We start from the raw sequence: 72089 nt of genomic DNA on the forward strand, positions 1-72089 counted from the left end.
GGAGAGTACGATGGAGCTTCTGGACTCGCCAGAGTATGAAAAGGTGAAGTGCACCTCCTTCTGCTTGACAGGAGATGCACGCATGTGGTGGGAGAGAATCAGAGCGAAGCGCCCAGTAAATCAGATGACATGGGCCGATTTCGAGAAGGAATTCTTTGAGGAGTTCTTTCACATGCGGGTCACAAACCGCCACTACGACGAGTTCACTGAGTTTCATCAGGGCAACCATTCAGTGGAGGAAGCCGTGAAGAAATTCAACAAATTGGCTCGTCTATGCCCTGAACTAGTCAGCACAGAGAAAGAACGAGTCCGGTTGATGCTCAAGATGTTGAGGCCGGAAATAGCGATGAATGTGGCTGGTGGCGTTCATAGGCCACAAACCACCGAAGAGCTAGTGAGCAGTGCTCTAATCACTGAGCATTACCAGAATAGCATCAAGCAGCAGAAGCAAGTCCTCTCAGAAGCTAAGGGCCAAGGAGGCTCATGCACTCAGAAACAGCAGGGCCACAGCTCCCATGGCTCTAACTGGAAAGGGAACTCCAGCAACAAGCACAAACCAGGGAGTTACCCAAAAGGAGGGCCAACCAGCAAGCAGCCCAGTTATCCAAAGTGTGCTACTTGTGGGAAATTCCATCCTGGAGTTTGTCGTAAGGGCACACGAGGATGCTTTGAATGCGGACAGGAAGGGCATATGGCCAAGCAGTGTCCAAACAAGATCAGTCTTCCTCAGCCACAGCCGATTCAGTATGGAGGCCAGCCAGCTCAGTTACATCAGATGTAGGCCGCTTTAGATGGTCCACATATCAGCCAGGGCAGATTAGAAGCCCCTCCAGCTACGACCAATGCGAGGATCTACTCACTCACCAGAGAGGACGCAGCGAATGCCTCGACAGTTGTTACAGGTCAGGTTAGTATTTTACAGCAAAGTACAACTGTCTTATTCGATACTGGGGCAACCCATTCATACATATCCAGGGCATTTGCTGAGAAGTTAGCAGTACCTCCAGAGGTACTCAGTAGCCAGTTCCTTACGACGTTACCCTCAGGAGAAATCATGGCGTCTACGCACTGGCTCAGAGCAGTGCCGGTCACTATAGTAGACAGAGAGCTCTTTTACGATCTGATTGTGATTAATATGACCGACTACGACGTTATCTTCGGGATGGACTTCTTAATCAAATACGGTGCCTCTATCGAGTGCCGTAAACAGAAAGTCATATTCCAACCTGAAGCGGAAGCACAGTTCAAATTCGTCGGAGGACCCAGGAGAAAGGCCAAGAAGTTTCTCTCAGCTATGAAGGCACGGAGGTTGATGGATTCAGGATGTACGGGGTTCTTAGCACACGTAGTCAGTACCAGTCAGGACAAGGACCAACAACTAGCACAGGTCCGAGTCGTATGTGACTACCCAGCAGTCTTCCCTGAAGAGTTACCAGACCTAGCACCAGACAGGGAGATCGAATTTGAGATAGAGCTCATCCCCGGTACAAATCCTATCTCCAAAGCACCTTACCGCATGGGTCCAGCAGAACTAAAAGAACTTCATGAGCAACTACAAGAGCTGCTTGACAAAGACTTCATACGCCCTAGTCACTCACCATGGGGAGCACCTGTATTGTTCGTGAAGAAGAAGGATGGGAGCATGCGCCTGTGTATAGATTACCGGGCACTGAACCAAGTCACAATCAAGAACAGGTATCCTCTTCCCAGAATTGATGACATGTTCGACCAGCTAAAGGGAGCAGCAGTGTTCTCTAAGATAGACCTCAGATCAGGTTATCATCAGGTGAAGGTTAAAGAAGGGGATATACCCAAGACAGCATTCAGAACCAGATACGGACATTACGAGTTCGTAGTCATGCCCTTTGGCGTGACAAATGCTCCAGCTACTTTCATGGACCTCATGAACAGGGTATTCAGGGAATATTTAGATAAGTTCGTTATCATGTTCATCGATGACATTCTTATCTATTCCAGAACTCAAGAAGAACATGCAGAGCACCTGAGAACAGTATTGCAGACCGTTCAGCAGAACCAGCTGTACGCCAAGTTCACAAAATGTGAATTTTGGTTAGATCAGGTGTCCTTCCTGGGTCATATCATCTCAAAGGATGGTATCATGGTAGACCCCAGTAAGATAGAAGCTGTGAGCAACTGGAAAAGACCCAAGAACGCCAGTGAGATCAGAAGTTTTCTGGGATTAGCAAGCTACTACAGAAAATTCGTAGAGGACTTCTCCAGGATAGCCTCCCCACTGACAGCTCTTACCAGAAAGAACAGAAAATTTCAGTGGACAGAGGACTGTGAGAACAGTTTCAGCGAGCTGAAAAGAAGATTGGCCAATGCACCTATACTGACTCTACCAAAAACGTAGATAGCTTCGATATATATAGTGATGCCTCGAAGTTGGGACTAGGAGCAGTGCTGATGCAAGATGGCAAGGTAATCGGCTACGCCTCCAGACAACTTAAGGATTATGAGAGGAATTACCCCACTCATGACCTTGAGTTTGCAGCAGTAGTGTTCGCTCTCAAAATTTGGAGACATTACTTGTATGGAGCTCAGTGTAGAGTGTATACAGATCATCAGAGTCTGAAGTATTTCTTCACTTAGAAGGATCAGAATATGCGACAGCACAGATGGCTAGAGCTGGTCAAAGACTACGACATAGACATCCTCTACCACCCAGGAAAAGCAAATAGGGTGGCAGATGCACTTAGCAGAAAGTCCAGTGCTGTCCTATTATCTCTAGCAGCCATATCACCGCCCCTATAGAAGGACATCTCAGATTTCGGTCTCGAGCTCATAGTCGGACATCTCTCTACTATGACATTAGAGTCTACCTTGCTCGGTGACATCCAAACAGCTCAGGAGCAGGATCCTGAAATTCAGAGAATCAAGCAAGGTTTAGCAGAATCAGAAGGTGGAGAGTTCATAATATCAGATAGCGGGGTATTATATTTTGGTGACAGATTATGCGTTCCAGATCAGGAGGAACTACAGAGGAAAATCCTAGACGAGGCTCACAAGACTCCTTATGCGATGCATCCGGGCTCCACTAAAATGTATCAGGACTTGAAGAAACGTTTTTGGTGGCCTGGGATGAAGAGAGGCATCGCTCGATATGTCAACACCTGTCTAACCTGTCAGAGGGTTAAGGCAGAACATCAGAGACCAGGGGGAGTTTTGCAGCCCATACAGATACCAGAATGGAAGTGGGAAGACATTTCTATGGATTTCATCGTGGGATTACCCAGAACCACGAATGGTTTTGATACCATCTGGGTAATAGTCGACAGATTGACTAAATCAGCCCACTTCTTAGCTATCAGGATATCCTACTCCATGGAACAGCTAGCTCAATTGTATCTCAAGGAGATCGTTAGATTACATGGAGTCCCACGAACCATCATCTCAAACAGAGACAGTAGATTCACATCACACTTCTGGGAGTGTGTACAGTCAGCTTTGGGCACGAAGTTAAAGTTCAGCACAGCTTTCCACCCTCAGACAGATGGACAGACAGAGCGAGTAAATCAGGTACTCGAAGATATGCTCCGAGCATGTGCCCTAGATTTCAAAGGAAGTTGGTGCAAATATCTGAGTCTAGCAGAATTTGCATACAACAACAGCTATCAGGCCACCATCGGTATGGCACCTTATGAGGCTCTCTATGGGCGGAGGTGTAGATCTCCAATCTGCTGGTATGAGAGTGGTGAACAGAAAGAGCTAGAACTTCAGACAGATCTAGTAGCAGATACCACAGCAGCTATACAGCGGATCCGCCAGAGGATAGAGACAGCTCAGAGCCGCCAGAAAAGCTATGCTAATATACGGCGCAGACCTTTAGAGTTTTCAGTTGGGGATTCAGTGTTCCTTAGAGTATCTCCCATGAATGGAGTAATGCGTTTTGGGAAGAAGGGCAAGCTAAGTCCCAGATATGTGAGACCATACCTTATCAGCAGAAGAGTGGGCAAGGTAGCATATGAGCTAGAGCTGCCCCAGGAAATGTCAGCTGTCCATAATGTATTTCATGTCTCTATGCTGAAAAAGCATATCCCAGATGTCACCCAGGTGATTGAGCCCCAGTCGGTACAGATCCGAGAAGACCTCAGCTATGACAGTCGGCCTATTCAGATAATAGACCGAGCAGTTAAGAAATTACGAAACAAGGAAGTACCATTAGTCAAGGTTATTTGGCACAGTCACACAGCAGGAGAGGCAACTTGGGAGACAGAAGCTAGCATGAGAAAGAAGTACCCAGAATTATTCTAAGTTCGAGGACGAACTTTTTATAAGGTATGAGAGATTGTAACGCCCGAAAATTCTCAAAACTATATTAGAAATATTGTATGATTTTTCTGGAATTTTTAGATATTTTTCCGGAATTTTTAGAGTAGCGAAAGTAACAAAAATAAATATAAGCGTAAAACGGCCTTCGCGGGAATTGAACCCATGACCTCTAGCCGAGCCGAGACTTAAGTGAATCCGGCTAGCCAGGAGCCCCAGCAGGGGTGTGCTGAAAGAAGAGGGAATCAATAATATTTATATTAGAGTTGGGCCGAAATACCCACTTAATATAAATAGAAAACTTGAGTGGGTTGGTTTATTCTTTGGTTCGGGAACTCTCCACCGAGACCTCACCTTACACGCCGCCCCCTCTCCTTCTCCTTCTTCCTCTCGGCGCCAACCCTAAGGTTCTCTCCCTAGGGCCCTAAGAGCACCTTCCGGCAGTAATTCCAGCACAAGAACGTTTCCCTCCGCGAGAAGAACGCGTTGGAGCGAGGAGATTGTCGAAAGGATCGTCTCCACCGGAATTCTAGCGAATAGAGTTGTAAGGAAATTAGCGTACAAGGTAAGAAACCCCTCACCTGCAGTATAAGTAGCTTCCGTGTGGATTTTATATTTTAGTTTAGCAGTACATAGACTTTTGACACAAGGGATGTGAATTAGCGCACACCAAGTGTTCGATTAAATTGTTTATCGCAGTAAAATGCAACTTAGGCATTTTAGTAGCTTGGATAAATGCAATAGAAGCATTTTTACAGATTATTTAGCAGTCTTGCTTCAGCTTTTACCGGACTAGATGTCCAATGAGTGGGCTCCCACAGTCGCCTCTAGGTTTAGATAACCTAGTTCTGGGTTTAGACAACCTAGTAAGAGCAAGATCAATATTTATTAGCTAGTGTTCAGTATTTTACCTTTCAGTGGCACTGTACAGGATTAGATATCCATTGGGCTGAGCTCCCATAGTCGGTCCCTAGGTTTTGATAACCTAGTAAACCTTACTAAATTCGGGACTTGCAACCCCGGGTCTAGTTAAGGATGCGCGCATAGCATGTACAGTTGCCGAGCCCATTAGCAGTATGATTATGTATTTTGATCTAGTACGTTATTAGCTTTTCAAAACTCACAAAGGTTAGTTAAGTTAGTTGAGTTTGAATTCAGCTCCAGTTTAAATCAGTTCATATTCAGTTCAGCTTTTCCCTTTATTGATGCATATGATTGTTTATGATTAGCTTTGTATGTCATGCTTTAGCGTTCATATTCAGTGATTTCAGTATACCATGTTTAGCAAGTTCAGCATCTGTTTAATAGCATGTTTTTAAAAGCATAAATGCATCGTGTGCATGTTTTAGTGAGGTAGATGGTTTCTTACTAAGCGAAAGCTTATAGATACTTCTTTTCCTTATACTGCAGATAAAGGTAAAGGAAAGATGGACTAGCGGAGGCTGGAAGTCAATGTCATGATGAAGATGTGTGTGGAAGGAACCTGGGGTAGAGATCTTGGAGAAACTAGCAAACTAACACTTTAGATTTATATCATGTTGAATTCCGCATTTTTAGTTGTTTTAATGCATGAATTATGAAAGACCTGTCTAGATTGTTAGTAACCATGCTTAGAATGTCATTTAAATGTTGTTAGAACGTTTGGTATGAGGTTTAGAATTGTTGTAGGTGATTTTGGCACGAACAAGTGCTGAAATCAGACCTTTTGTTGAAATCAGAAACTCGGATCGATCAGCTGATCGATTCGAGGGTCTCCAATCGATCAACTGATCGACTGGGCAATTCGGCTCGCGAACAGTAGGCATCTTGATCGATCAGCCGATCGATCCAGCCATTTCTGTCACGAACAGAAGGCCCTGGGATCGATCACTGGATCGATTGACCATCCTGGATCGATCAGTCGATCGATCCAGATTATTGCCCGAGCACAGTAGCGTGCTGGATCGATCACTGGATCGATCCAACCTATGTCCCGCATACAGTAGCCGGCTGGATCGATCACTGGATCGATCCGACTATTCCAATCGATCCGTGGATCGATTGGGAGGTCTGGTATCAGCGGGGAAGTGTCTAAGTTCAGTTCCTTGGCCCTGGGGAAGGTAAAACATGTTATGAGTAGTCAGTTTACCTCCCTTAGCTTGTATAGAACCAAGAAATGTCAGTAGTTAGTAAAATTTTAACTAGTACAGCTTCCGCATTTAGATTTAGTAATGGTCAGGGAATAGTTTAGCACAGCATAATGTGACGATCGGTCTTACAGCCTAGTTAGTAGAAGGCGGGTCGTTACAGGTTAAGTAATCAATCTTAGTCAAATACTAACTGGATATATATACTTAACTTGACTAACCAAGTGAACACTGTTATCTTCTGATAGTCAGTTAGTAACTAACAGTTAGACATTTAAGGATAATTTCTAGATGAATACTTTCCTTAAATAATATTATGTTCAAGAGGAGAATATTGTGAAAAATACTTTCAAAATTTTTGTCTTTATCTTAAAATTTTTCCTCTTCTTGATTTTTTTAAAAATATATTCTATTTTCAAAATGAATTTACTTAAATGGTTTGAATTTTTTTTAAAAATTGTTTTGAAAAATTCACTTTCAAAAGTTGCACTAAAAATGAAATCTTGAAAACTGCTTTGCAACAGTTAAGAATTACCTTGAATGTTTGTGCCAATTTTATCTTCAAACATTTAACCATTTGGAAAATGTTTGGTAATTACTTTGAAAACAACTTCTTTGGTGGTTTATTTGAAAATATCTTGTAAAAATATTTTGAAAAATACTTTGAAAATTATTTTATCACTTTGCAAATTATTTTGAATAATTTCTTCTTATTCTTGGAATTTTTTACTTAATAATCTCTTTAAAGATTTTTTTTAGAAATTATTTTAAAAAGTCCTTTATAACCTACTATTTTGAAATTTTCAAATTTACCTTTACTGAAAAAAAATTATTAGAAAAAATATTTTGACTTAATCTTTTGACTTAGTGCTTGTTATTCAAAATCCTCCTTAAGTCTAAAATATACTAGATTCCTTGTCAATTTTTTTCATGCCTACCTCCCATGCTTACTCTACCTTTTTATTTTAATTCTTTTGCATATATTTTTTTTATGAATATCAAATGAGGAGGGTAAGAGTTAACAAAAGATAAACTAATCTTGAAAAATATTAACCCTAAAATAACCAAGAGAAAATAGAATTTACAATTACTCAACACTTTTATTCTCTTGAGTCTTATTATTACTATTTCATTTCTGCATATCTTTTCCTAACTTTAACTCAGGTTGTCATTGCATCAAAAAGAGGAAGATTATTGGTGTGATTTATACTAACAGTCTAACTCAGGTTTTGATAAATGACAAGTGAGTTAAGTTAGGTGCCTTTGTGATCTAAGTGCTTTACGAATCGTGCAGGAATTGACAAGTCTAGAGGACCAAACACCGGACTAAAATCCAGCTAGGTCCACAAGATCAGATAGCTGGTGCGAAGTCTAGATAGGTCAACGGACCGACCTGATATCTGGCAAAAAGTCTGATAGACAACCAGCAGAAGTCCAGTTGAGTTTGCAGACCTGACAACTAGCATGAAGACCTGGTGGGTCGTGAGGCTAGTCAACCGACTATAAATTGATAAGTGAAGGTAAGTCACCGGAGGAGAGTGACTCGGTGAGGATGCGTCCTGATTACGAGACAGTAGGTGTCGGTCCAGTTTATGTCCATTTCGGATCCCTAAACTGAAATCTTAACTAGATTCTGATCTCAGGAGAGACAGGATTTAATTACTACTTAGTATTATTATGCTAACATTTATCTTACAAGTTATTATTTAGTTTATGAGACTAACATGTTTTGCAGGGTAATAAGAGCACAAAAAGCCTCTGGTGAACAGTACCTGAGCCGTCTTCCAGGGGATGGAAGACGCCTTGGCATTGTTCATAGAAGGCACTTTCATTGTATGGAAGGAACCTTCCGTGGGATAAAAATCAAACCTCGTCGCGGATAAGGATCAGTTTGTTCGAGATCAAATTTGTCAGGTTGGAGGCGCCTTTAAGACCTTTGAATGTGCCTTCCACAACCTTTATAAGGGCTTCTCAACCTAAGCTTCTACAACAACTTCCATACAAGCTTCCATGCGCCCAAATACCGAGCTCAAGCCGACCATATTGGAAAGTGTTTGGTAATCTTTTCATTTGTGTACTTAATTACTACAAAAAGACAAATGCAATGTGTTGCACTTGTTCTGAATTCTTTTATACTCGATTCCCTCTTCCGGAGGTACCAAAAGAGGTATTTTAGTGACTTACCCATCGATAAGTCCACGGGACCTAGGTCTTGGAGTAGGAGTCGCCGAAAGCTCCGAACCAAGTAAAACAGAACGCTTGCTCTTTTAGTCATTTTTTATTTCGCTTTCTTACTTAGTTTTTCGCTGCACACTTTATTTTTGAAAACAAAAAAGACTTGTTTTAAAAAATCACGTGATTCACCCCCCCCCTTCTAACGTGCGACTCGATCAAATAGTATCAAGCCAACCGAAATTAATCGGTCGTGGTTACTTTGACTGAGTCATCCCATCCCTTGATCTTGGACTAGATCAAATAGTGTTTGAAGTTTATGATTTAGGGTTTAAGGTTTTAGTGAAATAATTAATTTTTCCCATTATAGCAGTTATCGAGTATCTTCTACACGTTGTAGCAGCTACCGAGTAGCTTCTACACATTTTGGCTAAATCTTAAATTTTAAAATCTTGAATTCGAAATTCAAAACTGTGAACACTAAAATAGTTGATTTTTCATGTTGTAGCAATTATCAAGTAGCTTTTAAACATTGTACAATTTATTGAATAACTTTTATAAATTTGACTCAAATCTAAAATCTTATGTCATAAACTATGAACACTATTATATCAAAATACCTTTATCAACTTGATCAAAATTATTTAAATTTTATTAAAATTATTTTAAAATAATTGTAGAAACTACAAAGTAGTTTTTACCCATTGTATTAGCTACAACTAGATGTTACAATAACATTGGAAGTAAAAAATAACATTAGAGAAGCTATCAATAGTTACCATAACAATCTTGAATAAGGGATATTTTGAGAATAAAATATGTGATAAGTACCCTTTTATTTTTATTTTTTTAAAGGAATGCTTTCTCGTTGATTTATATAATTTGGAGAGTCCTTTTGATTTTTGCTCTTATGTTATAATATCATTGAAAGGTGAAATGTAAGATTTTGGAAATTATATAGGTATTGTAGCAATTTTGAAAATTTCAGGGTTTTTGAAAAAAAAATATCTAGGGCAAAACGACAATTTTGCCGTAGGTTCAATCTTCAATTCTACGCCATTTAGGGTTTAAGACAACCAACCACCTTCAAGGCCACAAATCCTAGCCCCCTTCTACATTTTTGTTCTTCTTTTTTTTATTTTTTCACACCTCAATGATCGCCTTCTGCGACCCAATTCATCTTCCGACGTGCCATGCGGCGGCTCCGCCAACTCCCAATCGTTCTTCCTAATCCCGCCGCCGCTGCTCCTCCTTTGCGCCGCTCTATCCGTTGGGCTAACGCCGCCGTTATCGAAGACACCGTCTTTCAAGAAGTTGGAGATAAGCAGAACTTGGATACCGCGGTGCCCCGACTTCCTGCTTGCCGCTTGTCCGTTCCTTTTGTCGTCTGCGTCCTGCGCAAGTTCCGCAGGAAACCTTGCGCCGCTCTCGCTTCCTTCAAGGTGTTTGAGAACCTCGGCTTCCGACACACTCTTTGCACTTTTGCTGAACTCGTTCGCATTTTGGGAGAAGCTGATCGTCGGAATCGGTTGGTAGAAGTTTTCTCCGATAGGTTTGTTGTCAGCCAAGGAAGTTTGGATTTTGGGGTCTCTGCCCTCTTTGATGTCCTTCGTTGCAATTCTACTAGCACTGATACGCTCGTTGTGGTCTTCGGTGCGCTTGTTAAGGCATATACGCTCTGCGGCATGTATAAACAGGCCACCGAGGCGTTCTGTCAGCTCCCAGAACTTGGTTTCGTTCCTTCAATGAAGCTTTGTAGTTACCTAATGAATTGCCTCGCAGAAAATGGCAACTTACATATGTTACTGCAGGTGTTTGATACATTGGAGATGCTTGGAATGCATCCGGATGTTTACATGTTCACCATATTGATCAAGGCAATGTGTCAAGAGGGAAAGTTGGATGAGGCGTTGAGTGTCTTGAATGTGATGAAGGAAGTTGGTGTTCAGCTCGATCAAATTACTTGCCAAACGGTTCTAGAAGGAATGTGTGCCAATGAAAGACCTGATTTGGCTTATTTGTTTCTTGAAGAAATTGCGAGTGAGGGTGTAATTTTGCCTCTTGTTTCTTATAACAAAGTGATTAGCAGATTGTGTAAGAAGAATAGAGTTGAAGAAGCAGAAAATATTTTGGAATATATGAAGAAAAATGGAGTGCACGCTGATGGGTTCAGCTATTGCTGTCTCATTCAAGGCCACTGTGGCGGAGGTAATGTAGTGAGAGCATTAGATCTTCGGGAGGAGATGATCTCAAAGGGTATTAGGAAGGATCATGTTGCAGTTAGCATCTTAATTCAATGTTTCTGTAAGAGGGGCATGGCTTCTGCAGCTTTACATTACTTAAACAAAGTTAGAGCATCAGAAATTTACCATGATAAAATTCTTTACAGTATTGGACTAGACATTTATTGTAAGTTGGGAAAGATGAGTGAAGCAGTAAACTTGCTTGATGAGATGGAGAGTCAGGGAATAGCTCCAGATAGAATTCACTTAACAAATTTGATAAAAGGGTTTTGCAAGAATTGTGATATCATCAATGCTGAAAAAGTGTTCGCTGGTATGATGAAGATCAATGTGCATCCTGATCCCGTGACATTCAATATACTTGCCAAAGGTTTTTGTAAAAATGGTTTTGTGGACAAGGCATCTGATCTTGTACTTTATATGATCAACCATGGCGTACAACCTACTGAAAGGACCTATCATTTGATAATTGATAGGCTCTGCAGAGAAAACAAATTAGAGGAAGCAGAAAAGTTATTTATGTCATTAGAAGAAAAGGGGATTGGTCAAAAATCCCTTCTTCCAAGTGCGATGGTCTCAGCTCAGATAGAACTTAATAATACAAAGGAGGCCTGTGCACTTTTTATCTGGCTATCTAAGCAAGGGCATCTTGTAAATGAGATTGCCTGCTCAAAGCTTGTAAGTGAGCTGTGTAATAAGGGAGATTTAAGGACAGCTTCAATGGTGATTAAGACTATGTTAGATAGGCATATTACCCCAGACAAGATAACCTATTGTAAACTTATTGGAGCTTATTCTCGAGTAGGAGACATGACTAATGCTAAGATTTGGTTTGAGGATATGAGGAAACGAGGGGTGTCACCAGATGTTGTAGTATATACTACACTAATGAATGGATACTGCAAGGTCAATTTCTTGCATGAAGCTTGCCAGTTATTTCGTGAGATGATTGAAAGAGGAATTCCTGTTGATGTACATGCTTTCACAGTCATACTGGATGGCCATCTAAAGGCAAATCATCATCTAGGTTGGCTGTATCGTGACAAGAAAGAATGCATAAGTGAAATGAAATCCAAGTTCTTAATTCTTTTGAATAGCATGAAGGAAATGGAGATCAAACCAGATATAGTCTGCTATACTGTTTTGATTGATGGTTATTTCAAGATGGAATGTGTTCAGGCTGCTAACAGACTTCTTTCTGAGATGATTGCAAGAGGAATATTACCAGATGCCTGCACATATACTGCTCTTTTATGTGGTTATTGTCACCTCGGTCAAATTGGTAAGGCTGAAATGTTGTTGGAAGAAATGATACTGAAAGGAGTTAAACCTGATTTAGTTGTTTTATCAGTGATGGCAAGGTGGAACTTGTCACCTAAATTGTTTCAGTCTGTAGATCTTCCTTCCGACACTTGATCAGTCACTGTGTTTGCTTCACTGTAAAGAATTACTTTTCAGCAGGTACATGCAATTTATATATAGTGATTCAATGTTCTAATATGTACTTTCATTTGTTTAGATGGCGATAGCTATTGCAGGTTACAATTATCTCGGAGGCCATGGATGTTGCTGCTTTAAAAGAGCACAGGTCATACACATGTATGATTACATTTTAATTTCATTTATCGGATTTGGTTTCAAACTTTTATCAGACATAAGTATAATTTTGTAATGACTTCTCTGGAGCATTTATTGCTATGTTAGGCTTGTTATAAAGTAATGCATTTTAAAATTCTAAACCATATTTTAACTAGCATGATTCATTTAATTGACTCATTGAGTTTAAATCAATTAAGCTGGTTGAAAACTGACATTGAATTAGAAACTCATGAAGGGGAATCTAACATGGTAGCACTCTGGGTGCCAATTTTGCTTAAACTAATGAACTGTTCAGAGTTCTGGGATGATAATCTCCTGAACCTCTCCTGCATATTTTGAATCACGCAGACAATCTTTTACCATTTTGCATCTAAATTCCATTTTTTAAGCTTTTAATTTGGATCTTCTTTTTTTTCTGAGTAGACCCTATGTTTTATTTGTTGTTTAATTTGATCTTGTATCTTGTGGAAGTTTGTATTTTTGAAAGGAGTAATAGATTCTCATTCATCAGGTGAATATGTTATAGGTTTTCAGCTTAAAAAGTTGGAAATTGAAAGGGGACCAATCGTCTCTCTACATATATATCCAATTTAAAGGTCAGTTCCATCTATCATAAAATCAAATGTTTGTCTGAATCTGTAACTATTTTTCTCAGTTTTCATCTCCTTTTCAGAACCCGGTCTACTGAATGAATGATTAATGATCTTCCTCCTCCATTCTATTGTAGGACACATATAGAGCGATATGGCCTTTGCATGGAGCTCAATGAAGTGATAAGATGATGCAGCGAGCCTCAAATAGTTGGGAACACAGCTTGATGATGAATAGTTATCTGATGAATTTGCAAATACAAGTCTGTGACAACTCCAGCATGATTTGAGAATATGCAGATTTATCTGCTATCTATGGGATTAGGCCGTCATACATGATGTAAAAGAACGCAGATTCTTCATCTGCCATACTCATTTCTCTGACGCGAGGACAGGTATTTCTCCACAACCCCAACTTGTTTTTGTACTTCCAACCCAAATATTCATGCAATGACTACAATCATTTTCTGAGATAGAGGTTTTGAGTTGTTCTAGTTGTTGATCATCCCTCAGATCTCTAAATTGTAAATTTCATCCCAATAACCATGCTCTGTGATCTCTCGAGCCCTGGAGCTAGGATCGGTATGCGCTAGTAAACAAATTTATGTAGCAAAGCAAAGATGCATGCATATATAAATTTACTTACATAAGCCCAGCTGCATCAGAACCACGTGTTGCACTGGGATTGGTGGAATAGATGTTTACCAGACTTAGTTTATCTCCCACCATAAATAGATTTTGTTAGCATGTAAGAGCCATCAAATGAAGCTTTCTTGTAAAGTAAAATAACACTGCTAATCCTTAACCCAAATTTAACGTTCTTATTTATATTCTGGTAGGTAGCTGAGTGGACACCCGAACGCTTCCTGCGTTGAGTTCAATAAACTGATGCTATGCAGGTGCGTGTGAAGCAGCTAAGCATGAATTAGAGAGACAAGTGCCAATTCGTGGTCATTAATCTGTCGTAAATAAATTGTGTTTTTCGTGTCCAAGTATACAGAACATTTTAAACTTTTTTTTTTAAATGATGGATTGATGGGTCGTTTATTAAATTTCCAACAAATTATATAAAATATAAAATTAATTTAATTCAATAAATGGGTTGATTGGTCCATTTATTTACATATTTAGGTTGCGCCACCACTTTGAATTAATCAACCTTAACCTAGTTTCCGTTCGCCTAAATGTAGCCCATGAACTTGTCTCCAATATGTTCGAACAACACTCAGTAATTTTTATTAATTGCTTTGCTGAATCAATTAAAGGTATTAATGAGGTTGGACGACTTAATTGGAATGATAACATAAGATTTGTCAGACATGTCGAACAATGCCCTTATTCGGTTGCATCAGGATTTATAAAAGTTAGATGCATTCGTGTGACAAAAGGCGAAATCGCTCGCCCCCAGCGCCCCCGCTGCACCCGACTCAAGGTCATCACGAGGAAGGTAAATCACAACATCCTCAGCGAACATGTGACAGACCTCATGTGACAAGCATCCCACCACATACCAACTCGGATGAACTGTGGGGTCAAAGTTAGATGCATTCGTGAATATACACTGAGTTGCATGAACAAAAGATTTGTTTGTATATTCACGATTGCATAGTAGAAATCCACATCAAACTTCAGGCTTTTCATAGGCAATAGCTGTGAATCAAATAGGCGTCATATTTATGCGATAGCTGATTTTTAGATATTAGCAGAAACCATGTACACGGCACAACGCAAAAGCAGCACGGCCACACAATCAGTCTATAGTATGAACATATAAACATGAGCAGCTGTTTCAGAATTCATGATGTTAACAAGCTACACATCCTAATCCCGCTTTGCAATCATCGACTCTGCTGCATTTGATGGGATGGCAATAGCATGAAGCAACAATAATCATCTAATCACCAACACAGCAGCAGTGCAAAGAGAGTTCAATGCCTTCTCGAGTATGCGCTAGAGAAATCTACTTCTGAATACAACACACAGATGAGTACCAGAAAATAACCTAAAATACGATTTTAGCTGGACATAATAAGTTCACTTCGCAAGTGAATCCCTCTTGGGCATCACATACAAGGTCGGCGATATGAATCCTGCATGTATAAACACAGAAGAATAAGTTAGACACGGTATAACAATCCTAAAAAACTATTACAAAAAAGGGCCTCCCTTTGACTATTACAAAAAACAGTGAACTTATTATGTCCAGCTATATTGATTTATTATCAAAAGGATGTTCCATCCCTTGTACATTTTCCTTCTACCCTCCAGTACAATATTTACTTCTGACATACACTCTCGTCTATATTCCGCCTCAATCTATATTCAGAGTCGCGTTGTAGCAGCTAAAAGCTGCTATAACTGTGTGATAGCTCAATAGTTGTAGTAGCTACGGGTCTGCAACTACTATAAATATGCAGCTGCTTAGTTGAAGCAGTTATAATATCGTAACAGCTACAAAATGTCAATTTAGATAAAAAAAAATAGGAGAAAGATAATAGTGAAAATAAATTGCAACTTTAGTGGAAAACAGGTGTATCATTTTACAAGAGAGGTAGGGTGTGCTTTTGACAATTCAATAAACAAGGGGCGCCCTTTTGAATTTTACCCACAAAAAAGTTGGGCAAAAATAAAAAAGGCATCCCAAATTTTACAAATATCATAAGGGAACTTTTTTCAAAAAAACATAAATCCAAGACTCCCCTTCAATGTTTTTATCCCGAAAATATCCCTTGACCCAACGCTATTGTAGAAGCTACCGAGTAGTTATTACAATGTGTAGAAGTGACGGGGTAGCTACTACAATATGTAGAAGTTACCCAGTAGCTACTACATGTTTAGGATGAGTTTAGAGTTTGAGATTTACACCGTGGAGAAGCTATCCAATAACTACTACAACGTATAGAAGCTACCAGTAACTGCTACAATGCGTTTAGGATTTAAGATCTCTAAACACTATTATATCAAAATACTATTTCTCAATTTGGTCAAAATTATTTAACTTCATGAAAATTACTTTTAAACTGTTGTATTAGTTAAAACATCCACATCAAATTCCTTATCCAAAATTTAAAATTCAAGATAAAAGAACTACTTTATTAAATTTAAATATCCACTTTTCACTACATAATACATCAACTTCCTTATAATTTATCATATCTTTATTTTTTTTTATTATTTTTTCTTTCCTCTTATTATCTGTGAAATGGCAAACGTGGAAGTGGAAAATGAGAATTAGAGGAAATAATATTTAATGTTTAGGTAACGAATTCCATTCCCCAAATTTAAAGTACTAATTTATAAAATCTAAATTTAGGGAATGGGTAGGTTAGCTAATGCAAAAAAAAAAAAATGTAAAATATAAAATTTTAGGCAAAATCTTTGTTTAGGGAATTTGATGTGCATGCTCTTTCCATGTAGTTACTACAACCCTAAAATTCTAAACTCAGCTTAAATACGTTGTAACAGCAACTCGGTAGTTTCTGCACGATATAAATCATAAACTCACTCTAAACACGTAGTAGCTACTTGATATTTTCTACACATTATATCAAATACTTTGTAGCTTCTACACGTTGTAGCAGTTACTGATAGCTGCTACAACAACATTGAATCAAAAGGGTATTTTCAGAAAAAAAGAATCATTAAAGAGACACCCATTTTATGTTTCATTTAATTTGGGATACCCTTTTGATTTTTTTTCTCAAAAAAAACATCAAAGACAACAACGATATTAGTATTGGAAGAGGCCCACCCCGCATGCAAACCTGTAGAATGTTCAAGTTACTAATACTTTAAGCTTCCTTGAAGAGGTGATCGTAGGAGTGAACATAGATTTGATAAACGGTCATTTCAAACTGCCTGATCAGGTCGGAATTTGTTCTTGGCCATTGATTCTTTATTAAATAGCCATCAATGGCTGAAATCAAAATCCTGCCAGATCGAGAGGCTGAAAAGGAAGCATCAATAGAAATTTCTATGGAGGACCCCTCCATAGGATTTGCATTCCAAAGAAGTCAGTAACATTTGCATTCGAGGCAGAGGAAAGGATTCAGGTCAACTTTTGGTAACATAATTAGCGACCACAAGGACATAAAGGATACAATATTGTATTCAATTCGGGGCACAGAAAGACTAATTATTTAATATAATTTGGATAACAAAGTATGGTTTTTAAACTGGAATACATATTTAATATGCTTGCTTCATTCAAGGGGTGTCATTTGAAGCAACCCAGACTGAACTAGATCATATTGAGTACTTTATATTAAATTTTTTATAAGCAAACAACACTAAGTCTAAGTAGCATATCAATGAAATTTTTAATTTGGTTATTCTTGAACCAAATTAACATTCAAGAATTAAGATTTTGTAAAATTTTAATATCAAATAGCAACTATTTTTAGACAAATATAAAGGAAAAGAGTATTAAATTAAAATATATTTTGATAAAATATTACAATGCCTAACCACTAATAATAAAAACCAATCACAAAAATATCCAGGTTTGATTTAGTTTACTTTATGATTAATTAAAATGGCATTGAATTATTATGCTACCATCAATGTGAATTGATCAATTACAACTACTGCTCTCATCACTGAGAATGGTATTGTATCTCCTAGATGAGGTATCTTAACTATGATTACCGTTGAGAGATTAATCCAAGGGGAGAAAAATTCATGGTGACCTCTTCCCCTTCCCTTCAACATTTTCATGTCACCCCTCCCTTGCTAAATCAAAAGCTTATGATTCCATTACTTCAGGTCTTTCTTAAATTTTAGCAATTTTGGTTAATTATGCCAACAATCTACCGCCAAAATTGTTAAATCTTAACCCAGCCACCTAGAAATGAATCTACCAATTTCACAGTTAGAGTGATCTTGGTAGTCTATAGAATATCCCTGACAAGAATATATATGAAATAAACAGAGATAACTAAGCAGACAATACCAGATAAACCGATAACGGGTAAAACTTGACAAAAAAAACAATATATAAAATTATAATAATATAGAAGAAGCATGACATGAGTACAGTCATGAAGTGAATTTGACAGACAGGAATATTAACGAAATAAAAATGCCGTAGGTAGTTTTAACCACAAATATATCATATAACACAAACAGGTTTTTATTCTCTTGCATCATTTGATATTGGTGACAGGTGGACAGGTTGCATTAGTAGAGACTATGTTAATTAGATATAAATTAAGAAATATTAAAAATGTGAGAGTTCGTACTTGCCAGGTATGCAAGTAGCCATGTAGTTTATTCACTATGAAATTGTCAAAACTGCACATCACCGACAGTATATAGCTTGATCAATCTGTGGGGGAATCTGTTTTATCTCAGTTCCAAGCTCTTGTTCAATCCGATACCTGTAGTGAAGCAATTATTTTTTTGTCAGGGAATAGGGTAGTGATGAAAAATAAAATGAAATTGATGCAATAGTAGCTTGAGGATTGGCAAGCCATCATACAAGTTAAAACGATCTTCATAGGTAATAAGATTGACAGCTAAACCAAGATGACCATATCTTCCTGAACGACCAACCTGAAACAACCCAACTGTCAGCCTACAGGAACAAATTACAATAAATTTGGCATAATGCAGTTAAATAGCCAAATGTATTTGATGATTCAATGACATGGACGCGCAGACATAATCAAGGTGATGCCAGTCAACCTATACCTCATTTCTTTCTCAAGAAAATCGAATCAAAATGTCATTTTCTTAAAAAATAAAGTTATATCAACAAACCTCATAAGAGTCGCTTTTAAATTAGATGGTAGTTCTTTTTTTAAAAATTCTGCTTCTATTTGAATTAATAAAGAAATGCTATTGACAAGTTCATGTTTCGACAAACTCTCAGTTAATATAAACAATCAAGTATTAAGATCATACCCTGTGAAGATATGTTTCAGAGTTCTTTGGAAAATCAAAATTGATGACAACATTAACAGCTTGAATGTCAATTCCTCTGGTAAAGAGATCTGCAAAAGTAGCCAAATATGTTATAAGAAACAAGCATTCTATGAGCAAGATATCAAACATATCATTTGTGCGCCATTAATTCATGTCGTAGGCAAAAATCGAATATCTAAAAAACAAGAAAGAATGGCCAATGAAATCGAAATAATGAATCATAAATGTAGAAATATAGTTCAGATTTAAATTCTATATACAACAGAAACCAATATGGATGGTCTTTTTTATAATGATAAACTAAAGAGAGTTACTCACAATTTTATGTACTTAATATTTCTTTTTGAAAAAAAAAATGCGGGATTGACTGAACTAGAAAATTTACTCTTTACTCATTAAGGATGACATATACCGCAGTTGTCTGACATCCAATTTCAAGGTAATTGGACCAGAAGTTCCTCATCAAGAGTAGCAAGATGAAGACAAAAGAGGAGACAATGCACCTGGTAGAATCAGACAGTATATTCCAAGGTAATTAGAGAAGAGTTTCTCTTAGTTCCTCTCCTATTGTTAGTTTGTCTATAGAACTGCATGGTATATATGTATTTATTTGTCCAGTAGTATCTTTTCCTGTGATGAACATCTATGTTGGATAATTATTATTGCCAGTCAAATTTCAAAAAAATTAAAATAATCACTGAATCTTATATAAAAGGGTGCAATGGGATAAACAACCATTCTAGGCAGCTTAACTAACTGTATATATGATTACCTCTCTTCCAAAACATAATGACTCCAAGCGTTGCAGACAATAACATAAACAACAGTCAAGGTACGACTATCCCAACATTAGTGAAACAAGTTACTACAAGATCATAGAAATAAACAGGTGCCATTGAGGATTATAGGCATCTCACATCCCCTCTATAGCACCAAAATGCTATTGTTGACTGAGACACTAGGCTTTTGCGCAGGCAAAGAAATGCAAGTAATTTCAAAAAATAAACATCATAACAATGTATGATAAATTTAAACACACACACACACACACAAAATCAAAATCATTTTTCAAACCTAACAAACAAATACATCAACACTAATAAAGGAATTGAAGAGCACACATTCTCAAATCTAAAAAAAACATCTAAAACAACTGAAGTTAGAACCAATTAGTCATCTAGATTTTGATCTTCTCATACCACTCAAGGACAACAATCAGGAACAAGAAAGATTGTGGGATACTAAAAAAAAAATCATATACCCCAATTATCCTTGTAATATAACTTCACAAGATCCATGTAGCTAGCCTCAAATAGCTAGGACTTATACATCGTGACCTTGGCAATACACAATCTCTTGAGATTAGAGAATGAGAGAAGAAAAAGGATAAGAGAGGAAGGAAAAAATGAGGGAGTAGAGAGAGAGAAAATAACTCTAAATACTTAAATCACAACTAGATATCACCTACGAGTTATGCCAATACATAGGATTTGCACAAAATAAAGAAATAAAAATATAAGAAATAAAAAAAAAAATAGTGAGAACCATGAAATCTCACCTCATAAAGTGACTCAATCCAATCGCCTGGTACACTAAATTAAAAAAAAAAAAAAAAGGTACTAGATCTTGAGAACATCCAGATCTTGAAATCATGTTCGCAACAATATTTCCATGAGTCATTATTCAACTAATACATATGCAAAGAGTAATAAGACAAGCCTAGCTTATTGTCTAGAAGACCGACAGTTACAGGCACACTAAGAATACGAATGATTGATTCCGAGTAAAAACTAATAAAGATTTAAAACCAATAGCATACCTGTGCAAACAAGGTTCCTGCATGCACCATTGCGGAAGTCATGGAAGACACGATTCCTGTGATCTTGCAACATTTTAGCATGAATGTAGAAGCAAGAATAACCCAACTCTGTGATTTTCTTTGCTAATAGTTCCACCCGATTAACAGAGTTACAGAATATAATGGATTGATTAATTTGAAGCTGTCAAAACAAGTAAACTTGTCATTTTCAGACTGATAGAGCATTTCAAACTAGAAAATAGTCCAAATTGAGGATAACCTTTGAGAAAAGGGCATTCAGGCAGTGGACCTTCTGCCTCTCTTCTACAAAAGCATAATATTGGGTTATTCCCTTCAGTGTGAGTTCATCCATTAGATTGATAATATATGGTTTTGGTAGGTATCTGTCTTTAAAATCCTTAACAGTAACAGGAAATGTTGCTGAAAACATTAAAATTTGTCTATTAGCAGGAAGAAACTGAATGAGCTGCTCTATTGATGGTTGAAACTCAGGAGAGAGAAGCTTGTCAGCCTGTTAAAAAGCAAAACTGCAATTTCATCAGAAAAGAGACCAAATAGGACCAGTTTCACAAGTGGCTATCATTAGAATCACATTTTAGAGATATGATTAAAAGAAGAAAAAACACAAGAGTACAAGTTATAGATATAGGGTTCAAAGGACAATATTATTTGCTCAAAACTGAAGCAAACATTGACCTAGTACAGTAAGATCAAGCTTCAAAATATTACCTCATCCATGATAAGCATGGAACAGAAATCCAAATCACAAATGCCTTTATTTGCAAGATCAAGTATTCGACCAGGAGTCCCAACCAGTAAATGAACAGGTTGATATAACCGCATAATATCATCCTTCAAGCTAGTTCCTCCAGTAGTTACCATAACCTGAATCTTCAGATGTTTTCCAAGTTCCTTACAAACTTGTGACGTTTGAAGAGCTAATTCTCTCGTGGGAACCAATATCATACCTGAATAAAAAAAATTTAGCAATTAATGGGTAACAAAAAAAATAAAATCTCAGAATACAAAGCTATATCGTGTGTGAAGGGCATTTTCATACAGACAAATTATGCAGCTCAAGTAACTAGCATGGGTCTTTGATGTATGCTACCATTTTGAGTTGCAGAAACATTGCAATCAGGTATAGTACATTATTCCTAAAGGATCTTTAAACAGTAGGAGAAATATTATTATCATATTTAGTATCTTACAGAAAGAAAGATAATTTCACACATTATCACCTTAGCAAATCAGCATGCAAAGAATGCATACACACTTCAGAGTTGTCGTGCTCAAGAACACAGAAAACCCGAAGACAAGCAAAGGCAAAAATAAACCAACAAAATTTCTAACGTTCATATTTGATTGAATAAAAATAAACATCAAAGCACAGTTACAACATTTCTGTGGAACAAGAAAAAATAGTGAGGGAAAACCTTGAATGACATTGTGATCTTGCTCAATTTTTTCAAGTGCAGGAATACAAAATGCAGCTGTCTTTCCAGTCCCATTTTTAGCTCTCGCAAGAATGTCACAACCAGTGAGTGCAATAGGGATGCTTTCTTCCTGAATAGGCGAAGGCCTTTCAAAACCTTTCTCATATATGCCCATAAGAAGTTCTCGCTTCAGAAAATAATCTTCAAACTCATTTCCTTTTGTTGCAGTCACATCCTAGCAAGTGAATGGTCACAACTATAACAAGAATAGACATAGTCGTACAGAAATATGACTTGCCAGCCAAAAAATAACCACCATATAATCTAAAATTCATGGTCTAATTCACTGACAAAAGAAGAATTTCACATTGATCTAACAATCTTGATGGAAGGTGCTTCTTTGACTGAATAGGACGTTCTCATGAAAGTATAGGCTAAATTTTGGATTTGTAGCACTGGCATAAAGAATATATGTATTAAATACATTTTGGAAACAATGTAGAGTCAAATATATAAAATACTAGATATGAATATATATGCATCTGGAAGTTTAGAATTTTATTATGCAGAGCTCTGAGTATACGCCTGTTTAACCTCATTTAATCATACTAGTAATTGGTTGGATTTTATTAACATACATATTTCTTGATTCGAATGATGAACAAGGTAAACATGTATAATACATTTTCTAAATCATACAGAGTTAAGGAAAAACTAATTTTACCTCTGTTTTGTAGCGGGTGTCACGAGGGGGAATCTTTAATTGCGCCTTCCAATCTTGGGAACTGATATTATCAACATAAAAATTAACAAGAATGATGCAACGGTGCATATATTTTTACTATTGTTATAACAGAAAATGACTTCCCTTTTAGCAAAATAAATAAGTGGCAATATCAATACATCTAAATAATGTGCACCAGCTACATGACACTTTTGTGGCAGAGATATGATTGTTACTATGGATATGTGGGTAAATAGAAAAAGATAAACTCAAATACACTTTTTACTAAGAACAACTACGTTTACCTCCAATAAATGATGAAATTAGAGGAATATGTAAGGATGGTATGGATATGCTAGAAAATGACCAATAAATTATATCGTTAGAAAAGTTGAATTGGTTAAACTTGAAATTAAAAATGGTATAGGGAGAGCAAAAACAGAAAAACTCCAGTTAACGAGTGTAAAAGTTTATCTAAGCATTAAGATGACGATGATGCACTCCTGTAGCATTAAATAGAGTAGTTAGGAACATGATGCCTAGAATTGTTAAGGAGATAATTACATTCAGTAAGATTGAATTGTAACATGATGCCTCATTGTCCCAATCAGTTAAAACTGTATTCTTAGTTATCAAACAACTGAATTCTAGCATTGCTACCTGCCATCCTTTAATAAGTTTCTAAATAAGCGACAGTGGATTCTCTTGTTCAACTATAATAAAAAAGCTTCCCACACTTGACTTCCCAGAAGTCAGTTTTTTCTCAAAATCACATCTAGATCAAGCGACCTTATTTGTATAAAAGCAAACTTTTGATAACTTAATCTGAATAAGTACCCAAGATTTATCATAAGTCTATGGAAGTTGCAGAAAAGGCTGTGAATTGTAGGTGGTTCTGTTAGCAACAGTTAGTTGATTATTCTATTATATATGAGTAGGTAAAAAAAATCAATGGGGTGCCTACAAAGAAATATACCAATTAATTTAAACCATTTAATACACAAGTCTAAAGCACAAGGTTGCATGGATTTTGAAATCAAAGACAACAACCCTACATGTTGATTTCACTTCCAAAATAAAAGAAAATGGACTTCAGCTTCTACCACTCTACACCAAAAGCACAGGAGCGTCACATCCATCAAACAGAAGCCATAATCAGGCATGGATATAGAGGTGTAAATTATTCAATGAAACTACAACACTATACCAACAAAAAGTTAATTCAGTTAGTATTTCTTAATCCTTTAAATTTAGTGGGGTTGGAGAACTGTATGTTTAACTTTGGTTGAGTTTGGTTGATTGCAAATAAGACAAAAAAAGTAAATTACCAGGTAGTTAATGAAGTTAACCACAATATGTAAGAAGAGTTGACTGCTCAGTGCTCAAACTTTGACAGGTAAAGAATCATCGCTGATGTTAAATTACTTATCATCACAAAGAAATTATAAAAAAAATATATACAAGTTATGAGTAGTGCGTGGCTGAGTTAACAGGATCTTTTTAGATTTTAATTAGATTCTATTATATTTTAGTAGGTTAAATAAATATATACACGATACTTGGAAGGAAATATACCTATTTTCTTAGACCATTTAATACATAAGCATAAGCCAGAATATTTCTTGGAATATGACATCAAAGCCAACACAGATTTCAAGTTCATTTCACTTCCAGAACAAAAGAAAATAGCTTCAGTTTCCTCAACTTTGCACCAAAAGAGCTGATTGTTACTTTCATCCAACAGAAGCCATGCTCATACATGGTCATAGAAGTAATTAATCAACTAAAGCTGCAAAAACTAAAACTAAACCAATCCCAACCCAAAATAATGTTAATTCATGCGTGTTTTCCATTATCCTTCCAATTCAATTGGGTTGAAAAACTCTATTTGCAAACCAAAGAGAAAAGAAAACCCAAAGTTGTGCAAGATGAGTTGACGGCTCAGTGACTCATCTTTTAGCATGCTCGAGGGACAGATAAACAAGTCAGTAGATGCTAACTAATTTATTGTCACGAGAAATCACTGAAAGCTGCAGCTAATCATGCTCATTGTTAATAGGAAACAACTCATTAGTATCTGATTCTCCACATAATTGCAAATATCAGCACTGACGAGGATTGTATTTACCTGGAATCAGCCGTCTCATTTTGAACGGGCTTTGCTAATTCATAAGCACCAGAATCGACCTCCACAGGGTTCCTCCTCGACCAATGCTGATGCTGCTGATATTGATGCTGAAACTGCGGGGTCGGTTGCCTAGTCACTTGGCTCCGCTGCACATACTGCGGTTGTTGCTGAGGATTCCTCGGGTAAAACCCAGGGTTTGAGCCCCCGCTACCTCCTCGCCCGTTACCCATGCCAGGCGGAGGAAACCTACCACGAGGATTCATCTCACCTTCCTAAGCGACTCAACCACGCGAAGACCGACGAAGAACAGTTTCCCAAGATCTCTCCGGAAAAAAAAATAAAAGTACAAGAGATTCACGTAAAAATTGAAAAGCTGCTGCTACTAAATCTAGGGTTTAGCGATCGGGGGAAGATCGAAATGAGCGAAATAAGAGAGAGAATTTCGTCGATTCGAGATTTTCAACAGGATTTGAGCGAGAAATGGATTCAGCGACGAGGATTTACTGGCGAATAAAAAACCGTAAGTCCGCTCTAACCTCCCTCACGCAGCACGAAGCTCGAGCAGGAAGAGAATGGGGAGGAAGATGGCTTGAGGGGTTTCGCGTTGTTTACTTGTTAGGGCATTGATACCAGTAGAATTACGGATATGGCCTTTACTTTTTTCAAGTTGAGATCATATATCTCCCTTATGCTGATTAATCTTAGATGACTAATCTGGTCCTACAAAATTTTCAGTCCAATGTTCTTAACCGTCCATTAAAAAGTTACTTATTATTACATGCGAAGATTAGTAGATTACCCTTTGTATATTAACATTAACTAACCTGCCTCAAAGCGGAGAGCTAGAAATAGAATTTCCTATTTTAAAACTAGTAACAATATATTATTATCTTTATATTTAAAAATATTAATGTTCTTTTGATATTTACAAACATAAATACCATGTCTTATAATAGCTAGGGTCGTAACTATTTTAAATCATTTAAATCAAATTATTATAAATAATAATTATTATAGTATTGCTACTATAAATTATAGTAGTTATGATTACAATTGGTACTATAAATTACAATAATTATAATCACGACATTATAATATTATTGAAGTAAGTTTAATTATTGTTCCCTTGACAAATTAAATTTTACAAAGTCTTAAATGTAATAAATGAAAGGAAATAGAAAATTATTTTAGGCAATTCTACTCAATAAACAAGCATAGTAATCTAAGCTGACCACATTGACAAGAGCAGTTGAATTAGTAAGATGAAGAATCCTATGCAAATAAATTGACAAGAAATATTTGAATGGATGAAGCTGAAGAATCCTATGCAAATAAATTGAAGCTCATAAGATTGCACAAACATAATTCAGAGTCATAAAACAAATAACCAAACATTCCAAAACAAGAGTAATAGCAAGAAATTTTCAATAAGCAACTCCAATCGAACTTTGAGCAAGAGAAGAACAATCCATCTCATGATAATGAAGGCAATTCAATTATTCCACTACTATCAATGGATTCCTTGCCACTCCACAAGTTGCAAGCACATATAATTCCCTCCTCTCACATGTCACGACAATGAAAAAGGGAGAAAACATAATTCTACAACCAAAAAAAACAATCTCACTGGCTTCCACTACAACGACCAATAGCACCAACAACAATCTCAATAATCCTCTCTCTGTCCGATTTCATTATTTCCGAGTCGCCATCAAAAACAGTAGCACTTTATCTAACAATACCAGCGGTTGTATTCACAAAAAATTAAATTAAATCCGAAAGGGGCGCCACCGGCGCACCGCTTGATGCCGGTTGGCGATGTCCTTTAAATCGCTCACGGGCCCGCTGCCAGCTGTTACGCCTCCAACTCATTGGGCCTGAACCTGTGGTGCGCCCGTTGGAGGAATGAATTCGAACCCCACCGATCACTCTGGTGGACCCCGCGTTTCGCTGATCAGATCGCAACGGTCAGCGTCGCCGGTCGCGTTGGATGATGGTTGGAAGAGGAGCGGCGAGAGATTAGACGTCGGCGAAGAGGTCGTGGTGGCCGTCGCGGAGAAGGAGGTCGTAGGGCGCCCAAAGTGCGTCGAGCGGGCAGGAATGACCGGCGTCGAGGCGGAGCCAGGGTTTCCCCTTGCCGCTCCAATGGAGGAGGCTTACTGGTCCCGGGTGAAGATCGCGGCACAAACCCTCGACGTTATCGCCGCCAAGGCCGTGCTGGTTCCACCGATGCTCCACGCCCTTAACCTCGCCGGCGAAGACGAGTAGGAAAGGGGGCATCGAGCCGAGCTCGTAGATCCGCGCCTCGCGCTTCTGGACCTCCATCCAGGATTCCAGCATCCGGGTGTATCCGCCGGCGCGCCAGCGGTCGAGCTCCATGACCATGACCCCGGTGTTGAAGTAGCATGGCGGGCGGCTGCGGCCGGAGAAGGAGCGGGGAAAGTTCGCATCGGACCAGAATCGGTCGGTGAAGTAGGAGGTGAAGTTGGCATGGCAGTACTCAGGGGCGGCGAGGACGTGGTCCGGGGCGAGGTCGGTGGCCCAGAGGCGGGCGACGTCGTCGACGACGACTAGGTCGGAGTCAAAGTAGATGACGCGGCGGACGGAGCGGGGGAGGATGTCAGCGAGGTAGATGCGCGCGTAGTTGAGGGGCTGGTCGAGGGCGCGGCGGACGGAGGAGGAGATGCGGCCGCGGACGAGGTCGGGATCGAAGCGGTAGACGTCGAAGGCGAGGGAGGGGAAAGAGGCAGCGACGGCGGGACGGAAGCGGCGCGGCCGGGTGGCGAGGAAGTGGAAGAAGAGGGACTCGGGGCAAGAAGCGTGGCGGAGGACCGAGAGCACGCCGGCGAGGGAGCCGCGGAGGTAGGCGGCGTCGAGGGTCATGGCGATGTGGACGGTGGGTGCGGAGGCGCAGCCGGGGCCGTTGCGGAAGGCAGGGGCCTCGCGGAAGCGAGGGAGTTCCGAGGAGGTCGCCAATGCCATCCCGTAGGCAGCGAGGAGAAGGAGCAACGCCGCGAGGAGGGCGGAGAGAGGCATTGGAGGCGGCGGCGGCGGCGAGGGGAAGGAGGAAGAGGGCGGAGCGGAGGAGATGAGATGGGGGAAACAATCATGATAATATTAATAAGGGGGAAGCAACTTACTGTTTCGATGCATCGACGGGCAGGTCCAGGCTGGCTCGACGCGGTTTCCTCCGCTGCTTTTTTTACGTCAAAAGATAAAAACCAAAACAGTAAGTTGTTGAGCGACACCCAAAAATACTTATTTTCTCAATTAGATTTCCATTTTTAGCCTTTCACAGTTAGTGCGGGGCCCATCTGCCATTATTAAATGCCAGGTAGGCTGCTTAACAAGGAGGAGATCGGAGGACGAAACGTATTTTTAAAAAATCAGTGTCGGTGCTTGTGATCGATCATTTCCTTATTTTTTATTTATTTTTTATGTTTTGGTGGCGATGTAAAGCTACCAGGTCTCCTGGTGGCTGGTAGGTCTTTGCTGACTAGGTAAGTAAAACTGTAAAAGGTCTCTGGCAATAGTCCTTTTACTACCAACAGTTTGGAAAATTAGGCCCCTGGTCTGCCAAGACAAACACTAACATAAACTTACTAAAAAAAAATTATTTATTTACAACTGTGTAACATATCCACAAGTGGCTTGCAGTGTTCTCTGGGAATCTTGCCTTGATCCCCACATCAATAATTCTTTATATTTCTTACTGGTGAAGTAAAGGTAACCGGAGTTCACAGTTCAGATCACTGTAAATTAATCTGTCTTTAGAATATAATTAATCTCTCTTTGCGTGTGAATTAGTGCTGCAGCTCGTGTGGAAAGTGTTTTTTGTTTGGTGAGATGTTGTTTTATGCCTTATGTTAAATATGTTAGATTCCGTCTAAAATCAACGAACACGGTAAGTTGGGGATGTGGTTATATGGTTGATGTGATAAAAATTTTACATAGCTATGTAAGATAAAAATATCAGTACTAGACCGAGAAGAGATTTTCAGTATTGACCTTTCAATATTCAAATTAGTGTTCGATGATCTTAAAAATGGAGAATTGTAGGAAGTTTACATAGCTCTGTAAGTTATGCATATCTTTTCTTAAAACTAGGAACTCTTTTTTATAGTGTCAATATGATATTCGTGCACGTATCTTAAAACGTAGACATATCCTCCTAAGTGTCCTAGGAAAAGACAGGTTAAAAAAATATCTCTAACGATCATTTATAAACAGTTATACAATCCTATGATGGGATAGTCTAAAAACTTCTAAAATATAATTGTCCGTTGTACATATCCTGCTATCAAACGATACAAACTCTAAAAAAAAATATGAAAAAATACTTCATGAAATCATGCGCAACCGACTAAAGTTCACTTGATTGGGTTTCTGTCACTCGACGATGTCCTTAGGTCTGCTGAGTCAATTTTTTTTAATATGGGACTTTCAATCCGTAAAAAATTTGTATAGCAGAAAATTCAGTTGAAGAGTTTTCTAGTTAGTTTACTTTTCTGAGGCATGCAAGAAATCTCAGTGATGATGTTTGATATTTGAACAGGTAAAAGATGTTTTTTTTTCTATATTTATTCTCTGAAGCTCTCCACGTCTAACTACCCAATTGTGGAATTAGCTGAATTCTGAAAAAAGAATAATTATATATATATTTTAGAATTAATTAAATAGTGAAGGGGTGCTGTCATTCAATTTCTGGTGTGCCTTCTTTTTCAATTTTTTCCCACAATAATTAATTGTCATTCGCTGATGTTGTTTAGCTGTCGTTTTTGTCCAGCACTAAAATGATAATATTTCAAGGCATTGGGTGTAAATTGAGTGAAGGATATGTTTTGAAAAGACTTGGAGAAAGTTTTAAGCCATTGCTGATTTATAAATTTTCATCCAGATGCATCTTTTTCATTAATTCTTTTTCTTCATTTTCAATTTCTCACTTTCATGCTTGCATTTGAATAGGTTCAAGGACATTTATTTGTTATTCTTAATAATCACTGTTTTAAAAAAAATGATTTCTGAGTGGGTTGTTACTAAATTTTTTAACTCAATCAAATAAAAACCAAACAAAATTTGATTTTTTTTCCTTTATTTTATTATTCTATGTCTATTTCAAAGCTGCACGAAGATAGGATTAAGTTGATTATTACGAGACAAAGATAGAATTTACTGATGGTCCCTTAGTGACGGGTTAGAGAGAAGGTAAATAGCCTTATAATTAACATGAATCTACTTTTTACTTTCTTTCAACATTAACTACGATAATAAAAAGTAAATACAATAATTGAAAGAAATACGAGACAAAAAAATTACTTGATTTATAATCGAGGGGGTTGCTAATCTAAGGCAAATGAATCTCTTTAAATTGATTCCTTCGGCATAAGTCGAAGATGGAGAAATCTTGTACAAGACGTTGACAACTCACGAACAGGACAATTCAAGTGTTGTTATAATGAAGAGGATCAATACTCTATTTATAGCACTTGGGTTGAAAATAGTCGTTTACTGATATGGCGACTCTGGGTGCCTGGACCCACTCCAAGCGCCCCCAGCTGTGCTCCTTATATGCTTGCAATGGATATGCAGCGGTGAGATGATAAAAGTTTATCACCGTCCGGGCGCCTGTACCAAGTCTGAGTGCTCAGAGTGCTATCGACATGGCCTCGTGTTGGTGCAGGTTGTACTAACAGTCTGGTTTTGATGTATGACAAATAGGTTAAAGTTAGATGAGTTGTTTGTCTAACACTTCTACCAAGTGTGCAGGAGTTGACTGGTCTGAAGGAGCTGACATCAAGTTGAAATCTAGCTAGATTCGTGGGGCCCAATAGTTGGTGGAAAATTTAGCTAGGTATGCGGGGCCCGATAGCTGGTACGAAGTCCAGATAGGTCTGCGGGGCCCAATATCTGACAGGAAGTCTGGTTGGGTCTGCGGACTTGACAACTGGCCGAAATCCAATTAGGTCTGTGGACCTGACAATTGGCAGGAACACTTGGTGGATCAGAGACAAGTCAAGTGATTGCAATTGGTAAGTGAAGATAAGCAACTAGAGAAGAGATCCAGTGAGTACGCATTTCCCGTTGAGGGAATTGTAAGCGCCGATTCAACTTAAATCCATTTGGGAAATCTAAGTTGAGATCTTGATTAAATCCTGGTCTCGGAGAGACAGGATCTAATTACTACTCATATTTTATTATGTTGTGCTAACTCTGTTTTGCAAGGAAAAATCTATTTTTGGTTACTCAGGACTAACCTTTTATGCAGGAAAAAACTGCTCAAGAAAAGGGGTCCAGGTGCCCGGAGCTGGTTCGGGCGCCCCGAAGCTGGTGCGGGCGCCTGGAGCTGGTTCGAGCGCCCGGAGCTGGTACAGGCGCCTGAACCAAGCTCGTCTGGGTGGGCCACAGGTGTTTAGGTGCCCAGGTGGTTTGAGTGCCCAGAGTCGATCCGACCGTTCAGAGTCGGTCCAAGCGCCCATACCCGAAACTTCATCCACAAACTGACATAGAGCGTGTCGATTGGTAGAACCATGTGGTCCAGGTGCTCAGTGTTGGTGCAACCTTAGGTCAAGGTTGACCTGGTTGACCAGACTCGAGTTGACTTGACTCGAGTTGTGTTTTGATGTTTGACGAGTTATGTTTGACAATGTTTGACGTGAACAGAAAAGTTGTATCTTGATGTTTTACAAGGATACAAGCTTGGGAGATTGTGGGTGCAACCCGTGGTCAAGGTTGACCTGGTTGACCCGAGGTGAGTTGACTTGACTCAGAAAAGTCCAAGCAGGGAGCTTGGCACAGGAAAAGTCCAAGCAGGGAGCTTGACATGGGAAAAGTCCAAGCAAGGAGTTTGGTATGGTGAAAAGTCCAAGCAGGGAGTTTGGCATGGTGAAAAGTCCAAGCAGGGAGCTTGGCACGGGAAAAGTCCAAGTATGGAGACTTGGCACAGAGAAGTCCAAGTATGGAAGCTTGGCACATGGGAAGTCGGAGAGGGCTCGGTAGCTCGTTCTCCGGACTGTGGTCAGAGAGGGCTCGGGAGCTCGTTCTCTGGACCGGATGGAAGTCGGAGAGGGCTCGGTAGCTCGTTCCCCGAACTGTGCTCAGAGAGGGCTCGGTAGCTCATTCTCTGGACCGGATGTGGAAAGTCCTGGTGAGTGAAGCCAGGCAGACAGATAAGTCCTGGTGAGTGAAGCCAGGCAGTGGGAAAGTCCTGGTGAGTGAAGCCAGGCAGTTCGGAAAGTCCTAGTGAGTGAAGCCAGGCAGTCAGGAAATCCTGGTCAGTGAAGCCAGGTGAAAATCGTAGTGAGTGAAGCTAGGTGAAAGTGAAAGTCCTGGTGAGTGAAGCCAGGCAGTGGGAAAGTCCTGGTGAGTGAAGCCGGGCAGATTGGAAATCCTGGTGAGTGAAGCCAGGTGAAAATCCTAGTGAGTGAAGCTAGGTGAAAGTCCTGGTGAGTGAAGCCGGGCAAGGAAAAATCCAGATGGATCAAGGGTGATCGGACATCTGGTGTTGAGAATGTCAAGTAGGTCAAGGGAGTGACCGGATACTTGACACGAAAAGAAAAGTCCAAGTGGGTCAAAGGGATTGACCGGACACTTGGTGGGGAGTCTTAGCAGGTCAAGGGAGTGACCGGATGCTAAGCATGATGTACCAAGAGGTCAAGGTTGACCGGATATTGGTTTGGACTTGGTTTGGGCAAAAACCAAGACCTGGATCGGTCTGGTGACCGATCCACTGATACTGTGATTTCCTGATCAGTCTGGAGACCGATCAGAAAGCGATCAGTGTGCCTCTGTGAGTTTACTGATCGGTCTGGGGACCGATCAGGGTACGCACAGAGAGTTGGGCAACTCTCTGTGAAAGCATTCTGATCGGTCTGGGGACCGATCAGCATAGAGCCTGATCGGTCTCCATGACCGATCAGAAGAACCCTGGACCGATCAGGGTGGAGCCTGATCGGTCCAGGACTAGCCGTTGTGACTCAATGGCTAGGTTATTTCGGGCTTCTGTGTTCTGGCCTTTTTGCTTACAGGTTCGCAGGTTGGCTCAGGATATCAGAGGTTATAAAAGGAGATCGAGGGATGCTACAGTTATCTTCTACTACTTCTCCGAAGCTTCTGCTTCTTCTTGCTCCTGCCTCTTCTTCTTGCTGCTGCAAGTTCTTCTGCGAGCTTTGCTCAGCTCTTCGTTCCTGAAGCTTTTTGTGAGCTTCCACTCGGATGGGACCAACTGATCAGTTGCTGTTGCTGTTGTGGTTGGATCCGAGAAGCTGCTGCTTCATCCAGTCGAAGAGAAGGCAAGTAAGCGAAGGTGTTTCATACATTTGTATTGTATTTTGCTTCTTGCTGCTTTCTACTCCTGTATTGCTTTTGCAAAACATTGTGGCGAGATTTCTCCACCCAGAAGGAGTGATTATTAGCCGGGTTTCCGGGGTCTCATCCACCGACGGATTGATAGGCTTCGTCCACCTTACGGACACGCCGAGGAGTAGGAGTATATCTCCGAACCTCGTTACATCGACGCATGTTGAGGTTTGATTTCTCCGCTTTCGTTTCTATTATTTTTATTTCCGCTGCGCTAACCCTAATCGTAGGAAGAAACGAGCAATTTGGGGTCGGCTATTCACACCCTCCCTCTCTAGCCGAGTACGACGATCCTAACACTCGGAATGGACGTATTTAAAGGTCTTCGACCCGGAGCTTCAACACAACAATCACTACAAGTTTTCTTCTTGCTCGGTACTTCGAAAAGGCTCCCGCAACGTTGCTATTCTCCACCAACAACCAGCGACCAAGACTTTTCCATTTTATTGTTGTTATTGGTAACTTTTATTTCCAGTTCTTGTACTTAACTCCAATAATCTTTTCTAAACTGTTAGTAGATTATCCAACGAAAGCACTTGATGAGTGCGGACCTTGGAGTAGGAGTCATCGAATGCTCCAAACTAAGCAAAACTCGATTTGTTAGCATTAGTTCATTTTTTCTTCCGCTGCGTACTTCAATTAATTCACTATCGATTTTCGTGATCATTATTCACCCCCCTAGCGTTCTTTCTGATCCTACAAGTCGTATTAGAGCAGGTACCGCTCTGAATTGATGCAACCATCAATTAAGTAAAAGGGGGTGATATTTTTTCCTTCTTTTTTCTTTCTATTTTTTTAAGCTTTTTCGATATAGTCCAAATTGGTACAAACTTATCAAACTTCACGAGGGAACCAAGGATGTAAAGGTAACAAAAAGGGATCTTTATTTAACATAAAAATGTAGGAAGGAGAATCTGCAAGTCAACTACATAGGATAAAGGACATCCTCAACGGGTTTCATACAATCGATCATCAGACGGAAAACCGAGACTTGATAAGGTATGCTCTAAACGCGTTTCCTCAAAATGTACAGTGGGCATCTATCGTGGATGCTTATAAAATTTCAAGGAACTTATCTAAATTTAAACTCGATGAATTGGTTTGTGAACTTGAACTCCATGAACAGACTAACTCAAAACAGGTCGAGAAAGGTATTACTCTTTTTGCAGGTCCCTCAAAAGAAGCTAAACAGAAGAACAAACCAGAGTTAAAATTTGAATCTGACTCAGAAGACAAAGAAGAACAACTTGTGAATATGGTCAGAAAAATGTTCACAAGAAGAAAGAACAACTTCTCGAAGAAGGACCTACAAAAGGTAATCAAGTCAAATGACACGAAGGTGAAGATCGCATGCTACAGGTGTAACAAGAAAGGACATTACAAGCACGACTGCCCAAAGGTGAAAGATGACAAATCCAAAGCAACTAGAAAGAAAAAGGCACTCAAGGTGGCGTAGGACGAATCATCTTCAGAAGAATCGGATGTCGAAGATTAGAAGCACCACAACTAGCTCGTACTGATCGCAACAGGACCGGAATCAAAAAGCGAGTCGGAACAAGATGACGAATCCGAAGATGAATCAAGCCACGAGTTCGCATTCGTTTTCGAAGGTTCGAACAAGGTATCTTCTATCATAACCTCAAAGTTCTTTTGAATTATCGCATGTTTAAATAAAAAATTAATTAAACATGAAAAATAATCCAAATCAATTCTTGAGGGAAATCAACGCCTCAAGGAACAAGTTGAAAAAAGGAATCTAAAGCAAGATATAAAACTTGAGGAGGAAAATAAAATTTTTAAAAATAAAATTAATAATCTTAAAGGATTATTAGAATCCTTTATAACTAGATAAAAAAATTTAGACTTAATTCTTAAAATCCAAAATGTTGTATATAATAAATCCAGGCTCGGATACAAGTCCTACTCAACAAACAAAACTTTTATATCACTGATAAGTTAAAACAAAAATCTGAGCAAAGCTTGAGTTCCAAAACCGTGTCTTACCACGCAAATAGGACTCAATAAATTCTATGTACCCAAAATTGAAATTCATTATCTAAAACCAAATCCAACTAAACTCATTAACTCAAAACTAAATAATCAAATCAAATCAAATAATAAAATAAACTCAAACAAGTCAAACTCAAATAAATCAAATAATTACCATCAAGTTTATTATAACTATAAAAACAAATGACATAAACCTAAAACATAAAAACTCAATAATTCAGGAGGAGACTCCAAATTAGTTGGCACCTCCAAAATATTAGTTTACCCGGCTGGATAAGTAAAATTAGATCAAATAGGGACAAAATTTTAACTTGAAAATTAGTACGGGAGAAGTTTTGGATGATAGTAAGTTAGGGAAGCTCTGTCTATGCATGTCTAGGAAGATATGGCTTCGTCCTGGTGCATTTGGCTTAATGAAACTAACTGAAACTACCCTCTACCAATCCTAGCTAGTTAGACCAAAGTTTTGTTATTAAGTTCAGTGGATAGGACTATTTGGAAAACCTCGAAAGTATGGTTACTCTAATGATGTCCAAGTTACTCACCATAGCCTAGAAGTTTATCCGAAGAATGCTCATTTGTTGAACCCAAAGCTAAACTTGAATTTAACATAAAGTTAAACCAAACCCTGAAATTCAATTTAACTCATCTCACAAAACCATAGTATTCCTGTTCGAAAGCGTGAAGCTGGAAAGCCGGGGATGTGGCGGCTCTGCTGATTAGATGAAGACCTTGCTCCTCTGTAAAACAAACTAAGCAAGGGAAGGTGTCCCTGGCATTGACCCTCCGACGCTCAAGTTAGAAATAATAAGGAAGAGAAATCGAGAATAATAGATGCAGAGATCAATCTTACTTTCTTCATACTTAGCATATTCTTTTATACCTTTCTTAGTGACCCTCCATCTTCTCTTGTTTAATGATATTAATTACCGACAGAAGGCATCTTTGTCTTGGCTTCTCACATTTATGGAACTAGTATCAATCATCGGCAGAAGAAATTTATCTTGGCTTCTTTGCATTCAATAATAGATGGAATGTTCTCTTTTATTCTCTCTTCTCCTTATTAAGTATCTCAATCTTTTTCTCTTTTATTATTTTATCGGTTCGTTATTAATACGTGCAATGCCATACCCCGAGTCGAACAGGTGGCCCGCTCGGCCCGTTCTCCTACCAACCAAGCTGACCAGACACTGGTTCATCTGGTCGGTCGATCGGACAGTGGTTCATCCAATCAACCGATGTAGCCACCTTCCGCCCGGGTTATACGGACAAGCCTCGCTTAAGCCCTGGTATTGATCACCCTGACTTTGACCTACACTGTGACAATTGACTCGTACCAAATGGACTCTTCCTTATCACCGTATCATAAGCCTTCCCATCAAGTCTAGTCGAAGGAGGCTACAAGTCCGACTGACTAGACAGGCTGTGTCTTCAGCGGATTCCACACCCGATCAGACTATGCGTGATCCCCAATCTTTGATCGGCCCATAAGACAATGCCACTCGACTTTATTTTTTTGTGTTGGGCCTGTAGCTCTCTCGGGTCATGGCTGGAACAGATGGTGCATAGGACATTCTACCCTATGAACCATCCTCTGTGCCGATCGGGACGATGGGCAGCCCTGACCCATCCCCGATGCCAACTGGAACGATAGGCAACAACACTTGGCTAAAACTTCTCCTTTCCCTGCGCTTCCATGGGCGAGTGTGGGCTTGGCTGACGTCATCTAAATTTTTCGAAGACCATGTAAATTCCTGATAATTATGGCTAAGCATGTGACCTTTTAATTAAGTTCATTAAATGTTGTCTGATAATCAAAGGACACGTGTCTCACACTGTCGTCACACGCTTGATGTGACATGCAGATATTCGCCTGCGACGCAACGTGCACCTTTTCAAATTCAGCGGCTAGATCTGTCTCTAGGTTCTTGCAACCCTAGATCGGACAGCGCAAGTCGATCAACCACGAGGTTTATAAACTATGTGTTTGTCACCTTCCTCCATGCACCTTTGTCTTCGAGTTCTCCGACGACATTTAATTTTCTTCTGTTTCTTTGGCGATCTTTCCAGTAAGCTTCCTCCTCCTTTCAATCGAATTTTACTTCGATCTCTTTGTTTTCGATGGCAAGCTCCTCCCATCCCCCCTTCGCCATCCCTGGGCACTGGTATACTTCCATCGAGTCCAGATTTGACAATGGCGGCGCTCAGAGTTTGAGAGTAGTTTATGAAATTCCATCTGACTATCAAATCACTCTTCCTTTTGACTTTGACCGTCTGAATGAACCACCGTCGGGTTTTGTCTGTTTCTTTAGGGGCTAATTCATCGTCGGTCCGCGGTTCCCGATTTACCCTTTTTTCTCAGCTGTTTGTAAATATTTTTGCATTTCTCTACATCAATTAGTGTCGAACTCCTTTTGGTTGCTATGCGAGGGTCGTCGTCCTGTTCCGTCTGCATGACAGTCCTTTTACTCCTCGTTTCTTCCACTATTTCTATTATCCCAAGTTGTCCAAGCCGGGGACTTTTTTCTTCCAAGCCCGAGTGGGCCTAGTTTTCTTTGATAAAATGTTATCCTCCAATAAGCATTAGAAGGACTACTATTTTTTAGTTCACTTTCCCGAGCAGCCAGATTTCCCAACCGGCTGGCAGTTGGAAGTTGCGAACCCACCGGAACTGAAGAAGTACAAGAGTTGGTCGGACTACCTTCATGCAGCCTCAAACTTGGCCGGTCAGAAGTACCATATCCACAAGTTACTGCATGAGGGCGGCCTCAACGTGTTTGTCTTGAGTCTGATCCACACAAAGCTCCTGACCAGTCTAGATATTCTCTTTTTCCTCCCAACCTTTGGATCTAACTAATTTATCTCTTTATTTTGCAGCTCAAATCATGTTGGGCGCGCGTCTAGCTGGCAAATGCAAACTAGTGGACGCGGAGATCAATGATGTGGCTGTAGCCGAGCTTGAGGGTCGCGTCTTGTAGCTGGTTGGCTCCCATGAGGATCCGCTCGGAGAGAGCGTAGGAGCCCCAGCTCAAGGGAGCGAAGGAGTAGCCAGCCGGACGGCTAGCGGTGAAGCGGTTGGCATAACGAATCCTCCACCATAATAGCTTCCAGTGATTCCGACCGACGGGGCCTCAGAATCGACTTCTTCCGAGGAGCCATTGATAAGCCGAAAGAGGCGCCGCATGGAGGCTGCCTCCCGATCTATTTCTTCCTGGATGCGGTTCCCAACCGGAGCCAGCCCGCGCCTTCCATCCGAGTGGGGTGAAACCTCGACGCCTGCTGTCCAAGCGATGACCACTCCTCATACATCCTTATCATTCGATCGGACGCCTTCGTTGTCCGGGTTGCCACAAGGAACCATCTGCGCTCCACCGGTTGCCTTTATATTGCCTCCATCTCTGCTGAAGACTCAGAAGTCTCACATCCGACTGGCCTCAGCGTCTTAGTCGACTGACAGAGCAACTTCAGCCCCATCCGCTCCGAGTGACCGACGTCATATAACGACAGTCATCCATCTACGTACGGATGAGTGGCACAACTCCGACATCACCGAATCCTGAGCCCCCAAGCCCTCGAGCCCCCGAGCACCAAATAATTATCCAGGGGCCTCTTGCACAGATATGGGCCGACGCCCGAGCCCGCACGGCGGTCATGCCTCCAGGGGCGCTCGCCGACAGTCATACTCAGATGTCCACTAGAGTAAGTATTTTGCTTCTATGACCCTATTTATTTCCGCTAAGATCTAATGATTTTCTAGTTCTATGCAGTATTGGGTGGAGAGTTTGGCCATGTGCTAAAGACTCATATTTTTGGAATAAGAAGTTAAGAAGCTGCGCGCCCCGAGCAGCTTCGCGAGAGTGGATGGAGCAGATGGGCGCTGAGATGGCCCAATTGAAGGTCGATCTGAAAAAAATCTCCAAGCAACTGGAAATGGAGAAAGGCAAGAGCACCGAACAGGCGACGCAATTGGCTTGGTTTAATAAACAGGTCAGTACATTCAATTCTAAAATTCACTCGGCCAACACTAGGAAGCTCCGGGCGATCAAAGACTTGGAGACAAAAAATAAGGAATTTCAGGTGTTGGCTCAAAAACTGAAGGATACGGAGGTGTCTCTTAACGTTGAGTGGGAGGGTCGATCGGCCGAGCAATCCGCCGCGAAGATCCAGCTTGACGCCAAAGGCGCAAAGCTGGCTAAGTTGAAGGTAAAGCTTGAAACCTCCTGAATGGCCCTAGAGACTTATCAGGGAGCCGAATCTAGCAGATTTGAGCTACTGAGGAAGGTCTACCTTCGCTCAGACATTTTCAATGGCAAGGTCACCGATCGGGCTCTCCGCCTGTTCAACCTCGCGATTGAAGGGACACTCGACCAACTTAGGCACGACAGCTACATTCCGATTACTCTGACCAGCAAGGTCATCAACCAAGACAAGCTGACTGAGTCACTGCCCGATGATATTTTAGATTATATTGAGTGAGCTTGTTCATGCGAATTTTGCTTTATTCTGTACTGTCCTTCTTGAGCTTTGTAATTTTTTGAAGTATTAATAAATAATCGTTCGTCTGGTGAACCTTTCTTGTTTGTTCATCCCCTTCTTACCGTTCGACCTTTTCTTTTCGGTTCGACTTGCATTTAGTTCACGCGTTGACGTGCAAGATTGAGCGAAACTGCGAGGGACTTACGCCAAGTGTGGCTTCGAGACCTTCCGACTGACAACAGGCTATCCATTTTCATAGTCGATCGATAAATTCTGGGTTTAAGGTCACCACTCAACCATTGATGACAACAGGGGTTTAAGATGACCGCTCAACTGTTGATAGGCGTATACATAGGTTTAAGGTCGCCACTCAACTGTTGAGGAAAACTTGAGTTTAAGGTCGTCACTCTACCGTTGATATGCGTAGACATGGGTTTAAGGTCGCTGCTCGACCGTTGAGGAAGACTTGGGTTTAAGGTCGTCGTTCGACCATTGATAGGCATAAACATGGGTTTAAGGTCACCGCTCGACTGTTGATAGGCGTAGACATAGGTTTAAGGTCGCCGCTCGACCATTGAGGAAGACTTGGCTTTAAGGTCACTGCTCGACCATTGATAGGCATAGACATGGGTTTAAGGTCGTCGCTCGACCGTTGAGGAAGACTTGGGTTTAAGGTCGCCGCTCGACTGTTGATAGGCGTAGACATAGGTTTAAGGTTGTCGCTTGACCATTGAAGAAAACTTGGGTTTAAGGTCGTTGTTCGACCATTGATAGAGTTTAAGGTCTTCGCTCGACCGTTGAGGAAGACTTGAGTTTAATATTGCTGCTCGACATTTAACTTGGTCGATCGGCTCAAGAGTCTAGAAAATTTTGGTTCTTATTCATATCTGTCCTTCATCCAGAAGGCATATACACAAGTACATCTATATTTAATCATCCACCTCTCACCCGACTCTGTAGGGTTAGAGATGATTCGCGCTCCATGGCCACTCGAGCCATCTTCTGTCTTCGTCCTCCAAGTAGTAAGCCCCCGAACGAAGTTCCTGCATGATTTTGTAAGGTCCTCCCCATGGTGCCTCGAGATTGGTGACGTCGCCGATTGGCTTGATTTTCTTCCACACTAGATCACCGACCTGGAAAGACCTCGGGATCACCCTTCAGTTGTAGTTCTGCCTCATCCACTGTCGGTATGTCATTAGCCGAACAACAGCTTTATCCCACGTTTCATCCACCAAGTCGAGCTCCAATAACCTCCGCTCGGTGTTTCCCTCGTCATAGAGTCGCATCCGGTCAGATTCTACTCCAACCTCCACGGGGACCACCACTACTCTTCCATACACCAGACGGAATGGTGTTACGCCAGTCACCTCTTTTGGAGTCGTGCGAAGTGCCCACAAGACACTCGGGAGCTCGTCGACCCAACTACCCCTGGCATGGTCAAGCCGAGCTCGTAAGCCTCTAAGGATCTCCCGGGTTGTGACTTCCGCCCGGTCGTTGCTTTGGGAGTAGGCCATTGAGGTGAAGGCCTGTTGGATGTCATAGCCTTCGCATCACTCCTTGAGCCTCCGACTCGCAAACTGACTCCCGTTATCCAAGACGAGTCGGTGGGGGATGTTGAATCAACACAAGATGTTCTGCCAAATGAATTTGATGTCCATCTATTCCCTTATCTTTGCCAGTGGCTCGACCTCCACTCCACTTTGAGAAGTAATCCACTGCGATGAGCAAGAACCTCCACTGACTAGTCGCCATGGGAAACAGTCCCACGATGTCCATGTCACATTGGTCGAATGGTCAAGACACCGTGGATGCCTTCATCTCCTCGGTTGGTCAATGTGGGATGTTGTGATACCTTTGGCAAGACAGGCATGTAGCTACTATCCGAGCAGCATCCTCTTGGAGAGTTGGCCAAAAAATTTGGCCAGGAGAATCTTTCAAGCCAGTGAACGGCCGCCCGGATGGCTTCCACATGAGCCTTGGTGCACTTCCTGTAGAATGTATTCTGCGTCCTCTGGTCCCATACACTTAAGCAGGGGTCTAGAAAAGGCTCTCTTATACAGTTGATCTTCGACTAAGGTGAACCGTCCGACCCTCCTTTTCAATAGGTGTGCTATTTCCTGATCGGAAGGTGTGGCGTCCGATCGGAGGAACTCTATCAGTTTCATTCTCCAATCGCTCGGGAAAGTTATCCCTTCCATTCTGTCTATATATACCACCAATGAGATTTTCTCAATCAGTTGCTCTATCACGATCAGTGTCAGGGAACTGGCTAACTTCGGCAACTCATCCGCATCTTGATTTTTCAATAGGGGGATCTTCTGTACCGTGACTTCTTAAAAATTTACCTTTAGCTTCTCAAAGGCTTCTACACATAGCTTGAGTCGGGAGCTATTTATCTCGAATGTCCTTGATAGCTGCTGAGCGGCCAACTGAGAATTCGAGTGAATGAGGACATTGGTGGCTCCGACATGTCATGCTGCTTGTAAGTTGACTATTAATGCTTCATACTCAGCTTCGTTATTAGTGGATCGATAATCCAGTTGAATGGAGAGTTGCATCCGATCTTCTTGTAGAGAAATTAGGAGAATGTCGATCCCTTTGCCTTATCGGGTGGATGAACCGTCAACATATTGTTGGGACCGAAAATGTAGCTAGAGGTGGGGGTGAATAGCTTGTCGCGCTCCTCGTGCTCTTCGTTGCTTGTTTTTTCAATGATATGCAGCGAAAATACAAAGAAACAACACTCAACGCTAACACTAGGAACTTATTTGGTATCCACCTCAAGGAAAGGTGACTAATCCAAGGATCCACATACTCACGCACCCTCCACTATGTAAACACTCCTTTTCGGTAACTACCGAAGGCGGAGAAGCCCTACAGGCTCACAGTACAAGAAGAAAGGGAAGGGAAATATAATACAAGCAAAAGCTTACAAGATATGCACAAGAAAACTCTAACCCTAGCTTCTTCTTCTTGTTGAAACTTGCCTCTTGACTTGGACATGCACCAGCACTAGCTTCCAAGAACCTTCAAGATCTGGCGAAGAGAGCAGGAGAGGATCGCGGTGTCGCGTGGAGAAGAGTCGAGGAAGTTCTCCTGTGGGAAATGCTCGCCAACAGCTATATCCTGCGCCAACGATCAAATCCCAATCGATTGGATTGCTCCCAATCGATTGGGGAGGCTTTGGTTCGATCGGTCGATCGATCCAGAGCGCCTCTGTGCTCCTGGGAATCGCCTGGATCGATCGACTGATCGATCCAAGGCTTATCGCACAAAATCGCAACTCCCAATCGATCGGTCGATCGATTGGGAGCCTTTCTGTTCGCACGACACTTCTCCCCAATCGATCCACTGATCGATTGGGAGGAGGCTTGTCGCGGGGACTCACCCAATCGATCAACCGATCGATTTTGCATGAGCCAATCGATCGGTTGATCGATTCAGTTCCTGTTTTTGCCCAGAAACAAGTCCAAAGTCCCCTACACCAACATCCGGTTAACCATGACCTGTTGGTTCATCATGCCTAGCATCCGGTCACCCTTGACCTGCTAGGACTTCCTCTCCAAGTGTCTGGTCAATCCCTTTGACCCACTTAGACTTCCACTAGATGTCTGGTCAACCTTGACCCATCTGGATTTCCTGTGTCTGGCTTCACTCACCAGGACTTCCCTTCTGCCTAGCTTCACTCATTAGGTCTTTCACCTGACTCCACTCACCAGGATTTCCCATACTGCCTAGCTTCACTCACTAGGTCTTTCACTTGCCTTCACTCACCAGGATTTTCAACTGCCCGACTTCACTCACCGGGACTTCCCTTCTGCCTAGCTTCACTCACCAGGACTTTCACCTGGCTTCACTCACCAGGATTTTCCTGTCAACCTTGACCTACTTGACTCTCATTCACAATCTCCTCACATGAACAATCGTACCTGCAATCTCCATGTGTTGTCTCTATGTATTGTCAAACATCGAAACCCAACCATCAAGACTCGAGCTTGAACCAATTCAAGCTCAGTCAATCAGGTCAACCTTGACCTAGGGAATATTGCACCAACACATCTATTCTCCAAGTTACTTCTGGCTCGTCGTTCTAGACTTCTGTGATGAAATTAGCCAAGACCTGTGCTTTGATCGCTATTCGGGGTTGATATTGAATATCAAACTCACTTAGTTTAATTATCCATTTGATCAGCCATCCTAACACCTTTAGGTTGAGGAGGACTCTTCCCAAGACACTGTTGGTAATCACGATGATCGGGTGAGCCATGAAGTACGGGCAAAGTCTTCGAGCTGCTAACACCAGTGCATAAGCTAACTTTTCAAGACAGGTATAGCGGGACTCTGCGTCTTTCAATATATGGCTTAGAAAATATACTGGCTGCTGTTCAGGGCCGTTATGCTTTACTGATGCTAAACTGACCGCATACTCGATGGTCGACAAATAGATCCAGAGTGGCTCTCCAGTGCTCAGCTTAGCTAATACAAGCAATGAGTTAAGGTACTTCTTGAGCTCTTCTAACAACCGGTCACACTCCGCCTCCCATTGAAACTTTGTAGCTCAGCGCAGAACCTTGAAGAATGGATGACTTTGGTCAGATGATTTAAAGATGAACCTAGACAGTGCGGTGATCCGTCTGGTCAGTCGTTGGGCCTCCTTTAAGTTGTGGGGCGGGGGCATGCCTTGTAGTGCCTTCACCTTGCTCGGATTCACCTCGATACTGTTGGTGCAGTGAGCACCAGATGATCGAACCTGAGTTTTGATTATGGCAAAGGGCTCAAAGTTAAGTGGTGGTGTTATCTAACAAAGTTCATGGAGCTTGCAGGAAAGTCCTAAGTGATACTTAGGCAAAAGTCCTAGCTGCGGTTAGGCAGGTAAAAACCCTAGGGGGTGGTAACCCTAGGTCATAGGGGGTGGTAACCCTATACGGGAAGTCTTGGCAGGTCGATGGCTTCAGGCAAAAGTCCTAGGGGGTGGTAACCCTAGGTGAAAAGTCCTGGTGTCGCGAACCAGGTGAAAGTCTGGACTAGCCGGGAAGCGGATGTCCAGCAGAAAGTCCGGAAGCGTCGAGTGCCGAGCAAAAGTCCAGTCGATCTGGAGGATCGTACTGGCAACAGGTAAATCTCCTGAGTGGAGTAGGTGAGGACGCGTTCCCCGTAGAGGGAACAGTAGGCGTCGGGTCGACCTAGGGTTTCCGGTTGGAAACCTGAAGTCAGACTCGGACAGTCCGGAGACTGTTAATACTTCATTTATAATATCTGTTGTATTATGTGCTAACTTTGTGCTGCAGGGTAGTGTTTGGGACTAACGTATCTTGCAGGTGCAAAGGAGCAACTTAAAGCCTCGGATGAACAGTGTCCAAGGCGCCTCCATGGAGCTTGGAGGCGCCTCGGATGCAAGGCTGGAGCTGGCTGCGAGAAGCTGTTCAAGGCGCCTTGATGAACAGTGGAAGGCGCCTTGAACAGATGAAGGCGCCCTGTGAACAGTGGAAGGCGCCTTGAGTCTGAGATAAGATTCGACCAGTTCGCTCCTCATCTCCCCGGCTGACTCGGCTGTTCAAGGTGCCTTGGTGAACAGTAGAAGGCGCCTTGAACACCCTTTATAAGGGGTTTCGACCAGCAGCTCCTAATAAGAACTTCCAAGCAATCTTTCTGCTACAAGCTGCTCACGAGATGATCCCGAAGTGCTGCTACGAGACACCGACGACCCGGAGCTCCGAAATCTTCAGATTACGATATTGTCATCGGTATAACTGTACTTTTTCATTATACTTAACTGTAATACTTGTACTCTTGTCGAACTTATAGTTGTTGCCCACGGAAAGCGATCAAGGATCGCGGGCCTTCGAGTAGGAGTCGTCACAGGCTCCGAACGAAGTAAATTCTCTTGTCTTTCTGTGTGGTTGTTTACTTTCCGCTGCGTTACTTCTCCGATAGATTTTACGATTCCGATAATAGAACGATTTTAGCCACGAGCGCTATTCACCCCCCCCCTCTAGCACGTCTCGATCCAACAATTGGTATCAGAGCGGGGTCGCTTTGAACTGGTGCAACCACCATTCAAGCATTTTTCGTGGCTTTGTCGTGTGTATAGGGTAAAAATAAAACCTTACGCCTTTCGTTTTTTTTCTCCAAAATTATTTTCGAAAAATTCATTTTCATCCTTTCACGGCTTATTAGTATTGATAAAATATTGAATTTCGCAAAATTTGAAATAATATCTTTTAAAATATTTTTTTAATAATATTTTATTATTTTTCGAAACTGGTGAACTTCTATTTCTATCCTTCCATACCGCACTGCTAATCCAGTATCAAGTCCTGGTACATTGTTTTGCTATTTTTTTTGTGGGCAAGGTTCTTTTAAATGACCCTCCAAGAAGGCTTTAGCACTTTTCGCCCCCCGCTCTTCTCCGGCGAAGACTTTACCTATTGGAAGAACCGGATGATCTACCATCTCAAGACGCAAGTCGAGATGTGGATCATCATCCAGACCGGTCTCGAGCTACCACTTGACGGCGCTGGAGAACTCGTTTCATGCACTAACTGGGATACCAGCATAAGAAAGAAGGTCGAAGCTGATGCCAAAGCAACCTGTATGCTGCAATGCGGGTTGACAAAAGAAGAACTGAATAGAGTCGGACCATTTTCAAGTGCGAAGGAGCTGTGGAACAAACTAATCGAGCTGCACGAGGGCACGTCAGACGCTAAAGTAAGTAAGCGTGATTTAATTTTAAATAAATTATATAATATTAAAATGCAGGAAGGTGAGACGGCGAACCAGCTTCACGCACGCATCCGGGACCTACTCAACGGGCTTCATGCGATCGGCCAAAAAGTGGAAAACCGCGACGTAATAAGGTACGCGCTAAGTGCTTTTCCGAGGAACACTTTGTGGGCATCCATGGTTGATGCTTACAAAGTTTCCAAGGATTTATCCTCAATAAAACTAGATGAATTGTTTTCTGAATTAGAATTGCATGAGCAGACTAATGCACGCCCGGTCGAGAAAGGTGTTACTTTGGTTGCAGGTACTAGCAGAACACGTGAACCGACGTCAAGGCGCAAATCTAAAATATCAGAGGACGAAGACGATGAATCAGACGCAGAAGACGAAGACGAAGTTATTTCCAACTTGATAAAACTCGTACGGAAGATGTGCAAGTCGAAGAAGGCAACTCAAATAAACACAAAGGACAGATCAGATGTCACCTGCTACGGCTGTAACCAAAAAGGTCACTACAAGCCAGATTGCCCAAACAAGAAGAAAAGAAGAAAGGCATTGAAAGCAACCTGGTCCGAGTCGTCAGACGAATCTGAGACTGACAAGGAAGAAGAACCAACGAGCTTTCTCGCATTACCGGCGCAGGCTAACATAATTGACGAAATCGAGTCCGAACTCGAGTCCGAAGCCGAGAACGAGTCAGAAACAGAGTCCGAGCGAAGCCACGGATCCGCATCCGTTTCCGAAGGCCCGATCCCCACTGTAAGTTCTTTTCTCGCCGAAACTCAAATAGATGACTTAAGAAATTTAGTTCCTTATTTGCTTAAAAAATTGGCTAAATCCAACATCCGGGTTAGGTCGCTCCAAAAGGAAGTAATAGCCCTTAAGGAAGCGACTGACTCGAGTTCTTTAACTGAGTCAGTTCAAGTTGGAAATTCAACTCAAGTCCAACAACTTGAGGAAGAAAATTCCAATTTGAAAACTCAAATTAAAGAACTCAAGGATACGTTAGAACGCTTTACGTTGGGTTCCAAAAATTTGGATCTGATTCTTGGAAAACAGCGTGCCGTTTACAACAAATCCGGACTTGGATTCAAGCCCAAAACTAAATATAGATCATATCTGTCGTTGGTAAATAGAAATAAAAGGAACATAATTCAAGCATGGGTCCCCAAGTCCAACCTAGTTAATCAAATTGGACTTGGACAATATTGGCTCCCCAAGGATCAGGTCCACTACCTCGATAGACCATATCGAGGCTATGATCCAGGGGGAGCAAGAAGGAAAACAATTTTAATAAATTAAATTCAAAATTCATAAATCTAAAATTCATAATTAAATTAAAATTCAAAAAATTAAAATTCAAAATTTAATTAAAATTCAACATTCGAAATTAAAATTCAAAAATTCAAAATTCAAATTACAAATTCAAAATTCGAATTCAAAATTAAATTCAAAATTTGAAATTTAAAATTCAATAGAAGGAGGATCCAGAATAGCTGGCACTCCCAACTAAATTACCTGACTGGGTAACCGAACTTAATCTATCCGAAATGGGTAAACAAGAGTAGACTACCCGGCAGGGTAATTAAGGTTAGATAAAATAGGCTAGGTTTAACTTTACTAACAGTACTGGTGAAGTTTTTGGATGATAGTACGTTAGGGAAGCTTGGGCATCGCATGTCTAGGAAGATATGGCTTCGACCTGGTGCATTTGGCCAAGTGGAACTGACCGAAGCTACCCTTAAATGGATCCTAACTAGTTAGACCAAGTTTTAGTATTAAGTTCAATGGGTAAGACTATTTGGAAAACCTCGAAGGCATGGTTACTTTAATGAGTTCCGTGTGACTCACCATAGCCCAGAAGTTTATCCAAAGAATGTTTACTTGTTGAACCCAAAGCTAAACCTGAATCTAACACAAAGTTAAACCAACCCCTTAAACTGAACCACAATTCATCTCACCACAATTATAGAATTACCTGATTGAAAATTTAGATCGGGTGAGATGACTAAGAAATTAAAACTAAAATTAACTTAAATTAAGTTAATTCAAAAATAATTTCAAAATCTTTTAAAACTTAAATTCAAAATTAATTTCAAAATCTTTTAAAACTTAATTTCAAAATCATTTCAAAATCTTTTAAAACTTAATTTCAAAATCATTTCAAAAATCTTTTGAAAATCAATTTCAAAATTATTTAAAAATCATTTCAAAAATCTTTTGAAAATCAATTTCAAAATTATTTAAAAATCATTTCAAAAATCTTTTAAAACTTAATTTCAAAATCATTTCAAAAATCCTTTGAAAATCAATTTCAAAATTATTTAAAAATCATTTCAAAAATCTTTTGAAAATCAATTTCAAAATTATTTAAAAATCATTTCAAAAATCTTTTAAAACTTAATTTCAAAATCATTTCAAAAATCCTTTGAAAATCAATTTCAAAATTATTTAAAAATCATTTCAAAAATCTTTTGAAAATCAATTCCAAAATTATTTAAAAATCATTTCAAAAATCCTTTGAAAATCAATTCCAAAATTATTTAAAAATCATTTCAAAAATCTTTTGAAAATCAATTCCAAAATTATTTAAAAATCATTTCAAAAATCTTTTGAAAATCAATTTCAAAATTATTTAAAAATCATTTCAAAAATCTTTTGAAAATCAAAATTATTTAAAAATCATTTCAAAAATCTTTTAAAACTTAATTTCAAAATCATTTCAAAAATCCTTTGAAAATCAATTTCAAAATTATTTAAAAATCACTTCAAAAATCTTTGAAAAACTTATATAAATGCTTTGAAAAATCTTTTGAAAAACTTATTTAAAAATCCTTTGAAAATTCATTTCAAAAATCTTTTGAAAATTATTTTCAAAATCTTTTAAAATTAATTCAATTACTGTCAAAATATTAATTTAAAAGGATTTGAAAATATTTAATTATCAAATTATGATTGCTAAAGTTAACTCTAATTAATTTTCAATAAATTCTCAAAAGTTTAGCATTTTCTCATTTGGAACTTAAATTTTCAATATTTTCAAATAATCTCATCTCAAACTCATTCATAAGTTGCATATGTTTGAATGGATGAGCTGGAATTAGGATAATATAAAGTTCTTCTTATGCTTGTACTCTAAGACCCTAAGAATTTAATTTGGCATTAATTAAGGGGGAATGAACAGAGTCATGCTAGTACTTTAAGGCTAAACAAATTCCTTTAGGGCTCTGATACCCAATCAAGTTAAATAATTTAATTTGATTCATGCTTGGACACCTAAACTCAAAGAAGTTATTAAGGCATTAACTTAAAATTTAAATTATCTATGCAACAATTCTTTTCAAACACCTTATGAATTGAGCTAAGTACTTCACCTAAATTTTTTTAAGTCTGAGTACTTAACTATGCTACCCTTTAGGGGGAGCTTAAATTAACTAGACTATTTCTCTCTTCTTAATTCTTTTTGATTTATGTCAAAGGGGGAGAGAAAAGTCAAAGTTAAGAAATCAAGAATGAAAGGGGGAGCATAAACTTTAAATTTTATTTATGCATTGATGCTTCTGGTTAACTTTCATTATTTATTCCTTTATTTAAAAGTTATGTTTTACTTAACTTTGAACCAAGATTGCCATAATCAAAAGGGGGAGATTGTTGGTGCAGTGAGCACCAGATGATCGAACCTGAGTTTTGATTATGGCAAAGGGCTCAAAGTTAAGTGGTGGTGTTATCTAACAAAGTTCATGGAGCTTGCAGGAAAGTCCTAAGTGATACTTAGGCAAAAGTCCTAACTGCGGTTAGGCAGGTAAAAACCCTAGGGGGTGGTAACCCTAGGTCATAGGGGTGGTAACCCTATGCGGGAAGTCTTGGCAGGTCGATGGCTTCAGGCAAAAGTCCTAGGGGGTGGTAACCCTAGGTGAAAAGTCCTGGTGTCGCGAACCAGGTGAAAGTCTGGACTAGCCGGGAAGCGGATGTCCAGCAGAAAGTCCGGAAGCGTCAAATGCCGAGCAAAAGTCCAGTCGATCTGGAGGATCGTACTGGCAACAGGTAAATTTCCTGAGTGGAGTAGGTGAGGGCGCGTTCCCCGTAGAGGGAACAGTAGGCGTCGGGTCGACCTAGGGTTTCCGGTTAGAAACCTGAAGTCAGACTCGGACAGTCCGGAGACTGTTAATACTTCATTTATAATATCTGTTGTATTATGTGCTAACTTTGTGCTGCAGGGTAGTGTTTGGGACTAACGTATCTTGCAGGTGCAAAGGAGCAACTTAAAGCCTCGGATGAACAGTGTCCAAGGCGCCTCCATGGAGCTTGGAGGCGCCTCGGATGCAAGGCTGGAGCTGGCTGCGAGAAGCTGCTCAAGGCGCCTTGATGAACAGTGGAAGGCGCCTTGAACAGATGAAGGCGCCTGGTGAACAGTGGAAGGCGCCTTGAGTCTGTGATAAGATTCGACCAGTTCGCTCCTCATCTCCCCGGCTGACTCGGCTGTTCAAGGCGCCTTGGTGAACAGTAGAAGGCGCCTTGAACACCCTTTATAAGGGGTTTCGACTAGCAGCTCCTAATAAGAACTTCCAAGCAATCTTTCTGCTACAAGCTGCTCACGAGACGATCCCGAAGTGCTGCTACGAGACACCGACGACCCGGAGCTCTGAAATCTTCAGATTACGATATTGTCGTCGGTATAACTGTACTTTTTCATTATACTTAACTGTAATACTTGTACTCTTGTCGAACTTATAATTGTTACCCACGGAAAGCGATCAAGGATCGCGGGCCTTCGAGTAGGAGTTGTCACAGGCTCCGAACGAAGTAAATTCTCTTGTCTTTCTGTGTGGTTGTTTACTTTCCGCTGCGTTACTTCTCCGATAGATTTTACGATTCCGATAATAGAACGATTTTAGCCACGAGCGCTATTCACCCCCCCCTCTAGCGCGTCTCGATCCAACAGATACCTCGTTCAGTGATGATATATTCGAGGAAGCGTCCACTCTTAGCGGCGAACAAACACTTGCTCGGGTTTAGCTTCATCCCGTATGTCCTCAAGGTTCAACATGTTTCTTCGATATCTGCACACATATCAGTAGCTTAGACTGACTTTATTAATATGTCGTCGATGTATGCCTCCAAGTTACGACTGATCTGCTTTCGAAACACCTTGTTCATGAGCCTCTGGTAGGTGGCGTCGGCGTTCTTCAGTCTAAACGGTATGACGTTGTAGCAGAATGTTTCGTCGGTCATGATAAAGCTAACCTTTTCTTGATTTTCTTTGGCGAGCGACACTTGGTAGTAGCCTTAATATGCGTCGAGCATGCAGATCAGCTCACAGCCTACCATAAAGTCCACCATCTGGTCTATCTAGGGTAGCGAATAGAAATCCTTCGGGCACACCTTATTCAAGTCACGGAAGTCGATTCACACCCATCATTTGTTGCCCGGCTTGGAGACCAGCACGACATTAGCGAGCCAGCTTAGGAACTGGATTTCCCGGATGTGACCGACCTCTAGTAATTTCTCTATTTCTACCTAGATGATCAGGTTCTGCTCCGCACTGAAGTCCCTTTTCTGCTTCTTCACGGGTCGGGCATCTAGTCGGATATGCAGCTCGTGTTAGGCGACGCTCGGTGAGATTCTGGGGAGCTTATAGGTCGACTAGGTGAACACGTCAAGATTCCACCTAAGGCAGGCAGACAGCTCTGCCTTTTTCTAGTTCTCTAGATCGACAGCAATGAATGTGGTCACTTCCGACTGGCTCAGGTGGATTTGGACCTTCTCCTTTTCTTCATAAACCAGCGTAGGAGGCTTCTCAATGATGGTGTTCACCTCCAGGTGCATGTTTTTCCGAGCGGTCCTTGCTTCTGATCTGACCATCTCGACGTAGCATCGTCGAGTGGCCAATTGGTCACCTTTGACTTCTCCCACCTTGTCGTCCACCAGGAACTTAATCTTCTGGCAGAAGGTGGACACTATCGTTCGGAATCCATTAAGGGGCGATCGACCTAAATAATGTTGTAGGCTGACGATGTATCTACCACAATGAAGTTTGTGGTCCTTGTCCTCTTCAGGGGCTCCTCGTCGAGTGAGATGACCAGCTTGGTCTGGCCGATCGACAACACTTCGTTGGCCATAAAATCATAGAGCGAGGTCGTCATCGGTAGTAGTTCACTCTGGTCGATTTGTAACTAATCGAATGTCTTCTTGTATATGATGTTCATCGAGCTTCCTGTATCAATAAAAGTTCGATGGATTGTATAATTGGCAATTACTGCTCGGATGATCAGTGCATCATCGTGAGAAATTTCCTCTCCCTCTAAATCTCTAAGGCTGAAACTAATCTCGGGTCCTTCAGCTCTCTCCTTGCTGCAGCCATCAATGTGGATCTCGAGTCGCCAAGCATGCGACTTCCTTGCTCGGTTAGAATCTCCGTCGGTCAGCTCGTTGGAGATCATTCCTATCTCTCCTCGAGCAACGTTACTCTAGTTCTCTTCCTCCCATGTTGATGGTCTGATCCGCTCGGTAGAGGCTCAAGCGGGACCTAGGTTATTCCCTGCAGATCGGCTTAGGTGTCACCGATCAAGAGGTGGTAATCGACAGTGGTATCCACACGGGGCCGGTCTACTAACTATCAGTGTCAAATCATAACAATCATGCATGTTGTGTGTTGCTAATTGGTGGAAGGAACCGAAGAGTGGCGTCCACTCCTTACCTTTGGTGGCCTTCGGGCGACCAACCACCACATGCTGTACAGCATGCATCCTTGGTTCTTGGTGGGATTGAGTTCCTCCCAATTGAGGTCCCTTGGGGGGTTGATGGTTGCTTGACAGATGTTGTTCAGATGCGCTTACTGGCTCGGCGGGTGTCTCCTTCTTCCTTGCTGCCTGGGGTTCTTCCACGTTGATGTATTCATTGGCCTTCTTTTGTAGGTGGCCAAAGTCCCTCGGCGGCTTTCGAATGAGTGACCGAAAGAACTCTCCTTCGGTGAGCCCTTGGGTGAAGGCGTTCACTAGCACATCCGAGGAGACCATCAGGATACCCATTACCACCTGATTGAATCACTAGATATAGACCATCAATGCCTCTCTGAGCCCTTGCTTCAGCGAGAATAGATTCACACTCGTCTTCTGCTGGCGGCGACTACTGCCAAAGTGATGTAGGAAGGCCATTCTGAAGTCCTTGAAGCTATGGATCGAGTCGCTTGGTAACTGCTTGAACCAACGTTGCGCCGATCTGAATAGCATGGTGAGGAAAACTCTGCACTTCACCCCATCCATGTACTGATGAAGTGTGGTCGCATTATCAAACTTGGCCAAGTGGTCGTCCAGGTCAGTCGCTCCATTATAGTCCCTAATCGCTAGTGGGTTGTAATGCTTCGGCAGAGGGTCGTCCAGAATCCCTTGCGAGAACTATTGATTGACCCGCTCGGGCGAATCGTCTATCCTTGGCACCTTTCCCTTTCGTGCGTCCCAGACGAGCGTATCATCCGAGGAAGGTCCCCGGTCCCTATCCGCTCGACCCCTCTCTTCTGATGGAACCCAGAATAACGCTCGGTGGAATGAGATCGGCGCATTAGGGGCTTCCCCATAGGTGTCGATCGACTTCATGTTCGGTTCCCGAGTGGAAATTTATTCTGCTCGATCTCCTCGCTTAGCCTGACGACCTGCCGCTGAGGCTGCAGGCTCTTGCACTTAGTGTTCAGACAGTGCCTATTGGCACTCGGTTAGCGCCTGTTGTTGCTGTTGTTCCACTATCTTCACCGCTCGGGCTTGTATCAGCTTGTCAAGATCCTCTTGCATCAGCGTCATCATTGTGAATCGTCCAGCATCTTCCATCTTCTCATTCAGATGCAAGTTACTTTCCCACAGACTGTGCCAAAATGATCCTATCCGAAAGCATGAAGCTGGAAAGTTGGGGATGTGGCGGCTCTACTGACTAGATAAAGACCTCACTCCTTTGCAAAATAAACCGAGCCAGGGAAGGGGTCTCTGGCGTTGGCCCTCTAATGCTCAAGTTAGAAATAATAGGGAAGAGAAATCGAGAATAATAGATGTAGAGATCAATCTTACTTTCTTCATATTTAGCATACTCTTTTATACCTTTATTAGTGACCCTCCATCTTCCCCTGTTTAATGATATTAATTACCGACAGAAGACATATTTGTCTTGGCTTCTCACATTCATTGAACTAGTATTAATCATCGGCAGAAGACTATTTTGTCTTGTCTTCTTTGCATTCAATGATAGATGGAATGTTCTCTTTTATTTTTTCTTCCCCTTATTAAGTATCTCGGTCTTTTCCTCTTTTATTATTTTATCGGTTCATTATTAATACATGCAATGTCATATACTGAGCCAGACGGGTGGCCCACTCGACCCGTTCTCCTACTAACCAGGATGACCAAACACTGGTTCATCCGGTTGGCCGATCGGACAGTGGTTCATCCGATCGGTTGATGTAGCCACCTTCCACCTGGGTTATGCAGACGAGTCTTGCTTAAGCCCTAGCATTGACCTCCCTGACTTTGACTTACACCGTGGCAATTGACTCGTGCCAGGTGGACTCTTCCTTATCGTCGTATCACATAGGATCCCTCTTGTTTGAAAATTTAGACTGGTGAGATGAATAAAGATAATTTAAAAGTAAATTAAATCTAAATAATTAAACTAAAATCAAATAATTAATTCATTAAAATTTTGTGCAAATAAAGATATTACTTGTGTTTGAAAAATCTTAGATTAAGGGGGAGGATATTTATTCGGATAATTTTTAAAATTATAGGAAAATTTATTTACTTATATTTTCTAAAAATTTCCTATTTCGTTAGTGTTCCAAAAATTAATTTTGGCCTTATCCTAGATCAAACCCCTGGAAAGCATGATCCTATAGATCTATTAATTGAGCATCTCATAAACACACTAGGTTACCTTGACTGTGTATGTATAAATATAGAATGGTGTAAGATGTGTAGGCATTTTGCCTGAACTTTAGATACTTATATCAATGCATCAACATAAGTCTGGGCAAAAAATATAACAGAATATTGATCAAATCAAGTAGTCCTTTTTTCAGTAAATATCTAATTGGACATAAATACTTGATTTGACTAACTAGGTAAATACTGCTATCTTCTGATAGTTAGTTAATAACCAAGGGTTAGACAGTTAAGGACCAATAATAAATGAATATTTTCAACTAAGCTTTTATTACTACTACTCTTTTTAAACTTTTATCGTAATTAGTCTTCTAACCTATGTTAACTTAATCTTTGACTTAATTACTAACTCAAATTAACCTTCAATTAATTAATTAGTGAAATTAACTCAAAATAACCTTTAAACTTGAACTAATTAATCCTTAAATTAATCAATTTAATTAACCATTAATTAAATTCATACTTTTTCATAAATCAATATTTTTAAGCTAATTAATCATCAAGATTAATTCTAATCTATGTTAATTAACTTAAACTTAATTTCACAACTTAAAATTAACTTATAACTTACCCAACTTATTTAATTTAATCAATTCTATAAATCTACTTAATTCTTAACCCAAATTAAAGAATTGACCTAATCTAATTATCTCTTAACTTATTTAACAAATTAATTAATCTATTAAAACTCTCAATGAAAATACTTAACCTTAACAACTAAATTAACCATTTTAACTTAATCACTTTTTTTCTCCAATTCGACTAAATACCACAACTGTTTAACTTAAGACAATTACTTAATCATTTTCTTTACTTAATTTTCCAATTTCACATAATAAAAATTAATTAAATAATTTAACTTGAATCAATTTGTCACTTAAATTAATCTTTAACTTAATCAATTTTAACTTAAATAGATCTTTAAACTTAACGCATATATATATATATAACCACAAACGAAGCTCAAAACCAGGGGCGCTCGCCCCTGGTATCGAGATCCGGGCGGCCTGCACTACCCTATTCCACGCCCGGACTAGGTCCGAGCGCCCAGAATGCTCTATAAAAAAGGGGGGAGGCGTGCCCCCAACCTTTGGCCCTTATCCTTTTCTCTTTTGCAAAAAGCCCCTCACCGGTTTTATGAGCAAAAACAAGAAAAGGGAAAATATTTTTTCCTAAAACTTTCCTACCTCGGCTATCAAGTCGTGCATTGTGGATTAACCGAGGTCGTCAGTTCTTTTATAAATATTCCCAATGCCTTGATAAATTCTTTTAACCTTAAACTTTATTTTTTTTATTAGAACTTTATTTTTAGGATGTTATTTGTTAATTATGAAATGAACCCGTTCTGGTGTTGGCCCCTCGACCGCTAGTGCAAACCCTAGGTTCCCCATTGATGAATTTAGGATTAGATTTTCCTCTATCATATATGTGTTGGATCGAGATGCGCGTGAAGGGAGGGGGGGGGGGGTGAATCACGTGTCTTTTAAAAATCGATTTCTATTTTGAAGTCAAAATATACGCAGCGGAAAAAAGAGATAAGAAAACGGAAAATCACAATGAAAATACAGACGATTTACTTGGTTTAGAGCCTTCAACGACTCCTATTCCAAGACACAGGTCTCATGGATCTATAGATGGATAATCCATTAAAAGTCTCTTTCGGTACCTCCGAAAAAGAAAATCGAATACAAGGAAGATCGGAGAAGTGTAACAGACTACACTTCTCATTTATAGAATTTAAGTACAATAATAAAATGTTACCGACACTTATGGATTAAAGTATCTTGTTCATGTGTTGATGTCGGTCTGCCAGCTGTGATTGAAAGTCGTTGGAATAGTCATCGAGTGTAGTGGCTTCTCAGCAGAGTCATAGCAAGAGCCCGGAGTAGTCTGAACCTCAAATGGATGCGTAGTAGCTTGTATATGTGTTCTATGTTGAAGCCTTCTCGAGACTGCCTTATATAGGGCATGGAAGGCACCTTCCATAGCCATTGAAGGTGCCTCCAACTTGAGAAAGCTGATCCCGAATAACCTGACTTCTATCTATGACTTCGTCCAAAGTTCATCCTGCGGAAGGCACATTCCATAGCCATGGAAGGCACCTTCAATGAACAGTACGAAGACGCCTTTGGACATTGTTCATCAGATGGTTTTGCTCCTTTTACCCTACAAAATATGTTAGTCTAATAACTAAAATATTTACCTTGCAAAACAAAGTTAGCACAGTTATAATAAGTGGAAGTAATTAGTTCATGTGCTCCCAGGACCAGGAACTAGTTACGGTCACAGTTTAGGGATCCAAAATGATCCTAAACTGGATCGACACGTAATACCCCCTCAATCGAGACGCGTCCTTACTGAGTCACTCTCCTTCAGTAACTTACCTTTACTTACCAATTTGCCAATTGTCTGGTCTGCAGACCCAACTAAACTTCCTGTCAGATATCCGGTCGGCCAATTGACCTATCTAGACTTCACATCAACTATCCGGTCAGTCCGTTGACCTAGCTGGACTTCTCACCTGATATCTGGTCGGCTCGTTGACCTATCTAGACTTTGCACGAGTTATCTGGTCGGCCCGTTGACCTAGCTGGATTTCTCCTACACACATGGTAAAGTGGTTAGATCACAACAACACCTAACTTAACTCATTTATCATTTATCAAAATTGAGTTAGACCGTTAGTGCAAAATGCACTAACAATCTCCCCCTTTTTGATGTAATGATAATCTGGGTTAAATTAGGAAAAAAGATATGCAAAATAAGCACAAAAATTAATTTTTAAGAGAAACAAAAAGTTTGAGACAATTAGTTTTGTTCTCTTGATCAATTTTAGGGTTAAGTTTCTTTTATTTTCTAACTTAAACCTAATCCTCACCCTTTGACATTCATCAAAAAATATGAGTAGATAAATGAGTCAATAGATGAAAAAATATGTGCTACGTAAAGCAATAAGTGAAAATAATAACATTTTAGCAATACAGAATTTTTACAAAGAAAGTTTTAGAAGAGTTATACTAGGTTTTGAATGTTGATTTTTTAAAAGTTAACAGTAAAGTTTAGATAGTTGTTATGATACTTTCATAACAAATTTCAAGCTCTACTTACTTTTTAAAATATGTTAGACAAGAATTTGAACATAGAAAATACTTTTCTAAACTTTTCCAAGAATGAAATTGTTGGTACCCCGTGGTAGTTTTGATGCGATCAACCAAGTCAGGTTAGGTCCTATTGGTTTTTAACCTCATTTCTAAGTGTGTAGGAGCTTAGGAGCACAAGAATTTGAGTGGAAGACACGACTAGCGAGAAGGATGGTATGAGAGAGAGCTGACGGGCTCGGTGCGTCTGAGAGACGAGGTGCTGCGGAAGAGTACACAGGTGGACGAGAAGGACGCACGTAGTGATCCGAGGGACAAGAAGCTGGAGCGGAAGCTTTCTCAAGGAGAAGGTCAGAAATTGGGGTTGGGTGAGCCCTATTTCGATTGGCTGACATCACCCAGGTGATCGGAACAACAGGAAAGCAAAAGAAGGCTGAAAATACTGCTGGAGGCACCTTCAAAAGGAGTTGAAGGCGCCTCCGCACCTTCACTGTGGAAGGCTCCTTCCATGGCTAGAAGGCGCCTTTCATGAATAGTATGAAGGCGTCCTCCAGCCCTATAGAAGGCGCCTTCGACTAGGCTGATTTTAGCCATTACCAAAGGATAAAGCTTTATCCTTTGGCGCATCGCTGGAGGCACCTTCCAGTCTTATGGAAGACACCTTCAAGCCACGGATAAGATTTTTCAGGGGCTATAAAAAGACCCCTGGACCTAGGAAATAGTACATAACTCCTGTATTCTTTTCCTAGCAATAGTCTGAGCAATTAACGAGTGTAAAAGGCTTCTCCACCTTCATCGAAGGAGATCTTTAGAGCTTTCATTTGTCCTTGGATTAACAACCACCTAGGTTGTAACCAAGTAAACCCTGTGCCTCTTCCTTCATTTTCTTGTTATTTATTTTAATTATACTATTACTGCTAATCTGAGTTGAACGATCGAAAAAAGTATTGTTTTACTTTTTGATAGATAAAATCATCTCCCTCTTGCCAGCCCTACCTGTTCCAATAAGTGGTATCATAGCCAAGTTCGCTTCAGGAGGACTAATCGTCGAACGAAGCACACAAGATGGTCGGATCAAGCATCTATCCACCAAAGTTCAAGGGGGATTTCGCCAACTGGAAGAAGAATATGGAGGTATTTTTCAAAACTAATTTTGATTTGCTTTTAATAATGAAATTTGATTTTGTAGCACCCGAAGGTAAAGAAAAATACCACTGGACCAAAAAGGAGCAGCCCGATTTCGTGGCAAACGGCAAAGCAGAGTTCTATCTGCTAAGCATTTTACCGCCACAAGAAGTCGACCAGATCGAAGCCTATGAGTCTGTGAAGGAGCTCTGTGAGAAATTCCTAGAACTACACGAAGGAACCTCGGCAACGAAACTCGCGAGACGGGATCTGCTCAGAAACCAGATCAACAACATCAAACTGGAAGAAGGCAAAACCATTGCACACCTTCACTTAAGGATCAAGGAGCTCATCACTGTACTCACAAATCTCGGAGAAAAGGTAAGTAGCCAAGATTCGCTAAGGTACGCTCTTAATGTATTCCCTAGAAATACTGAATGGGTGGCATTAGTAGATGCTTATTATATATCTAAGGATCTAGATTCAACTACTTTAGAAGAATTATTTTCAACTTTTGAAATTCATGAAACGAGATGTGCAGGTTCGAAGAAGGAGCATAACATTGCCTTAAAGGCAAAGGTGGACGAACAAGATTCAGAATCTTCTCTCGATGATAATGAAACAACACTGATGGTATGTAAATTTAAAAATTTATTTAAAACTAAAATATTTAATCAAGTGCAGGGTAGAAAAAGAAGGATAAGATGCTACCACTACAATGAAGAAGGACATGCGAAAGATAACTACCCTAAATTAAAAGACAAGGATAAAAGCAAGAACAAGAAGTCGACCCAAGAGAACAAGTACAAGAATATAAAGATGACGTGGGACGAAATGTAGTCCAAATTAGAAATTGAAGTCATCGTCGGACTTGCGCTAGTGGTAAGTCACCAAGAAGAAAGAGACGAAGCAAGCTCATCCGAAATGAGCATCAAAAGCATCGATGAAGGGGGAGCAACATTGGAAGAAAGCAGTACTTCAGGGGGAGCTTCGGATCACAGGATTGACAAGGTAAGTCAAGTTCGGTATCTTCCTCCTGATAAATTATTTCAGTTTGTTAAATTATTAACAAATAATTGTTGTAAATTAGAAAAAGAAGTTAAAGAATTAAAGTCAACTCTAGCTAAATCTTGTCGATTAAAAGACTAGGATAAAATAAAAAATGAAAATGAAAGCTTGAAAAATGAAATAGAAAATTTAAAAAATCGTGCATGCTCAAATATTCAAAATATTAGAAAATATAGTGGATTGAATTGGTACCTTAAATACCATAAGGGCCAAATTAGGAAAATTTTACAAAAATACATACCTAAGAAATTTTTAATTAACCCAGTAGGAAAGAACCTATATTGGGTTCCAAAATCATATTTGGATTGAATGTTTTTAAATTATGGCTTTTAGAGTAAATTAAATATTAAATTTATTTAAGAGACTTTGTCTAGAAAGTGGTTGTTGTTCCAATATCCAAGAAGGTCTAGTGCCTCGTCACAACCTGGAAGTCAATTATTCAAATAAGTATTTAATTGACTAATTGTTTAGCATTTAAAAGTTATAAAAATACCTTAATTCTCTGTTAAAAATTAATTAAATATTTTTTAATTAATTCTTATCTTTATAAAATAGTTAGAAATTTTTTTCACTGGTTTGATTATTTTTACTCTTAGACTTTTAAATAAATGTCATTTTTAATGTGATCAAAAGAGGGAGTAGGGAAGAACAAGTCTAGAGGGTACTTGCAAAAAGGTTAAAAAAAAATTTGAAAATTTTTCAGTAAAAATTCTTTTGTAAAATTTTTCTAGCAAATTTTACTTAGAAAAATTTTCTTACTTGCAAATCTTTTTACTTGCAAAAATTAGAAATTTATTTTAAATTACCCTAACTTAACTTGGAGTTGATCACATCAAAAAGGGAGAGATTGTTGGTACACTGTGATAGTTTTGATGTGATCAGCCAAGTTAGGTTAGGTCTTGTTGGTGTTTAACCATGTGTCTAAGTGTGTAGAACCTTAGGAGCATAGATATTCGAGCGGAAGACGAGACTAGCGAGAAAGACGGCACGGGAGAGAGCCAACAAGTTCGGTGCGTCTGAGGGACGAGGTGTTGCGGAAGAATACACCGACGATAGAGAAGGACGCACACAGTGATCCGAGGGATGAGAAGCCGGAGCAAAAGTCTGCTTGAGGAGAAGGCTGGAAATTGGGTTCGGGTGAACCCTATTTCAGTTGACCGACATCACCCAGGCGATCGGAGCAGCAAGAGAGCGAAAGAAGGCTGAAAATGCTGCTGGAGGCGCCTTCAAAGGGAGTTGAAGGCTCCTCCGTGCCTTCACTGTAGAAGGCGCCTTCCATGGTTGAAAGGTGCCTTCGATGAACAATACGAAGGCGCCTTCCAGCCCTATGGAAGGCGCCTTCGACTAGGCTGATTTTAGCCATTGCCAAAGGATAAAGCTTTATCCTTTGCCGCCTCACTGAATATGCAAAGGCGCCTTCAAGCTACGGATAAGATTTTCCAGGGGCTATAAAAAGACCCCTAGACCTAGGAAATAGTACACAACTCCTGTATTCCTTTCCTAGCAATAGTCTAAGCAATTAACGAGTGTAAGAGGCTTCTCTGCATTCATCGAAGGAGATTTTTAGAGCTTTCATTTGTCCTTAGAATAACAACCACGTAGGTTGTAACCAAGTAAAACCTGCGCCTCTTCCTTTATTTTCTTGTTGTTTATTTTAATTATACTATTGATGTTAATCTGAGTTGAATGGTCGAGAAAGGTGTTGTTTTACTTTTTGACAGATAAAATCATCTCCCTCTTGCTGGCCCTACCTATTCCAATAGAAACTTTGAAAATACTAGGTTTTACAAGAATGAAACTTTTTCAAAACCTAAAAAACATCTTTCAAGGTTGATTTAAAGCAGTTTTCAAAGGTTGAGACCATTTTCAAAATATATGATTTGAGAAAGTATCAGAATTTTTTAACACTTGTGATTTTTTCAAAATGGAATTTTTAAAAGTTAGTATTAAAAATATTTTAAAAAATGTCCTCCCCTGAACTTGACATTAATTAAAAATAATATGATCATCTAGAAATTTTCCTTAAGTGTCTAACCGGTAGTTATTAACTAACTATCAGAAGATAGTAGTGTTCACTTGGTTAGTCAAGTTAAGTAAGTTTATCCAGTTAGTGTTTGACTAAAATGGATTACTTAACCGATCACTATTCTGTTTGATATTTTACGCACAGACTTGTGTTGATGCACTGATATAAGCATCTTAAGTCCAAGAAAAGGGCCTACGGATCTCACGTCGTTCTAAGTTTTGGAATACAAAATTAAGGGAGTCCTAGTGTGTTTGTGAGATGCTCAAGTCCTAGGTCTATAGGAGCATGCTTTCTATGGATCTGATCTAAACTAAGAGTAAAATCAATCTGAAAAGTCTAACAAATTGGGAATTTTAATAAAATAAAAGTAAAGATTTTTCCTTAAAACTTTTAAAACATTTTAAAGAAAACAAAAAAAAAATTATAGCACTCCTATTCTATAGAACACATTTCTAGTTGTCGACGTAAATTGCTAAATTCACTTTCAGGGAGAGGTTTGGTAAATATGCCTACTAAGTTGGACTTGAACTCGATGTAATTGAGTTCAATGTTACCTTTAGCTACATAATCCCTGATAAAGTGGTGTCTAATTTCGATGTGTTTGGTTCTTGAATGATGTACTGGATTTTTTTGTTAAGTTAATTGAGTTAATATTGTCAATTAGTACTTTTGTATTTTTGAAGTTTAAATTAAAATCTTTTAGGATGTACATCATCCATAATAACTATGAAACACATTATCTTATTGCTATATATTCTGCTTCAGTAGTAGATAAAGCAACACAGTGTTGCTTTCTACTAAACCAGCTGACAAGTGATGATCCAAGTAATTGACATCCACCAATTGTACTTTTTCTATCTAGTTTGCAGTCAGCATAGTCTAAGTCAGAGTAACCTATTAGTTCAAAATTAGTTGTTCTTGTATACTAAATTCCTACATTTGGTGTTCCTTTTAAATATCTAAAAGCATTAGTTAAGTGAGATTCCTTAGCACAAGTTTGGTATCTAGCACACATACTAACTACAAATAAAATATCAGGTCGACTTACAGTTATGTATATGAGGCTGCCTATAGTACTCCTATAGAATTTTACGTTTACGGGTTTTCCATTTGAGTCATTATCTAAGGTTGTATTAGTTGCCATTGGTGTTTTTATTTCTTTGGCATTTTCCATTCTAATTTTTTAAAGTAATTCTTTGATATATTTTTATTGATAAACATAATTTCCTTCACTAGTTTGTTTAATCTATAATCCTAAAAAGTAAGTTAGTTTACCTACTAGGCTCATTTCAAATTCTTGTTCCATTAAGGTTATAAATTCTTGTAAAAATTTTGAATTGGTTGAACCAAAGATTATATCATCTACATATACTTGGGTTATAAAGATATCTTGTTTGATTGATTTTACAAATAGTCTTGAATCAATTTGTCCTTGGTTAAATCCTTTGGAAATTAGGTAGGAGGTCAACTTCTCATACCAGACCCTAGGTGCTTGTTTAAGACCATACAAGACTTTCTTAAGTTTAAAGACATGGTCAGGATGATTTAAACTCTTAAACTCAGGTAGTTGACCTACATAAACCTCTTCTTTTATTAGCCCATTTAAGAAGACAGATTTAACATCCATTTGATAAAGCTTAAATCCTTTATGAGTTGCATAACTAAGTAGCATTCTAATGGACTCGAGTCTAGCTACTCGGGCATATGTTTCATTATAGTCAAGTCCTTTTAATTGAATAAACCCTTTAGTCACTAGTCTAGTCTTATTTCTAACAATTTCCCCACTTTCACTTAGTTTATTTCTGAATACCTTTTTTGTTTCTATTACCTTTTTATTATCAAGTAGTGGTACTAAGTCTCAGACTTCATTTCTCTCAAATTGGGCCAGTTCTTTTTGCATGGCTATGATCCAGTCTAGATCAAGTAGAGATTCTTATATCATTTTGGGTTTAATTTTAGAGATTAAAGCAATTTAACTTAGATTTCTAAAAGTTGATCCAGTTTGGACTCTTAGGTTAGGGTCACCAATTGTTTGGTCAATCGGAAGGTTTGTGTTAGCTCTTATGGTTCTAGTAGGCTCATTCTCCTAAAGTTGATGTTCTTCTTCGTATTTGTCACTTAGACTTTCACTTGTTCCTCCTTGACTAGTGTTACCTTGAACAAAATCAATTGTTTAAATAGGGGTTTGTTCTAAGTCTTGGTTGGATTACATTTGTGGTTTCCTCGATTCTTAGAGTGTTTTTACTATATACTCTGTAACTTCTACTGTTTGATGAATAACCCATAAAAATTCCCTTTTCTATTTTTGAGGTAAATTTTCCTAAGTGTTCTCTTGTGTTTAATATATACACTGGGCACCCGAATACTTTGAAGTACTTGATATTAGGTATTTTATTATAATAAAGTTTAAATGAAGTTTTATTATGATTTTTATTTATAGTGGTTCGATTTTGTACATAGCAGGCTGTACTAACAGCTTCTGCCCAAAAATATTTTAGAAGTTGGTATTCATTTAGCATTGCCCTAGAGGCTTCAAGTAGAGTTCTATTTTCTCTTTCCACTATTCCATTTTATTGGTGTGTTTTGGGGCATGAAAATTCGTGATGATAACCATTTTCAAGGCAAAATAGATTAAAGTTGCTATTTTTAAATTCACCTCTGTTATCACTTCTTATTCATTTAATTTTTTGGTCTTTTTCATTTTCAATTTGTTTGCAAAAGTTACTAAAGACTTCAAATGTTTCATCTTTATTTTTTAAGAATTTTATCCATGCAAATCTAGAGTAATCATCTATTATTACTAGGCAATAAAGACTCCCATTTATTGATTTAATTCCATGGGAGTCAAATAGATCCAAGTGTAACAGTTCTAATATGAAATTTGTTTGAATTTGATTAGTTGATTTGTGAGTTGATTTTATTTATTTTCCTTGTTAACAGACATTATAAATTATTGAATCTAAGCTAGGTAATTTTGGTAAGCCTCTAACTAACCCATTTAATTTGGTTAGGTTTCTAAAGTTTGTGTGGGGCATTCTTCTATGCCATAATCAGGTTTCTTGTTTTTGTTCCAAGAGACACTTAAGTGAGGAAATGGTCAGGTTAATTGCATAGATATTGTCTTTTCTAAACCCTTTTAGATTTATGTTAGGGTTATCGGGATTCATAAACTCTATTACTTAGCCTAGAGGTCTAGAGTTCAAATCCTGGGGAAGGCAAAAATCTACTGCCAGGGGTGGAAAGTCCTAGTGCGTAACGGCACGGCCAAAGGGTCGTCGGTCGACGACATTAGAGGTCGCCAAATGGGCCGACGACATAAGGGCCGCCAGTGGGCCACCGCAAGGGCCGCCCAAGAGGCCAAAGGGCCGGGTCGTTACATATTACCTATCCCAATTACCTTGAGCTTGTCGTTGTTTCTAAAGAAAATGGTTCCTAAGCTTTTGTATGTTAATTGAGTGAACTTGGTGTGATCCTCAATCATGTGTCTAGAACAACCACTGTCCAAAATCAACTTAGTTTCTTATAACATGTAGGAGTTATTAACAAAATTAATTTAGATTAAGTTTGATTTAAAATTTGAGTTGAATTTTAAATTAAGGTGAGTGTTAACTTTTTAATTTAATTTAATTTTATTTTCCTTAGTTATCTCACCTTATCTATGTTTTCAATCAAGGTTTTCTATAATTTTGTGAGATGAATTAAGTTTAATTTTCAGGATTTGGTTTAACTTTGTGTTAGATTCAAGTTTAGCTTTGGGTTCAACAAATAGACATTCTTCAAATAAACTTATGGGCTATGGTGAGTCACCTGAACATCATTAGAATAACCATGCCTTCGAGGTTTTTCAAATAGTCTTATCCACTGAACTTAGTACAAACTTTAGTCTAACTGATTAGGATTCATAAGGGGTAGCTTCAGTTAGTTCCACTAAGCCAAATGCGCTATGTCGAAGTTATATCTTCCTAGACATGCATAGACAGAGTTTTCCTAACTTACTATCATCCAAAACTTCACCAGTACCGTTGGTCAAGTTAAACTATTATCCCATTTTAAACTAGTCTTAGTTACCTAATCAGGTAAGTTATTATTGTTGGTTGCTACTCGGAAAACCTAGAGGTTCCACTGTATAAAAATTTTGTACAAAGGTCTGAACCTTTTCCTAGCTACCATGTGTTCTTTTAAATTAAATTTTGGATCGCCTGAGGAACTTAACACGTTTGATCCAAAACTTAATCTATTCGTTCTTTTAGGTTTTGACTTGGGTCTCCTGCGGAACTTAACACGTTCGACCCAAATCACCTTAAGTTATTAATTCCATTAAATATTAATTTCCATAATTGGTTCCCAGTACTGACGTGGTGAGGCACATGGCCTTCTTGGATATGGGAGCAACCACTACCAACTAGACAAAACCTTTTATAGAAAGCTAATATTTAATTTCCTAAAATAACTTTAGGTTAACCGAAAAGAACAATCAAATCACAAGGATAAATAAAACAAAAGAACACAACATCGAAAAACATATTCGAAATACTAGAACGTAAGCCTCTTGTATTTGGTATTATTTCCATAAATAACTAGTATGATGCGGAAAAGAAAAAACTACTAGTTATACCTTTTAGAAAGACCTCTTGATCTTCTACCGTATTCCTCTTCTAACCTCGGACGTTGTGTGGGCAACGATCTTCCAAGATGAGAAACCACCAACCACCTTCTTCTCCTCCTAGCTAGGTTCGGCCACAACAAGGAAGCTTCACCAAAGAAGAAGATCAAAACACCAACCAAGCTCCAAGAGATGCTAGCTTTCTCTCCTTCTTCTTCTTCTTCTCCAAGTAGTATCCGGCCTCCACAAGAGCTCCAAGCAATAGAGAGTTTCGGCCACCACAAGAGAAAGAGAGGGAGAGGATGATGATGGCCGGCCACACCAAGGAACAAAAGAGGGAGAGAAATAATAGAGGTTGTTCCATGAAGGCACCCTCACCCATTCTTTTATATTCCTTGGCTTAGGCAAATTAGGAAATTTAATTACAATAAAATTTCCTCAATTTCCTTGACATGATTTAATTGAGAAAAATAAAATAAAATTTCCCCAATTGAAATCTTATGGCCGGCCATATCAATGAAATCAAATTGGACAAGTTTCAATCAACAATTAAAACTTCCTAATTTGTTTCCGGAAATTTTAAAAAATAAAATTTCTCTTCAAAATCTCTTCATGGTTGATAAAAAGGAAATTTCTATAATTTTAATTTTACAACATGTGAATAATTTTTAAAGAGAAAATAAAATATCTCACCAATCTACAAATAAGGAAAGAGATCTAATCTCTTTCTTTAATCTATTGTAGATCTTTTACAAGAGAGATATTTTAATTTTAATTCTCTTTAATAAATTATATCTTCCACATAATAAAAATTAAAATTAAATTTCTTTTTTAATTTAATTTGGTCGGCCCCCACTAGCTTGGGTTCAAGCTAGGGCCGGCCACCCAATCTTATACCTAGGCCGGCCCTAGCTTGGTTCCCAAGCTAGCTTGGCCGGCCCCCTATTGGTGGATATAGAAGGTGGGTATAGGTAGGTATAGTACTCTATAAATAAGAGGCTACGATAGGGACCGAGAGGAAGAATTGATTTTGGTCTCCCGATAAAATTAAGCATCCCGTGTTCGCCCCGAACACACAACTTAATTTTATCAATAATAATTCATTCCACTAGAGAACTATTATTGAACTACCGCACCAATCCCAAATTACATTTTTGGGCTCCTTCTTATTATGAGTGCGTTAGTCTCCCTGTGTTTAAGATATTGAATGTCCACTAATTAAGTGAGTTACTGACAACTCATTTAATTAATATCTTAGTCCAAGAGTAGTACCACTCAACCTTATCGTCATGTCGGACTAAGTCCACCTGCAGGGGTTAACATGACAATCCTTATGAGCTCCTCTTGGGGACATTATCAACCTAGTATCTCTAGGACACAGTTTCCTTCTATAATCAACAACACACACTATAAGTGATACCATTTCTCAACTTATCGGGCTTATTAATTCATCGAACTAAATCTCACCCATTGATAAATTAAAGAAATAAATATCAAATATATGTGCTTGTTATTATATCAGGATTAAGAGCACACACTTCCATAATAACCGAGATCTTTGTTTCTTTATAAAATCAGTACAAAAGAAACGACCTCAAATGGTCCTACTCAATACACTCTAAGTGTACTAGTGTAATTATACAGTCAAGATAAACTGATACCTAATTACACTACGACCTTCTAATGGTTTGTTCCTTTCCATTTTGGTCGTGAGCTACTGTTTATAATTTATAAGGTACTGATAACATCATCTTCTGCATGTGACACCACATACTATGTTATCTACAGTATAAATTAATTGAACAACTACAACTAAATGTAGATAAATTGACCAAATGTGATTCTTTATTTAACATAAATATTTACAAAAGCTTAGGCTTTCAGTATACACTCCAACAATTATTTTGGAGGCTAACTAATTTGGAGCCTCCCTTAAATTATTGAGCTTGGATTTTAAGTTTTGAGTTTGTGTTGTTTTGTTTTATAATTGTAGTGGAGTTGATTATAGCTTGTGTTTATATTGTATTTATTTAAGTTAGTTTTATTTAATTTAAGATTTTTCTTTTGATTTGTATTTATTTTTAATGGTTTAATTTTAGAAATTAAGGGAGAATCATTTGATTTGGTTTGATTTATGTAATGAATTTTATCTTTTGGTATATAGTATTGATTGAGTCCTACTTGGATGATTAAGCATGCTTTTGGAACCCCAAGCCTTAATTTGATTTTTATTTTGGTTAACTAAGGATATAAACATTTTGTTGGTTGAGCTGGGCTTGTATCCGAGTTCGGACTTGTTGTACACATCTCTTTGTGATCCAAGTATCATGTTGAGATACTTAGATCTTGTTGTAAATTTCTCTAGTAATTGTTTTACTTCAAGTACTTCACTTATCAAACTGGAATTGTCCTCCTCAAGTTTTGTAACTTGAGTCAGGATTTCAGGTTGAATCAGTTTAGTTTTTGAGTTTAGTTGTTCATTAAGTGATTTATTTTCTTTTGTTAGTTCGTTTATTTGATTTTCATAAATAGTCAATTTCCTATTTAAGCATGCAATGATTTAAAAAAAAACTTTTTTCTTAAACTGAAATGTACCTCATTAGAACTTTCGAAAATGAGTGCGGAATCATGGCTCGACTCAGGTTCGGACCCGTCTTCCGATTCTGGTCCATACGCCATCAGTGCAAGGTAGTTGGTGTGCTTTGTTCTTCGCCGTCCAATTCCTCCACGGACGATTCATCCCAAGTCACCTTAATGGCTTTCTTATTCAGACTCGAGCAATCATTCTTGTAGTGCCCCTTCTTGTTGCATCCAAAGCATGTCACATTCTTGTTGTTAGAGTTGGAGGTGGAGTTGATCTTCTGTAGGTCTTTGCTAGTGAAGTTCTTCTTTCTCCTAGTAAACATTTTTCTTACTAAGTTCACCAAGTATTCTTCATCATCTGAGTCTGGGTTAGACTCGACTTCAGGTTCCAGCCTAGTTCTGGATTTCCCTTTCAATGTTCCTGCAACAAGAGCAATATCTTTCTCTGTTTTAGCGTTAGTCTATTTGTGTAACTCTAATTCACAGAAAAGTTCATCTAGTTTTAATTTAGATAAATTCCTCAAAATTTTATAGGCATCCATGATGGGCACTCACAGTGCATTTTGAGGAAAGGCATTTAGGGCATACCTGATCAAGTCTCAATTTTCCATCTGATGGTTGATTGTGTGAAACATGATATGCGTAGATTATATACACTTGTTTAGCATGTTTTGACTCACATTCGCATACCTTGTACATGCTTTGTCTACATATTTTCATACTTCCAGCTTTCCTTTTAGCATATTTACTCTTTCTGTTTGGAGATCTGCTTTTGTGCATTTTCTGTACACAGGAGTCAAATTTGGTGAAGGTTTCGTGTTTAAGGCCAAATCTGCAAGCAAAGCAAAGGAGGAATGCACCATTCTTGTACCTCACACGGCCCTGCCATGGGGGGTTGCCCAGGCCATGTGGAGATTCTTGGCCATGTATCTGCAGCAGGAAAGGAAGATGGCCTGGTCGTTTGAACCTCACACGGCCATGCCAAGATTTGATGCCAAATAGAGCCAGGCCGTGTACACCACACGACCATATAAGATTTCCAGAGATCGGTGGGGCCCTGGTCGTGTACACCACAAGGTCGTGCAGGGTTTCCAGTGAGTAAGAAGGCTCTGGCCGTGTACACCACATGGTCATGCCAGGTTTCCAGAGGCGGACGCAGTACAGGTCGTGTAGATCTACACGGCCGTGCAAGGGGAGAATTGGCAGAAGCAAGCCATGACCGTGTCTCACACATGACCGTGTGAGACAGGCAGAGAGGGGAGTGACCAAGTCGTGTCCCACACACGGCCGGGTCCTAGGGGCGTGTGGCGCCCAAATTTCCCCCTCTATATAAAGGTTTCTTTTTCATTTCAAAGGGGATCTTTCCCCTTTTGGGGGGAAACAAGATTTGGGGTGTTCCTTACCATTCTTGGAGGGATTTCCGGCGATCTAAGGGCGGATCTTCACTGAATCGACTCCGAGAAAGAAATGATTGGATCCGAAGACATTCTTCTTTGTAGATAAGTTTTCTTTCTCTCTTTTCTTGGATTTGAGGGGATTAAGAATGCTTGTAATCTTCTTTTATTCGGGTTTCTTTCCTAATTTTATGGAGTAGATTTCTTGTTCTAGGATGGAGGGAGTAATTGTAAGAATGATTTGATGCAAAACTCTTGTAGATTTGCCAATTCCCTATTTTTATGATTTTGCCCTATTTTGTATCTATTTGATCTTGTGTGGATTGTTGTGTTTGGACCTAATTACCATTCTTGATTGAAGGTTTGGATATCTTGTGAATCTTGTAGAGATCGTACCTCATCCGTGTAACGCCCCGCCTTCTACTGACTAAACTGTAAGGTCGAGGGTTACGGTTGCTAAACTATTCTGTGCTTTCACAGGAGTATAATATGCAGAAAGCTGAACTAATTTAAATCTTCTGCTAATTGTTATAGAATCTGGAATTTATGTTCAAAATACATTTTCATTGTTATACATATGCTAAAGGATGAAACCTAACCTTTACATGCTATATCATACAATAGAACACCATAAACTAAGCATTTACACAACTAA

The 72089-nt window shown here is 39.7% G+C and overlaps 3 protein-coding genes across 21 annotated transcripts; 1 reads left to right on the forward strand and 2 right to left on the reverse strand.

The window, feature by feature from the left end:
• Positions 1 to 9662: 9662 nt before the first annotated feature.
• On the forward strand, positions 9663 to 14045 carry LOC121996693 (pentatricopeptide repeat-containing protein At2g26790, mitochondrial-like). Of its 18 annotated transcripts, none has more exons than XM_042550747.1 (6): positions 9663 to 12113; positions 12183 to 12292; positions 12351 to 12430; positions 12957 to 13026; positions 13158 to 13415; positions 13860 to 14045. In XM_042550747.1, exons 1-2 carry the CDS (start codon positions 9782 to 9784, stop codon positions 12245 to 12247), a joined length of 2397 nt encoding a protein of 798 aa, XP_042406681.1. In that variant the 5' UTR covers positions 9663 to 9781; the 3' UTR covers positions 12248 to 12292; positions 12351 to 12430; positions 12957 to 13026; positions 13158 to 13415; positions 13860 to 14045. The 18 variants fall into 18 exon arrangements, with proteins under 18 accessions (XP_042406681.1, XP_042406680.1, XP_042406673.1 ...); XM_042550746.1 differs by having other exon boundaries at positions 12370 to 12430; XM_042550739.1 differs by having other exon boundaries at positions 9663 to 12292; positions 12942 to 13026.
• Positions 14046 to 14761: 716 nt separating this feature from the next.
• On the reverse strand, positions 14762 to 25659 carry LOC121996695 (DEAD-box ATP-dependent RNA helicase 6-like). 2 transcript variants are annotated; one of them, XM_042550754.1, is made up of 10 exons: positions 25053 to 25659; positions 22925 to 22985; positions 22201 to 22435; positions 21494 to 21732; positions 21024 to 21275; positions 20765 to 20945; positions 18925 to 19013; positions 18500 to 18573; positions 18265 to 18398; positions 14762 to 15110 (listed from the first exon to the last, which is right to left on the reverse strand). In XM_042550754.1, exons 1-9 carry the CDS (start codon positions 25313 to 25315, stop codon positions 18320 to 18322), a joined length of 1473 nt encoding a protein of 490 aa, XP_042406688.1. In that variant the 5' UTR covers positions 25316 to 25659; the 3' UTR covers positions 14762 to 15110; positions 18265 to 18319. The 2 variants fall into 2 exon arrangements, with proteins under 2 accessions (XP_042406688.1, XP_042406687.1); XM_042550753.1 differs by having other exon boundaries at positions 18261 to 18398.
• An 866-nt stretch (positions 25660 to 26525) lies between these two features.
• Positions 26526 to 28155, reverse strand: LOC121996696 (probable galacturonosyltransferase-like 3). The gene has a single exon (XM_042550755.1). The coding sequence runs from the start codon at positions 28086 to 28088 to the stop codon at positions 27072 to 27074; it is 1017 nt and encodes a 338-aa protein (XP_042406689.1). The 5' UTR covers positions 28089 to 28155; the 3' UTR covers positions 26526 to 27071.
• Positions 28156 to 72089: the final 43934 nt, after the last annotated feature.

Source organism: Zingiber officinale, chromosome 6A (genome assembly GCF_018446385.1).
Source record: "Zingiber officinale cultivar Zhangliang chromosome 6A, Zo_v1.1, whole genome shotgun sequence".
NCBI lineage: Eukaryota > Viridiplantae > Streptophyta > Magnoliopsida > Zingiberales > Zingiberaceae > Zingiber > Zingiber officinale.

Excerpts from the sequence above, each read along its gene's own strand:
- LOC121996695 (XM_042550754.1), bottom strand. The coding sequence starts at position 25,315 with ATGAATCCTCGTGGTAGGTTTCCTCCGCCTGGCATGGGTAACGGGCGA. Across the intron at positions 20,946-21,023 it reads TGAATGCCCTTTTCTCAAAG|CTTCAAATTAATCAATCCAT; the intron begins GTTATCCTCAAT and ends TTGTTTTGACAG. Across the intron at positions 19,014-20,764 it reads CAGGAACCTTGTTTGCACAG|ATCTCTTTACCAGAGGAATT; the intron begins GTATGCTATTGG and ends CTACTTTTGCAG.
- LOC121996693 (XM_042550734.1), top strand. The coding sequence starts at position 9,782 with ATGCGGCGGCTCCGCCAACTCCCAATCGTTCTTCCTAATCCCGCCGCC.
- LOC121996696 (XM_042550755.1), bottom strand. The coding sequence starts at position 28,088 with ATGCCTCTCTCCGCCCTCCTCGCGGCGTTGCTCCTTCTCCTCGCTGCC.